The following is a 60,022-nucleotide window of genomic DNA, read 5'->3' on the forward strand; positions in this document are numbered from 1 at the left end:
GAGAGTCAATTAAAGGTGCACCACACCGTGACATACTCTTTTCTCTTCTTGTCCTTATACTGCAGCACCGCTAGACTTATATGGCAGCACAGGGGAGCACGGCTGGCTTATACTGCAGGCTTATATGGCAGCACAGGGCAGCACCACTGGATTTATTTTGCAGACTTATAAGGCAGCACATCTGATATTATATGGCACACATGGTGGCACCCCTGGAATAATACACCAAACATGGCAGCAGAACCCTGGGATTATACAGCACACTTTGCAGTAAAAAAAATAATATATTTTTTATTAACTTTTTAAAATAAAGTAACCGCTTAGTAGTACCCCACAGCAGCCCCCTTAGTAATCCCCAATAGCAGGTCCCCTATAGTAGTCCCCTGTAGAAAGTCCCCCATAGAAATCGCCTATAGCAATGATGGCTAACCGTGACATCCCAGCTCCTGTTGAACTACACATCCCAGCATGCCCTGCATCAGTTTTAGCATGGCCAAATAGCAAAACTGTAGCAGAGCATGCTGGGATGTGTAGTTCAACAACATCTGGAGTGTCAAGGTTAGCCATCAAGTGGTATTAGTAATACCCCATAGTAGCTCACCTCTCTTCCCTCAACAGACACGTCCTTGTAATGAAAATGGTGCCGATAACAGGTATTTATAGGGTCAGGTCTTGCAAGAATCCATACGGCGGGACTATGTCTTCCAGCCTTGTTCTGGATCCAGAAAATGGCACGAAGGAGCAAGCCATCTGTGAGCCTGCCTCGGATCAGGTAAATTTGGGGGGTTCGGTTCTCTAGTAACTTAAACCACTTATCTTTAATTAACATATGTTGTAATAACACCTTAACATAAGAATACTTTTATCAAATATATGGATATAGATAAAGTTTTGAAACTGGTCATGAAGAGAGGTAATACCATGTGGTCTTGCAGTGGCTATGCACTCCCTAGCATGTAACAATAATCAGCAAATGACTAGGGATGGCCATTGGTGCAGTTGCCATCGATGGGTGCCATCGTTGGCGATTCTGCAACCAATCATCGATGGTCATAAACTATGTGATTGATAACCATCGATAGTTTTAGCTATTAAATGGCCTGTGAGCCAATCAGGGTGGGGCTTCTGGGTGTCAGGGAGTGGAGCTATGCTTCGTGTCCTGGCACCTTAAAAAAAAAAGAAACATTGGTTCTACTTTGCCAATTACCATCGATGTATGAAAACCATCTGGTTCTCCCACATCAATGGCAAAAGTATTGGCCATAAACCATCGATTATTTCAAATTATCCATGGCCATCCCTACAAATGACCATAGCATCCATCTGAGGGATGGAAAGGAAACAAGAAAGTGGATTACATCAGTTCCCAAATGCTGCACTTTAATTATCTATTGAAGACTCTAGTACTGCCCAGTTAGATAGTCTTTTAAAAATAAAATCCCTTTGAAAAAGAAAAAACATGAATTTGATAATGAATAACATGAATGGTTCCAAGTTTGCATACACTTTCAATGCACAGCTTAGATCAGACAGTATTTTACTGCGAAAACTTCAAAGCAGAACCCCCAACATATAAAACATGTTTGAATATGAAGATCAATGACCTGCAAGCCGCGGGTTCACCAATCACACTGAGGTTTTGCAGGCATTTGAACTTGGCAAAGTCCATCATTAGTTCTGTGGAGAACAGCTTGTCACATTGCAGGCAGCAGAGAGAAGGCCGACTACAGCATCTGCATCATGGCGTCCCCTGAAGAATTTAAACCAGACCCCAGGTAGAGTTACATCTGTATCTGATTAGTATAGGGAGACACACATACAGTCACCAGCCAAAAAAGATATTCTCATTATCAGCCTCCTTTGTGCCATTTGCACTTGACACTATTATACCAGTGAATCACTGGAGAAATGTTGGAAGGATGTATATTTGTAAAGGAGCCCATACACAGTCCGCTGTGTAGGGCTCCGTTCTGTACTATGCGATGCGCGCTCCCGCGCATTACATAGTACGGTACAAAAAGTATGTGCTGCACATACTTTTTGTACTAGGTACACATCGTATCGGATCGCAGTGCATGCACAATGCATGCGTACCGATCCGATGTGTGCTGTTTAAGTCCCAAACGGATCCGTTAAACGGACCGTGTATGGGCAGCTAAAAATCCTTAATCCCTGCATACACATTGAAGAATTTACAGTTTAACTGTAGGATATATAAAAGATATATATATATATAATTATACACACACCTCCCAACATAATCCTCTCCAGGAGGGACAGAATGCTCTTTTCCTGGACTTCCCTCGTATGATTACATCACCTGTGTGGAAGCACCTTTCTTATCAATTAATCTGTATAAAACAGGTGATGGCAATCATACATTAAGAGGGAAGTGTAGAAACAGAGCATTGTGTCCCTCCTGTTATGGGTAATGTTGGTTATACACACACTAGTTTACACTTAATGGCCTTGTACAATATAGGATCAGTCATACTTGCCTACCTGACCCTCTTCATGAGGGAGAAAATGCTCTGTTCCTGGACTTCCCTGGTAATGTATGATTGCCATCACCTGTGGTGAAACATCTTTCTTATTAATTACCTAGCTCACCACAGGTGATGGCAATCATACATTACCAGGGACGTCCAGGAACAGAGCATTTTCTCCCTCATGGAGATGGTCAGGTAGGCAATGCTGAGGATCAGGGGGCATTGAGCATAGTGTGGAACGTGTTGACAATCTGATATTTATTAAGATAAAAAAGGGCAGTGCACACCTGAGGGCTTAATTTTGTGCCACAGCGTGCCCTCAGGTTCACTACTCATGTGCATGGAATGAATGTTCATCCAAATGGCTGTGCACAATCTTGGGAAATTTACTAAGATGGGAGGTCTATTTCACATGGTATGGTGCAATGGGCAACCAATCAGATACTATATATTATCTTCTAGATCAGGGATGGGGAACCTTTGGCCCTCCAGCTGTTGTTGAACTACACATCCCAGCATGTCCTGCTACAATTTGCTATTTGGTCATGCTAACACTGTTGCATGGCATGCTGGGATGTGTAGTTCAACAACAGCTGTAGGGTCAAAGGTTCCTTATCCCTGTTCTAGATTCCAGAAGGTGCTAAAAAAATAAGAAGTAGGTTCTGATTGGTTTCCCATAACAACATCCCATGTGAACTAGAACTCCCCCTTGTTTGCTAAAGTGAGCTAAAAGCCAATGGGTGAAATGTAATAGGAAGAGAGATTTGGTAAGAAATCTCAGTTTTTTTTTCAAAGCGGCAATCATTTACACTGCTAAATCGAACTGGTTTTGAAGTGTAAATGATTGCTGCTTTAAAATAAACTGAGATTTCTTACCAAATCTCTCACTTTCTGAATCTCTCTTCCTATTACATTTCCCCGTTTTTCCATTTAGACCTCATTAAATTTAACCTGAGCTGGGTTCTTTCCAAGAGCTGTTCATGTGTCATTAAGTTATGGATTAACTTTCAAATGGAAGGAACATCCTTGCTGCTTTTATTTTAAGTGTCATTTGGTGCTTTTGTAAAATGAAAGACATTGGGGGTTATTCAGACCTAATAGCAAAGCTAATTTTTTAGCAAATGGACAAAACCATGCTGCATTGCAGGTGGGACAAATGTAATGTGCATAGAGAGTTAAGGTGCATATGCACTGGGCAGTATATAGGCTACATACCTCCCAACAGGACCCTCTCCAGGAGGGACACAATGCTCTGCTCCTGCACTTTCCTGTTAATGTATGATTGCCATCACCTGTTTTTGAACAGGTTAACAAATAAGACAGGTGCTTCAACACAGGTGATGGAAATCATAAATCAAGAGGAAAGAGAATTGTGTCCCTCCTGGAGAGGGTCATGTTGGGCAGAATGAGTCCGTTAGATGGAACGGCCAATATAAAAAACACAGCCGTGCCGGAAGCCACCAGTGATTGACAGCTCCCATTTGTGATATCAGTCCCGATGGATCGGGCAACGTGAACACGCTGCCCAATCCGTCTGTAGATATATCTGCAGATCAATTGATCTGCAGAAATATCAATTTGTGTGCACCCAGTTTTAAGCTGACTACACACCTACATATCTATCTGTCCAATCCCTCTGATGGGAGCAAAAATCTGGTAATATATACGAGCATATGACAATCAACCATTTACTCCACTGCCAGAAATCAGGCAAAAGTAATTCAGGCAAATTTGTTAAAGCCGTTTGAGTTATCAAATGTGCTTGAACAATCATTTATATCCATTTTCCAGTGTTTGGGTGCAAAATTGCAAATATTCGATTGTCATTTTCTCCCATATACAGTGTGTTACCAGATATTTACTCCCACTTGATTGGACAGATAAATCTGTAGGTGTGTACCCAGCTTTAGAATTATTTTGTTTCTGTGCAGGGTAAATACGGGTTGCTTTTTTTCACACTGCAATTTAGATTTCCGATTGTACACACCCCACTTAAATCTAAAGGATCCCACACACTAGTCTGACTTGTCCTGAGGATGAGTCGGACCCGATTTCTCTTGAGCTTTCCGGGCAGCTCCCCAATTTGATGTGCACTTGATGTGCCCTTTTTTACATGTGATAAATTGAACACGATTTATCGCATTTTACTCCTGGGAAGCTGCATGAGGAGGGCAGAATAATAATAAAAAAAAAAACATTCCAATGAATGCGCGGTCTCTGATTGGCTGGGAGAGCTCTCTCAGCCAATCAGCATCCACCTATTCTTTTGTATAGGTTATTTTAATTTCTTGCTCACCACTCGCCACCCACTGAAGATGCAGAGCAGGGAGAGCGACCTCTCCTGCTCAGTTGCTCTGCAGAGATGAGACCAGATGTACTAAGCTTTAAAAGTGATAAAATGGAGAGTGATAACCAGCCAGCCAATCAGCTCGTACCTGCCATGTCAAAAGCTGTGTTTGAAAAATGTCAGGCAGGAGCTGATTGGTTGGTTGCTTATCACGCTCCATTTTATCACTTTTGAAGCTTAGTGCATCTGGCCCATGGTCCGTAGGTGGATTAGCCCTGTCCTTTCTCAAATCTGTGTGACTTTCATTGGACTTCCATATTAGAGGGAGGTGCCACAGCTGCGAGCGGTAGTGGAGCATTACAATCCAAATGGCCACCTGCATATAGGAGTATGTAGCTAGACATCCTGGTAATAAATACCCATTCCTCATGCAGCAGTCCGAGATTAGACCACACTTTGGTGATTTGTTCTTTTAATTATTTTGAAGCCTTTATCTGGGTCCTGAAGGCATTTACTGGCTTCTAAATTGTAAAATAGTTTAGGCAGCATGCTATACTTTTCAAGAGGTATCAACCCTATTAACCCCTTCCCGACATTTGACGTACATTTACGTCATGGCCGGGATGTACTTCCCGACACATGGCATAAATGTACGTCATGACTTTAAACTGTCACTGCGTCTAGAGACGCAGTGACAGAGGGACGATGTCTGCTGTCCCTGACAGCAGACATGTCCCTGCATGCCCAGGGGGGGCTGCGATGCCGCCCCCCCGTCGGCGATCGCTGTGATTGGCTGTTCAGTGTGCCATTCACAGCGTTTTCCTGTGTTACCAGCGAATCAGACGCTCGGTAACACAGGTGTCAATCACCGCCGGGCGTCAGGGGGCATGAGGGGGTCATCGGTGACGATGACACCTCACCCCACCCTCACCCCACCTGCCCCCAAGGCTGTGATTGGTCCGTCGGACCGACAGCCAATCACAGCCAAGGCGCGACATTTAATCTAACGGTGACTGCGCTGCAGACGCCATTCCGGTCTGGAATAGCGTGCAGAGCGGTCACCGTGCCTATCTGCCGTGATACTGACCTGATCCTTGCTAATACTTACCTGATCCTTGCAAATACCTTACCTGATCACCTGATCACTGCTTGTAGCGTGCTGGACGCTTCCTGGATCTGACTTCTTGGGACTTCCTGCAACTGCTGCAGTGTGATAGAGAGATAGAGAGATAGAGAGAGAGATAGAGAGAGATAGAGAGATAGTGACAGAGAGAGCTATATTTTGTGTCTGCTACCCCCCCTTTTTGGGGGTGCAGGTTTTTTTTATATATAAATAACTGTCAGTGCTGCTGCTGCAGTGTCATAGAGTGATAGATAGTGATAGATAGTGATAGATAGTGAGAGATAGAGAGATAGAAAGATTTGTGTCTGCTACCCCCCCTTTTTGGGGGTGCAGGTTTTTTTTTATATATATAACTGTCAGTGCTGCTGCTGCAGTGTCATAGAGTGATAGATAGTGATAGATAGTGAGAGATAGAGAGATAGTGACAGAGAGTGATAGAGAGTGTATATTTTGTGTCTGCTACCCCCCCTTTTTGGGGGTGCAGGTTTTTTTTTATACATATAACTGTCAGTGCTGCTGCTGCAGTGTCCTAGAGTGATAGATAGTGATAGATAGTGATAGATAGTGATAGATAGTGATAGATAGTGAGAGATAGTGAGAGATAGTGAGAGATAGTGAGAGATAGTGAGAGATAGTGAGAGATAGTGAGAGATAGTGACAGAGAGTGATAGAGAGTGTATATTTTGTGTCTGCTACCCCCCCTTTTGTGCTGATCAGTATATCTGTGCTGATCAGCAACTTTTTGGGGGCGCAGGGTTTTTTTTTTTTATATATACCTGTCAGTTGCTGCCAGTTGCACTGTCAGTTGCACCAAAGGTTGTGCACCTGCTGCCCCTCACTGGTAATCAGTGTCGCATCACTGATCACCTTTTTTTTTTTTTGAGGGTGCTGTGGGGTCTTTTTTTAATTTTTTTTTTTACACACACTGTGATTTTGTGGGTGTCCTGTGGCCACTGTGAGCTGATCAGTGACGTACATCACTGATCAGCTTTTTCGGCACAGGGTTGATCTATTTTTTTTTTTTTTATCAAATTCCTGTTGCCTTTGAGCGCTGTTCAGTGACGGACGTTACTGACCAACATCTGTGCTCAATTTTTGGCGCAGGACCTTTTTTTTTTTTTTTTTTTAACCCCTTCAATTTTTTTTTTTTTTTATTGGGATCAAATTCCTGTATAAAGTATTTTTTTTTTTTCTGCACTACATACACACTACACACTACATACCCCCCGGGTTGAAATAAAGTTTGTACCCCCCCCTACACTATACACGTGTTGAAACATTTCACTACCAGTAACACAAAAATAAAAATGTCATCCCAAATGTCATCCCAAATGTCATCCCAGTTATCCAGAAGAATGTATTCAGCGGAGGAGGCATATGCCATGCTTGCCTCTGACTCTGACACAGCCAGTGATGCAAGCGGGGAATTTGAAGGATTTGTCTTAAGCTCCTCTTCCTCCTCTGGTGATGAGGGACCCCCTCAAAGATGCCCCCGTAGAGCAGCTGAGACCCCCCCCCCAATAATTGATCTCGTATGGACCCCACCACCAGACAATTTTGAGCCCCAGGTTCCTGAGTTTTTGGCCATGCCAGGAATCCAATTTGATTCCACAGGTCTCAGAGAAATTGACTTTTTCAAATTATTTTTCTCTGATGATTTTATAAATTTAATGGTGGACCAAACTAATTTATATGCCCAGCAGTTTATTGCTCAAAACCCCACGTCATCATTTGCTAGGTGGACCCCTGTAGATGCAGTAGAGATGATGACGTTTTGGGGTCTGGTGTTTCATATGGGCATAGTAAAAAAGCCAGAAATTAGGCAATATTGGAGTACAGATGTTCTGTACAGTACTCCATTTTACCGTATGGCCATGCCCCGGGCTCGATTTGAGACGATCCTTAAATTTTTGCATTACAACGATAATGCACAGTGCCCTCCCAGAGATGATCCCACCTTTGACCGGCTATTCAAAGTCAGGCCGGTCATTGATCATTTCAGTGCCAAATTTGCAGAGATGTACATCCCTGAAAAATTTATTTGTATTGACGAGTCCCTTATACATTTTAAAGGAAGGGTTAAATTCCGCCAGTACCTTCCCAGTAAGAGGGCAAGGTATGGCATAAAAATGTATAAGCTGTGTGAAAGCACCTCAGGGTACACCCACATGTTTAGGGTATATGAAGGGAAGGATTCAAGAATTGAACCGCCAGAATGCCCCCCCTCCCTCGTAGGTGTTAGTGGAAAAATTGTCTGGGATTTAGTGCACCCCTTCCTGGATAAAGGTTATCACCTCTATGTGGATAACTTTTACACTAGCATCCCCCTGTTTAAGGCCCTTGGTTCAAGAGGTACAGCAGCTTGCGGTACTGTGCGCAAGAACCAAAGAGGCCTCCCAAAAACGCACATTGCCCAAGTAATGAGAAGGGGTGAAAGCAGGGGAATATGCACCGAAAATATGTTGTTGGTCAAATATAAGGACAAGAGGGATGTCCTTATACTGACAACAATTCACGGAGACAGTACCACCTCCGTCCCTGTACGAGGTACCAGTACCCACACCTCCAAACCTAATTGTATCCTGGATTACAATAAGTACATGGGCGGAGTGGATCTTTCAGATCAGGTACTGAAGCCATACAGTGCCCTGCGGAAAACAAAAATCTGGTACAAGAAGCTGGCCGTGTATATCATCCAGATGGCACTGTATAACGCTTACGTGCTATTCCGTTCTACCGGCCAGAGGGGGACATTTATGCACTTTCAAGAGGAAGTCTTAAAGGGCCTAATATTTGGGAACCAGCAGGCAGAGGGCCCCAGTACTTCTAGTACTGGCCCCCGTATTGTACCAGGGCAGCATTTTCCTGATGAAATCCCCTCCACTGGAAAAAAGGGCAGGACACAAAAAAGGTGCAAAGTTTGCTATAAAAAGGGAATAAGAAAGCAAACTATTTTCCAGTGTGACACTTGCCCCGACAAACCCGGCCTATGTATAAAGGAGTGTTTTAAAATATACCACACATCTATGGATTATTAGGTTCATAATTTCACCGTGCTTCGGGGGTCTTGCTAATGCCACATAGCACCCACCATTCATTCCACCAGAATCTGAGCCGCAAAATCCAAAAATCACTCCTTCCCTTCTGAGTCCTGCCATGCACCCAACTGGTATTTTTCGGTCACATGTGAGGCATTGCCGTACTCGGGAGAAATTGGGGCACAGATTTTCGGGTGCTTTTTCTCCTTCATACCTTCTGAAAATTAAAAATTCTGAGCCAGAACTGCATTTTTGTGTAAAAAAATGTAATTTTTCATTTTCACTGCCCAGTTGTATCAAAATTGGTGAAACCCCTGGGGGTTTGAAATGTACACTATACCCCTAGATGAATTCCCTGAGGGGTGTAGTTTGCAAAATGGGGTCACTTGTAGGGGGGTTCCACTGTATTGGTGCTTTGGGGGTCTTGCTAATGCGACATAGCACCCACCAACATTCCACCAGAATTTGTGCTGCAAAATCCAAATATCACTCCTTCCCTTCTGAGTCCTGCCACTTTTTGGTCACACATGAGGCATTGCCGTACTCGGGAGAAATTGGGGCACAGATTTTGGGGTGCTTTTTCTCCTTCATACCTTCTGAGAATGAAAAATTTTGAGCCAGAACTGCATTTTTGTGTAAAAAAATGTAATTTTTCATTTTCACTGCCCAGTTGTATCAAAATTGGTGAAACCCCTGGGGGTTTGAAATGTACACTATACCCCTAGATGAATTCCCTGAGGGGTGTAGTTTGCAAAATGGGGTCACTTGTGGGGGGGTTCCACTGTATTGGTGCTTTGGGGGTCTTGCTAATGCGACATAGCACCCACCAACATTCCACCACCAAAAATCACTCCTTCCCTTCTGAGTCCTGCCATGCACCCAACTGGTATTTTTTGGTCACATATGAGGCATTGCCATACTCGGGAGAAATTGGGGCACAGATTTTGGGGTGCTTTTTCTCCTTCATACCTTATGAAAATGAAAAATTTTGAGCCAGAACTGCATTTTTGTGTAAAAAAATGTAATTTTTCATTTTCACTGCCCAGTTGTATCAAAATTGGTGAAACCCCTGGGGGTTTGAAATGTACACTATACCCCTAGATGAATTCCCTGAGGGGTGTAGTTTGCAAAATGGGGTCACTTGTGGGGGGGTTCCACTGTATTGGTGCTTGGGGGGTCTTGCTAATGCAACATAGCACCCACCAACATTCCACCAGAATCTGAGCTGCAAAATCAAAAATCACTCCTTCCTTTCTGAGTCCTGCCATGCACCCAAATGGTATTTTTTGGTCACATGTGAGGCATTGCCGTACTCGGGAGAAATTGGGGCACAGATTTTGGGGTGCTTTGTCTCCTTCATTCCTTGTGAAAATGAAAAATTTTGAGCCAGAACTGCATTTTTGTGTAAAAAATGTAATTTTGCATTTGCACAGCCCAGTTGTATCAAAATTGGTGAAACCCCTGGGGGTTTGAAATGTACACTATACCCCTAGATGAATTCCCTGAGGGGTGTAGTTTGCAAAATGGGGTCACTTGTGGGGGGGGTTCCACTGTATTGGTGCTTGGGGGGTCTTGCTAATGCGACATAGCACCCACCAAAATTCCACCAGAATCTGAGCTGCAAAATCCAAAAATCACTCCTTCCCTTCTGAGTCCTGCCATGCACCCAAATGGTATTTTTTGGTCACATGTGAGGCATTGCCGTACTCGGGAGAAATTGGGGCACAGATTTTGGGGTGCTTTTTCTCCTTCATACCTTATGAAAATGAAAAATTTTGAGCCAGAACTGCATTTTTGTGTAAAAAAATGTAATTTTTCATTTTCACTGCCCAGTTGTATCAAAATTGGTGAAACCCCTGGGGGTTTTAAATGTACACTATACCCCTAGATGAATTCCCTGAGGGGTGTAGTTTGCAAAATGGGGTCACTTGTGGGGGGGTTCCACTGTATTGGTGCTTTGGGGGTCTTGCTAATGCGACATAGCACCCACCAACATTCCACCACCAAAAATCACTCCTTTCCTTCTGAGTCCTGCCATGCACCCAACTGGTATTTTTTGGTCACATATGAGGCATTGCCATACTCGGGAGAAATTGTGGCACAGATTTTGGGGTGCTTTTTCTCCTTCATACCTTATGAAAATGAAAAATTTTGAGCCAGAACTGCATTTTTGTGTAAAAAAATGTAATTTTTCATTTTCACTGCCCAGTTGTATCAAAATTGGTGAAACCCCTGGGGGTTTGAAATGTACACTATACCCCTAGATGAATTCCCTGAGGGGTGTAGTTTGCAAAATGGGGTCACTTGTGGGGGGTTCCACTGTATTGGTGCTTGGGGGGTCTTGCTAATGCAACATAGCACCCACCAACATTCCACCAGAATCTGAGCTGCAAAATCCAAAAATCACTCCTTCCTTTCTGAGTCCTGCCATGCACCCAAATGGTATTTTTTGGTCACATGTGAGGCATTGCCGTACTCGGGAGAAATTGGGGCACAGATTTTGGGGTGCTTTGTCTCCTTCATTCCTTGTGAAAATGAAAAATTTTGAGCCAGAACTGCATTTTTGTGTAAAAAATGTAATTTTGCATTTGCACAGCCCAGTTGTATCAAAATTGGTGAAACCCCTGGGGGTTTGAAATGTACACTATACCCCTAGATGAATTCCCTGAGGGGTGTAGTTTGCAAAATGGGGTCACTTGTGGGGGGGTTCCACTGTATTGGTGCTTGGGGGGTCTTGCTAATGCGACATAGCACCCACCAAAATTCCACCAGAATCTGAGCTGCAAAATCCAAAAATCACTCCTTCCCTTCTGAGTCCTGCCATGCACCCAAATGGTATTTTTTGGTCACATGTGAGGCATTGCCGTACTCGGGAGAAATTGGGGCACAGATTTTGGGGTGCTTTTTCTCCTTCATACCTTCTGAAAATGAAAAATTTTGAGCCAGAACTGCATTTTTGTGTAAAAAAATGTAATTTTTCATTTTCACTGCCCAGTTGTATCAAAATTGGTGAAACCCCTGGGGGTTTGAAATGTACACTATACCCCTAGATGAATTCCCTGAGGGGTGTAGTTTGCAAAATGGGGTCACTTGTGTAGGGGGTTCCACTGTATTGGTGCTTTGGGGGTCTTGCTAATGCGACATAGCACCCACCAACATTCCACCACCAAAAATCACTCCTTCCCTTCTGAGTCCTGCCATGCACCCAACTGGTATTTTTTGGTCACATATGAGGCATTGCCATACTCGGGAGAAATTGGGGCACAGATTTTGGGGTGCTTTTTCTCCTTCATACCTTCTGAAAATGAAAAATTTTGAGCCAGAACTGCATTTTTGTGTAAAAAATTTAATTTTTCATTTTCACTGCCCAGTTGTACCACAATTGGTGAAACCCCTGGGGGATTGAAATGTACACTATACCCCTAGATGAATTCCCTGAGGGGTGTAGTTTGCAAAATGGGGTCACTTGTGGGGGGGTTCCTAAATTTTAGCATCTTATGGTGCCTAGAAACCTACATGGTGCCTAAAAAATAATCTCATAAAAAGGAGGCTCCAAAATCAAGTAGGTGCTCCTTCTATTATGAAGCCTGTGGTTTGGTCAACGTGCACACTAGGGCCACATATAGGATATTTATGAAAACAAAAGAATTGGGGGAATCAATTTTTAGTCACATTTCTCTAGTAAAATGTACTGTGTTCCTTAGAAAAATGTATTAAAATTGCAAATCTGCAAAAAAAATGAAATTTTGAAATTTCACCTACACTTTGTTTTAATTCCTGTGAAACACCTAAAGGGTTAACAAACTTCCAAAAAAGGGATTTTTGTAAGAACTTACCATTCGAATCCCTTTCTCTGATATGGTCCTGGTGACACAGCTCAACACTGGGATGTAGGAGGGTCCGAAGGAGCCAGGCACCTATCCTAAAGCTTTAGAGGGTAGGCTCCTCCCCTACTGCATCCCTGGACTCTTCAGTTCAATCTTTCAAAGCCACTGGAATACATTAACTCAGTACAAACGCCTGCACATATTATATGCACATTTTATAACAGAAACTGTTAACTCTTAACCATTTTAACATGAACATCATGAAATTCTGGCATACTTACTGAGCGTAAGGGAGGGATCGCTGTGTCACCAGGACCATATCAGAGAAAGGGATTCGAACGGTAAGTTCTTACAAAAATCCCTTTTTCTCTTTCAATGGTCCTGGTGACACAGCTCAACACTGGGACGTTCCGGAGCCGGTCCTTTGGGAGGGTACGCTCAGGTCTGCAGCTCTCAGCACTGCTCGCCCGAATGATGCGTCCTCCGACGCGAACTCATGGAATCTATAGAATTTGGCAAATGTGTGAACAGATGACCAAGTGGCAGCTCTGCAAACCTGCTCAGCTGTGGCCCCATGTCGGACCGCCCAAGAGGTGGCAACTGACCTGGTGGTATGCGCATTTATTCTGGCCGGTACAGGCCTACCCACTTTGGTGTATGCAAAGGCTATCACAGAACGCAACCACCTAGCAATGGTCTGCTTAGATGCAGGCCAACCAATTTTATGTACGTCATACAGTACCAATAAAGTGTCAGTTTTCCTAACACTCTTCACTCTGTCCACATATATGCGTAAGGCACGCACAACATCCAAAGTCTTCAACTTGTCCCTTTTCTTGGAACCCTCTGGGGGTTGAAACACAGGTAGAACTATCTCCTGATTTAAATGGAAGGCAGAGACTACCGTCGGTAAAAATTGCGGCACTGTTCTCAGAACAGCCCTGTCATCGTGAAAAATTAAGAAGGGAGATTTGCATGACAAGGCTCCCAGCTCTGACACCCTTTTAGCAGATGCTACTGCTAACAAAAACACTAGCTTCCACGTGAGAAACTTAAAGTCAGCCGACCTTAAAGGCTCAAAAGGTGCCTTCTGAAGGCAATCCAAAACCAGTGACAGATCCCAAGGTGCTACTGGTTGCTTGTAAGGGGGTTTCAGTCTGGATACCCCTTGTAAAAAGGTTTGAATCTCCGGTAAAATGGCAATTCTTTTTTGAAAATAGATGGACAAGGCCGAAATCTGCACCTTCAACGACTGAAGGCTTAGGCCCGAAGAAAATCCATCTTGTAGAAAATCCAACATTTTTGATAATTTGAAGTGAGATGTGTGAGCTTTTTGCCTCTCACACCATCTAATATAAGTCTTCCAGACTCTATAATAATTTGCCGAAGAAACAGCTTTTCTGGCTTTTATCATAGTCTGCACTACTGCGTCAGAAAATCCTTTCTTTTTTAAAATGGCGGTTTCAATAACCAAGCCGTCAAAATCAATCGATCGGAATCCAGGTGATTGAATGGGCCTTGTCTTAACAGGTCTGGTCTCAGAGGTAGACGCCATGAATCCACTGATAACCTCTGAAGCCTCGAGTACCAAGACCTCCTTGGCCAATCTGGGGCCACAAGGATCACCGGAACCTTCTGGTCCTGTACCCTCTTCAACAGTCTCGCTAACATTGGAATTGGAGGGAATGCATAAAGAAGGTCTCCCTGCCAATGAGTAGTCATGGCATCCACTGCCTCTGCTAGCGGATCTCTCGTTCTGGCATAGAACCTGGGCACCTGATGGTTGAACCTGGATGCCATTAGGTCCAAATCCGGAGTTCCCCACATTGCCGTGATCTGGTGAAACACCTGAGGATGTAGGCTCCATTCTCCTTCCTTGAGCTCCTCCCTGCTCAGGAAGTCTGCTTCTATATTCTCCACTCCTGGAATGAATATAGCCGATATGGCAGGAACATTCTGTTCCGCCCATAGGAAGATTCTGGACACCTCCCACATGGCCAATCTGCTGCGTGTACCTCCCTGGTGATTCAGATACGCCACAGCTGTGGCATTGTCGGTCTGAATCCTCAAGGGGAGGTTCCTTAACCTGTCTTCCGCTAAGGAGATCACTTTCCAGACAGCTCTCAGCTCCAAGATGTTGATTGGTAACACTGATACGTCTGCCGTCCACAGGCCCTGCAGCCTGAGATCCAGGGCTACTGCCCCCCAGCCCCTGAGACTGGCATCGGTAGTTACTACCAACCAGTCCCAGGTCTGTAATGACCGACCCCATTGAAGGGAATCTACCTCTGTCCACCATTTCAAGGAGTCCCGAGTGTCCGCGGACAGCACTATCAACTCCGTCTTCATGGACAAAGTGTTTCCTGACCAGGCTGACAAAATGTTCCATTGGAATACTCGTGAGTGGAACCTGGCAAATTGAAGCGTTTCGAATGACGCCACCATTTTCCCCAGGAGTTTGAGGCACCTCCATACTGACAAGCTCGGAGCTCTGAGAATCTCCTGAACTAGGGTGACCAAGTCCCTGGCCTTTATCTCCGGGAGAAATACCCGATGGAGATGGGTATCCAGTATGACTCCCAAGGACTGGATCCTCTGTGATGGTACCAACTGAGATTTTTGTAAGTTTAAAATCCAGCCGTGAGCCTGCAAAAAACTGATGGCCTCTTTCAAGTGACTTTGCAGCAGGGTTGCTGACTCCGCCTTGAACAGGAGATCGTCCAAATAGGGTATTACTGTGATTCCCTTGAGCCTCAGCACTGCCGCCATCACAGACATTATTTTTGTAAATACCCTTGGCGCGGTTGCTATCCCAAAGGGTAACGCCCGGAACTGTAAATGCAGGTCTCCTATGGCAAATCTCAACAGCGTCTGATGTTCCGGGTGAATGGGAACGTGCAGATATGCGTCTTGGACATCCATGGACGCCAGAAATTCTCCCTGGTCCAGACTCAGGAGAACAGACCTCAAAGACTCCATTTTGAAATGGTCTACCCATAGGTGAACATTTAAGGACTTCAAATTTAGTATTGGTCTGAAAGACCCGTCTGGTTTGGGCACCAGGAACAGCGTGGAGTAAAATCCTTTCTTCCACTCTGCCCTGGGAACCGGAATTACCACCCCTTTTTCCAAAAGGGAATGAGCCGCTCTTATCAGAGCTGTGCGCAGGAGCGCCTGCTTTGGTATGGGTGTGGGGATGAACCTCTTCGGAGGGCGCCCTCTGAAAGGGATTTTGTAACCCTGGGTAATAATCTCTAAGACCCAGGTATCCTGGTCTAGAGAAGCCCAAGCGTCCCTGAAGTGTGTGAGACGCCCCCCCACCTTTATCCCTGCCGGGCTTATCCCCAGGCAGTCATGCGGAGGGTTTATCCTCTCCTTTAGAGGCAGGCTTCTTATGGAAAGAGCCAAACTTGGACCTTTGAGATTTGCCCCTGGAGGTCTGAAACCTTCCCCTGAACGACTGTCCCCGAAAGGACGCACCACCTCTAGGGGAGGGCCGAAAGGACGGCCTAAAAGCAGCGAATCTGGATGACTGCTTTGTTGAGGAGGCCGGCAGAAACGTACTCTTGCCGCCTGTGGCTTGTTTTATAATCTCCTCAAGCTCAGAACCAAAAAGTAACTTTCCCTTGAAAGCTAACAATTCTAGGGCCTTTTTGGACTCATTGTCCGCTTCCCAGGCCTTAAGCCAGAGCACTCTCCTGGCATTAATAGAGACTGTGGACACTCTGGTAGCCATTTTAAGAGCTTCCTCCTCTGCTTCCACCGCATATTCTGCCGCGGCCTTAATCTTTTCTGCTACCAGCAAAGCACCAGGGTCAGCCTGCAGCATGGTGCATAACTCACCAGCCCACTCTATAATGGCCTTAGAGACCCAGGCTGAAGCAATAAGGGGGCGCAGGGTAAACCCCACCCCTTCAAAAATAGCTTTGAGGTTTCCCTCGAGCTTTTTATCCACAGAATCTTTAAAAGCTGCACCACCCTGTACAGGCAATACCGTAGCTTTTGATAAACGTGCCACAGAAGCATCCACAACAGGCACTTTTTCCCAGAGTTCAGAATGAGACTCCGGCATGGGGTACAGACTAAGGAATCTTTTAGGCATCTGTAGCCTCTTATCTGGGGTTTTCCAAGCCCCTTCCAATAGTTCCTGTAACCCCTCATCTGAGGGAAAAGTAACAGCCTCCTTCCGCTGTCGCTTAAAAACACCCTTAACAGGGGTCTTATCCTCAACAGACAGTTTTAACGCCTGTTTAACAGCTACAATGAGATCCTCTATACCAGCAGCAGAGGTCTCTTCAAAATCATCACCCTGGTCCCAGGGTGTGTCAGTATACTCTCCTTCCTCCTCCTCTAACACATTAGGCATAGCATAAGACCTTTTAGGGGTCCCTGCAACATCATCCATTTTGTCCAGTATTTCACTGAATCTGTTGATCCCTTTAGCAGTATCCTGCATCACTTGAATAAGCGCAGGATCTGCCTGGGTAAGAGGCAAGGAGCCAGACGACTGCTGAGATGATGGCATAGGTCTCTGTGATTCTACCAGCACATCACTCTGCCTGTCCAGAAGCTGCACCAAAGCGTTTACAGACCTGCCTAGGGCACTGGCCCACGCAGGTTCACTCTGCTCTGCCCTATGGTGTTCACTGCCCATGGGTCTCACATCAGCGCAAGTAATGCATAAGCCCCCCTTGGCCATCTGCTCAGGCACAAACTTTTGTGTGCAAACATTGCACGCGCTCAGTGCACTAAGGGCTCCCTCCCCCAAAACCACAGCCTGATGCTCAGACATGATGCAAGTGAAAAATATATATATCTCAATATACACAGTGCAAACAATTGTACAAGCGCTTATACAAAGTCAATGCACCCAGTCACTTAGCTGTCTGTAGGTTTCAACTGCGGGGAAGCGATGCCCAGGAAATCCAAGTCACTCTGCCAGGATCAATTAGCCAGCTCAGCTCCGCTGCAAGCGTTCTGAAAGGCGCCAAAGTCAGAGTGAAGGAAGAGACCAAAAGTCCCTGCTGCTGCGGGGTCCGTGACCTCTTGGCGCCAACCACCCCCAGCTAGCCGCTCCTTAGGTAGGATTTCCTTGTTCCAGTGTCTCCCCCTCAAATGGGGACCACTTGGAACATGCCTGTCACAGCGCTGCTGTCCTCTCAGTCAGGAGCTCAGCGTGTAAGCTCCGCATAAAATGGCCGCCGCCATCACGGAGCGCCTGTCCCCCATGATCCCCACCTAACTGTGGAGCCGGTTTCAGGCTACTCCGGAGCCCAGGCAGCCTCTTCATAGAGGCTATGAGCGCAGCACAGGGAGACCAGACAGTGTCTACCCTGTGCACAGATAGCTGACAGGACGCGCTTCTGTCAGCTCCTGCTGCGCTAGCAGTGTGAGGATTCACTATGAAAATCCTCACACTGTGCCTACCTAGCTAGGGTAATAGTTAATAAAATAATAAAAATCCCCTAACTACTCTATTTCTTCGGCTGCTCCGCAGCCCTTTAGAATAGCACCCACTCCAGTGGGCACCTAACACGAACTGAAGAGTCCAGGGATGCAGTAGGGGAGGAGCCTACCCTCTAAAGCTTTAGGATAGGTGCCTGGCTCCTTCGGACCCTCCTACATCCCAGTGTTGAGCTGTGTCACCAGGACCATTGAAAGAGAAATGCTGTTTTGAATACTGTGAGGGGTGCAGTTTTTGAAATGGTATCATTTATGGGGGTGTCTCACATACAAGTCCCTCAAAGTCACATCAGAACTGAACTGGTCCCTAAAAAAAATCAGTGTTTGAAATTTTCTTGAAAATTTGAGAATTTGCTATTCATATTGTAAGCCTCCTAGTGTCCAAAAAAATTAAAAGGAAGTTGAAATAATGATGGAAACATAAAGTAGACATATGGTCTATGTTAGTTATTAACTATTTTGAGTGGTATGATTATTTGTCTCACAAGCAGAAAATTTAACAATTTGCAAATTGCTAAATTTTCCATTTTTTTATGACATTTTGGTATTTTTCACAAAAAAACACAGACTGTATCGACCCAAATTTACCACTAATTTGAAGTACAATGTGTCACGAAAAAACAATCTCAAAATCACTGGGATAAGTAAAAGCAAAAAAAAGTTATCCCTACTTAAGTGATACATGTCAGATTTGAAAAAAAGGGCTCTGTCAGGAACGCAAAAACTGGCTCTGTCAGGAAGGGGTTAACTACCTCATCAGTGATTTGCTTATGTGAATATATAATATATGATGATACCAATATTAACTTCAAGTTGTAGGAGATTTTACATTTTTCTGGCTGCCCCCCACGTCCCCAGAAGTGTCTGGATCTCCTGCATCCCACCCGCTCCGTAGTGTGGGAGATATAAAGAGATTATACACTTAATTGCGACACCGTATGGAGGTGGGGGATGGGATTAGACACACCCCTCCACACAGACCCACAACCCATGGCATTTTGGGTGCAGGACTAAGTGGCTGACAGCTTGGCACCACCCCCTGAAGTAAGACATTGGGGCACATGATATGAAAATGTTGCAGGCCCTTCAACATACATGGATAAGAATGCAACTGCTCTAAGGGCCTTATTTTGGTTCATTCTTTCTGACAAAATCCTTCTTAGATGGACAAAACCATGTGCACTGCAGGGGGGCAGATGTAACATGTGCAGAGAGAATTAGATTTGGGTGAGTAATTTTGTTTCTGTGCAGGAAAAATACTGACTGCTTTATTTTTACACTGCAATATAGATCTCACTTTGAAGTAAAACCCCACCCAAATCTAATTCTCTCTGCACATGTTACATCTGCCCCACCTGCAGTGCACATGGTTTTGCCCATCTAAGAAGGATTTTGTCAGAAAGAATGAACCAAAATAAGGCCCTAAATGTCACATCATGTACACAATGCCTCAATACAAGCTTTGGTATTATTCCCAGTTTCTTTGTTTTTGTATAGGACACCTTTACTTCTATGATTCAAAAGATAAAATAACCTTGGAACAAAATGTAAAACAAAAGTTAAATGCTTCATTTATTTCTGTACCTATGTTACGCCTGACAAGTTTCACAGTGCTTCTGTTTGTTTTGCAGTCTCCCAAAGCAACTTGTCTTCCTCCTGATGAAAAATTACAGCATACCAAAGTCCTGCTTCGATATCCCACCGACAGCATCACAGCTACCATACCGTATGTCATTTAGCCAAATACATTTAGAAACTTCAACTCTGCTAAAATAAATGTTTGCATTATCTAGTGCAGAATTGGCACAAATAGCTTGACATGGAAAATACATATAAATTAAATTACTTTAAACCTAAAATACATTCCCCCAAAAATGTGTTTCTAAATGAATGTGGCCTCTGCTTAACATACACATATATTGTCAGATATACAGTATATATAGACTGCTAATAGAAAATAATCCCCCCACTTTGCCAAAGTTGACTAAAGATTGTGAACAGGACTAGGCGACTGTAATTAATGCGGATTAATGCATAATACTTGTTTAAGCATACATTTCTTAAACACAAAAGCAACAGTGACTGAATTGGTGTGCACAACGCAACCTGAGTACAAATCTGTATAATGTAAAACACCTTTACATACAATACCAGAAACGCAAAAAAGGAAATAGAAAGTTCTCTGGTGCTGGTGATGATGTTCTGTGATCTATCTTCATTTATCCCCCTCAGGACGTTGGATTTACCCAAAAATATCAAGAAACAGAGATAGGCAATAGTGAAGCACTGTAAATTTCTTTCTTAACGCATAGGGAGTGACTTTTCTTTCACCATAGGCATCCAATATTCCACATCAGATTCACGATATATGAATATTGGTTGCCAATGGTGACAGAAAAGTCCCTCCCTATGCGTTATATGTCTGCTATATGTAGACCAATTTATATTTGTATATGAGTTTTATCTGGATGAATTATAAAATCAGAAAAATAGTAAGAAATTTACAGTGCTTCACTATTGCGTAGCTCTTTTTCTTCATGCTTTATTTTTACACTGCAATGCAGATAACAGTTTGAAGTACAAACCTTTTGCAAGTGAACCAGAATCATCCCCTTAATGCTAATGATAGTATCAGCCCAGTATCAGATTTATACATGATAAATAGCTAGCCTGAGATTTCCTAGCAAATGTTATATATCAGTTCCATATCTCCCAACAATAAGGAGGCATAATGAGGCACGGGGAGAGACGGTGCTGTGCGCCAAAGGCACCCCCGAAAATTTTGGGGGCATAGCCTAGTGGGAAGGGGGCATGGCCTGTACTCATGATGCTCCCACAAGGCCACACCCAGTTTTCGCCACTGTGGGAGCAGGAATAGACACTGCGAACATGCATCTATTCACGGGTGACAGGGGGGTCTCTCAACTTCCTTCCCCGCAGGACACTGACGGCCCCGGGCCAGATGCGGGAATGTCCCGAAAAACCGGTACGTTCCCACAGAAAGCGGTATAGTTGGGAGGTATGCAGTCCTGTTAATGTAGCTGCTTTTTTGATTTCTTTAATTGGGAACAGTTTAATGTTCTGTGCTGTAAATATATGACTGTTCTATACCGTCAGTGAAATATTACCCACACTCCTGCTTTCTAACTGCTGCTCTCTACTTCCAGTGCTGGACACAGTGCAGCTGTGCATTATGGGGATTCTCACCACCCTTACCATACTCTCAGTTATCCTCTATCTGGAAGATGCTGTTTATATTATAAAGAAAGTGAGATGCCCAGTGAAGAAAAACACAATTCTATGGAAAAGTGCCGCTCCAACGGTGAGAAGGAAAAACTCTGCCGTAAAAGTATATGTGCATTTTATAGTGTGACGCATAATGACTTATAAATGTCTATTGCCCAGAGAATAAGCATTTTTTATTAGAGAGCACAGGAAATGGCACGATTTCATGTAGTTCTACACTACCAGTCAGTGTGAGTGTGTGTGTGTGTGTGGGGGGGTAAAAACATTGTAGTGTAGCACAGGGACCGGATAAAATGGGGATGTGAGGCTTTGTGAGTATGAAGAGCTTGTATTGGATTCTGAAGGTGAACGGGAGCCAGTGTAGGTCTTGTAAGAGGAGAGGTGGAGGTGGACATAGCTTGGATAAGATAAGCTGGGCAGCAGCATTTAGGATAGACTGGACTGGAGTGTTGCTTTTTTTCAAACAGGCCAGAAAGGATGAGATAACTGTAGTCCAAGCTGAAGATGACCAGTGAGTGGATGAGGGTCTTAGGGGCAGATGTATTAAGCCTGGTGAAGAGATAAACTGGAGATAAAGTGGAAGGAGATAACGCACCAGCCAATCAGATCCCAACTGTCATATTTCAAACACAGCTGATTGGCTGGTGCATTAACTCTTCCAAGTTATCTCCACTTTATCTCCAGTTTATCTCTTCTCCAGGCTTAATACATCTGCCCCATTGTAGCATCCTGGGTGAGAATGGATTTAATCCTGGAAATATTTTTGAGGTGGAAATGGCAGGGCTGTGAGGGGTGCTGAATGTGGGGTTTAAAAGAGAGGCAGGAATCGTACTTTACTTGGGGGCTAGAGGATATATTTGTTCCATCAATAGATGTGAAATTTTGGGAGGTGAGGTTATGTAGGAGGGTGGGAAGATGATCAGCTCCATCTTAGATATGTTAGGTTTAAGAAAGCATAGAAATAGTGGAAATACAGAAAGGAGAAGGAAAGATCACCAGAGGAGTGGTAGATTTGAGTATCATCAGCATAGAGGGGATATTAGAAGTCAAATGAGCTCACCTAAGGAGGAGGTACAGAGAGAGAAAAGGAGAATCAGGATTTGCTGCACATGCCGATTATTTTCATTGAATACTGCCCTAAGTGTCTTGAGGTTGTGTCATGGTCATGTGGGCTGAGCTGTGCATGATCAGAGGTCTGTTGAAGTTCAGACAGATCATTTGCATCAGGTATAGAGCTGGTTCAGTCTGATAATGACGATGACTATTTTAACAAGTGGATGGATAAGTGCATTGCAGCTATGTAGATGCACATGAAATACAGCAAGGAGCTGTAACTCTTAATCAGGTCCCTACATGGTCCAACTATGCCCTAACAAATCTAAATTATTTGGATAGTTACAGACAGTGGCGGTTGCTAACCAGGGTCTACAGCTCAGGCTACATATAGTAGGGGGTAGTTTGTACATACAGTAACTCTGACTGTCCCAGTGTCAGACTGGGAATGCAGTGGTAGGAGCTAACAATAATGCTGGGTACACACCAGGACGACTAGGGCCCGATCCCCACAATCTAGATCCAATTCCGATCAATTGGATGTAGATTGTGTGCTGATTGGGCCCTTTTCTGACCTGGTGTGGACCGATACCGATCCGATGCGCGGTCCCGCGGGTCGGTCGGTCGTTAATTGAGATCCTACCTGCTGCAGGTAGGATCTCAATGACGACCATACAGCCGGGTGCGGGTCGCCATCGGATCGGACCCGCTCACGGTGCACATCGTGAGCGGGTCGTGCCCCCCCCACGTCACCGTGAGCGGGTCGGACGAGACACTGACGACCCGCTCACGATGTGCATCGTGAGCGGGTCGTCCTGGTGTGTACCCCGCATTAGAGACCCCCACTGTGTGCAAAATAATATAACATATATGAATAACTTGAATGCACAGTCTGGAACAGACCCTGCTGATCCCTAGAGGAGGAGGTGGGCCAGATGTTTCCCCTGTAGCCTTGCGGGCCAGTCCAACCCTTTCTTTAATCTGGTATTTCATACCTGCAGGTGTCTACCTGTGTCCGGTAATCTGCACCATGCATTACAGATGCTGCACCTGGGTACTAAAAACTAGATTAAAGGTGAAGTTACAGTTATGTATTAACTGGTTCCCCCTATATGAATAAGATCTGTGCTACTGGGGAGCAAGCTCCACTGGTGACATTGGTTGTATATCAGTGTGTATCATAAATAAATATTGGGTATTTTCACAAAACTAGATATATTATTACCCTGTTACTACTTAAAGAGATCTATAGTAATCGTTTACAGAAACTTGTACTTGTTTAGTTGTATCCACTGGTATGAAATAAAGAGTACAGCTGGACCAGAGAATAATAGTAAGCCCAGGAAAATGTATGTGTTTTCTTTTAGGTCATCTCAATATTCACCTGTTTGAATCTGTGGATTCCTCGATCAACCATCTTTGTAGAAATTGGTATTGGCACGTGAGTAGTGGTTGTATATGGGATAACAATGCATACAATAAATCAGTACGCATGAAACGATGCCTGACACATAACAACTATATACCAAATAGATTTTGCTAGAACACTGGAGAACAGACAGTAAAAATGTAACCAATACTGAGGTGATTTTGTTTAGAATGTGTTATTCTTCGTAGAGTTTCAATTGGTTAATAATGTATTAAAATGTACATAAACAAGTACATTAGTTATATAATCAGTGTGGATTTAAAGACACAAGTCCATGTTCAACCTTTGCTAAATTCAAGAGTTTGTCCACATACACCACCACAACAAAACCAGCACAAAGACCCACATTGGGCTGTCTAACCAGTGCTTCCAACTGTATGCCTTGGCACCCTGGGATGGCATCAGGCTATCACAGGAGTGCCTCAAATTGATAGTCCAGGATCAAATTATTTATAGTCAAAGTGATAGGAAAAACCAGTACTAGTAGCTGCTAATCATAAAACGGGTGGACGATCAGGAACACAGCTAAACATAAAGTTGGGTGACATTAGACAACACTGCAAACTATAAGGTGTTGCTCATGATTTCCCTTGAACTCCTGGACAAACGATATAGTGCATACACATTGAAGGATTTTACAAAATATATCATCAATGGCCACATCCTGGGAGTATGGTGTCTTTGAAGGGGAAACGGTCATCTGTCAGACCAGACTTAGGTCGACAGTCATTAGGTCGACCCCAGAAGGTCGACTGTCCCCAAGGTCGACAGGGTTAAAGGTCGGCATGACTTAAGGTCGACATGTTTTTAGGTCAACATGAGTTTTTCACTGTTTTTTGAGCCGACATGTGCCGACAGGCGGTATTTCATGCCCTACCATCCACTAGGGCGTGGTGGGAGAATAAAATAGTGTGCCGAGTGCAGCGAGGAACCGTGCCTGAAGCATAGCGAGCGGCTGCGGTTCGGCTCCAACTGTGTCCATGTCGACTGTGTCAACATTCGGGTCAAAAAACAGTGAAAAACTCAGGTCGACCTAATGACTGTCGCTAAAACCATGTCGACCTTGGCCCATGTCGACCTTAAGTCATGTCGACCTTGAGCCATGTCGACATTTAACCCTGTCGACCTTAGGGACATTCGACCTTCCGGGGTCGACCTAATGACTGTAGACCTAACTCTGTTCTGACAGATGTACCACTTCCTTTTGAAGATATCTTCAGATTCAGCTGCATGGACTACAGATGGCATCGCTTACAACTTGCAGGAGTGCTCATCGTTAACGACATATTGGGGTATATTCAATTCAATCAAAACTGCTATCTTGTCAGAAAAATGGCAGTTTATGACTTGAATAGGTGAAAGGGGTAATATGGGCAGTTTTTCCAACAGGTCAGATTGCTCCGACCTGTAAGAAACCATGTGGATTGCCAGAGTAGCTGCCAATCCACCTACTTTTGATGGAAATGCGACCAAATCCGACAGGTTTTGGCCCTGTTTCCAGCAATCTCAATCTGACTTTAGGTACCGGTATGTGATTGAGGCAGCAGTGGCTCACCTGGTGCCGTCCGACTCCCGCACCCTACTTGTCACTCACCAGAACCCTCCAACCTGGTTGGGTAAGAGCAGCTCACTTCCCACCTTCCCACCATCCCCCCAGCCTCCCACTGTCGCTCACCCAGTCCCGGCACCGGCGGGGTGAGCAGCAGTAGCATCCAAATCCGACATTCGGATTTGGCCGCTGATTGAATAGGTAGTGTCGGATCCATTCAGACAAATGCATGTCGGAATGGATCCGACTCTAATTGAATATACCCCATAGTGTGTACACACTAGACAACATACACAAAAATGTGGGTAGGACTGGTCGTTATTGTGCATATCATTTAAAATATCATCTAATGTGTATGCAGCATAAAAGGGTGACAGGTAGGCACATTTTATTTATTTATTTGCAAAAGGAAGAGGCTTCCTGGGACAAGCTAGTCCATATTACAAATATTACAGTACTACTGTATATATTTTTGTGCCACTTCCACCTTCATTTATTATGGGTACAAAGTGGTGTTTTTTATGCATTTGTTTCCAACTAAATTACTACTCCCTTTATAAAACAATATTCCTCATGGTATCATAGGTCATTTAGGGCTCAGCACGGGCAGCACTGGAGCTGTAAGGTGTATCAACAGGACTGTGGGCCTTATTCTAGTTCACTCTTTCTGACAAAATCCTTCTTAGATGGACAAAACCATGTGCAGTGCAGGGGGGCAGATGTAAAATGTGCAGAGAGAATTAGATTTGGGTGAGCTATTTTGTTTCTGTGCAGGGTAAATACTGACTGCTTTATTTTTACAATGCAATAAAGATCTCACTTTGAAGTAAAACCCCACCCAAATCTAATTCTCTCTGCACAAGTAACATTTGCCCCACCTGCAGTGCACATGGTTTTGTCCATCTAAGAAGGATTTTGTCAGAGTGAACTAGAATAAGGCCCTGTGTCTACGGTGCATAAATATCAAATCTTCTTAAAAGCATTAATGGATGTGTTGCTTCTAGCCACTTACATTCTAGCTATCATTTATCTAAGTACATTCTATAAAAAATATATAGAATCTGCTTGGTTGCTATGGGCAACACCTCCACTTCTTCCTTAGAAGGTTTGATAAATCTTCCCTACCATATACTATTTGTATAATTATATGTAACGGCTATAAGAAAACATGGGCATTTGTTTATGCCTCAGTCATACATTCATTTTAGGCAGTATGACACTCTTATTGACAGTATAACCCAACCACCAATGATATTGCACATAATCATGAATTGTGGTCTCCAGGTAGTTTATGAACTCAATACAGTATAAGTGCATAATATGGAATAGAGAAGTTTGGAGTGTGGTATATAGAGGCAAACTATGGCAGCTCTGTTGAATACTGTGGGCCAAATGTAAAAGGCTGTGAGAATCAGTGAGAGATTTTTGCAATTTTTTTTTTAAAGCGGCAATCATTATACTCAAAAACCAAGTTGATTTTGTCATGGAAATGATTGCCACTTTAAAAAAAATGGGAAACCTCTCCCAAAATCACTTTCTGATTCTCACATCCTTTTACATTTGGCACTGTACGTGGATTTACTAGCACCATTTGTGAAACTGGGCCTATAACCAGAATACTTTTTCTCACTTGCTGCCTTCATTCAAATAAACAGCTTTCATACAGACAAACACAAAGAAGGAATAATAAGAGAGGGTATAAAGTGTTATGGCAAATACTACTTGTCAATTTCCCTCCCACTTTGTCTCACAGGTATTTTGCAGTCTGTTTCTATCTCATCTTGATGGTACTAATTGAAGGTTTTGGGGGAAAAGATGCACTTGTGAAGAAACTGGAGAACTCAGATGTACCCATCAACACGGGGCCATGTTGCTGCTGCTGTCCGTGTCTTCCTCCTATCAAACTGACAAAGTAAGATTTAGCACAATGGTGTAAAAAGGCGCCTGCTGCTGCTAACAGAATATTGCAGCACTGATATAGGATGACTCGTGGTGATTACTGTTTATTCTTCATATGGCGCATACTTGCCTACTTTTGAAAACTAGTTTCAGGGAGGTTACAATTGGTAATAGAATTCTGCACGACATCCTATTGAGGGGGTGTGACTGAATAGAGATTGTCAGTGGTGGCTCCTACCTTATGGTAGGAGGGGGGCTGCCTCTGGCTGCGATGCCGGCTCACCCCTGCCACCGCTGCTCCTCCTGGTCCCCGCTGCATTGATCCCAGTGCTTGAACATTGATGACAGGCATCGGGACTGGCGCATGCCCTGTACCAACCTCTGTACTGCGCATGTAGCCAGCTTCTATGGACTGCTTCGGCAACAGCCCTAGAGGTGAAAACACAGTCCCGGTGCCTGTACAATATAGGGACCAGCACATGGACAGTACTGTTGTAGGTACTGCGCATTTGTGCAGACCCTGGATTTTATGGGCTGCCATGCAGCAGCCCATAGAGGCATCCAAGAGGGAGGGAACACCTCCCAATGGGACTGCCTTGAGTGACTGGCAGGGCGGACTTCCAACAGGAAGTCAGTGCCAGTCACCGTGAAGCCAGTGCAGTCTCACAGACTGCATTTGGCTTCACTACAGTGGCGGATTTTACCTGGGGGGGCTGCAGCGCATATGTAAAAACCGCCACTGGAGATTGTGAATGTGGCACCTAGAAGCGTGTGTGTGTACTGCTACATCTGAGAGGAGTCTTTTAAAATGAAATATCCAAAAGTAGTTAGTAAGAGCTACTATACTTGGTAAAGTGCTGGGAAATTGTGCTGATGATTCAATGTAAATGTATCTATCTCTCATTACTTTTTTCCCAAAAAAAGCAGTTAGTAAGAGCTACTATACTTGGTAAAGTGCTGGGAAATTGTGCTGATGATTCAATGTAAATGTATCTATCTCTCATTACTTTTTTCCCAAAAAATGTAACAGTGTAATGTGGGCTAGGTGACATGAGGGAGATTACTAAACTAATGAGGGAGAGAGGGAGATTGCTGCTATTTCAGGGAGTATCCTGCAGAATGCAGGAGGGTAGGCAGCTATGATATGACAGCATGGAGAAAATGTTTCTATTTGTGAATCTGTGTACAGTAGGTTACACATTTATATGCTAAAAAGAATAGAATTTAGGACTAGTGCAAATACAATAATATTCTTTTTGTCTGTTATCTGAGGATTTCTAATTGCAATTCTAATGATCAAGTGCAACAAGTGCATTACTATTCACAACATAATTATTTGCATCACTTATTACAACTTAGGCTAAAACCATATAACCAATTAACTATACCAAAGTGCTGGGAGTAGTAGAGACCAGACACTACCATTAGCAATTATACCACACTTATATGCTGCAAACCAGCTTTTTACATCTGCTATGCTCCGGCACACTAGTGTGCCATGAGCGGTAATTAAGTGTGCCGCCTGTGTAGCCAGCTACGTGCACACCCGCCGCCGTTAATAATCTATCATTTTGGGCCTGAGTGGCTCAAACTGTGACCTTTGGACATCATAGGTCATGCACGCTGCAATGCGATCCCCACTAGCCCACCGGCCTGTCAGCCTGCCCAATTGTCTGCTCCATACAGCTCCAAGCTGGTCCTTACTCCCCTCTTGGTTACAGGTTCCTGCCACACTTGTGTGTGTTTTATTTCTTTTTATCTATGGAGGAAAATCTTTAGGTATAGTGGTGGCGATACTGTGGGTGCCAATGTGTTTATTTTCCTGTGTAGACCAATGTCAGTGTTTTTATTTTCTGTGGGGACTAATGGTGTCTGTTGGCAATATAAAAGTTTAGTTTGTGTGCCGTAATTTGAAAAAGGTTGAAAATCACTGCTGTAAACAATGGATTTACAAAAAAAATTAAAATAGCCTCCACAGTAAAGAAAGGTATGCACGTGCCTGGCTTGCCTAAGACTCATGTGCACCACAAATCCTGCACCCATTATGGATAGACCATACTCCCAAGCAATATAATAAAAACATTCACGCAGAATATGTAATGCAATGGTATCTTTGTCCAGACACTCATGCTTAATATACAAAGTAGGGTTACAAAAGGTGGAAAGTTCCACTTTTTGAACAGTGTTTCTCTGAAAATATTCCAAGCTATCTCCATATTTATGTGTGCCTCTAACCTGTCGGTAGCTCCTGGGAGTAGGCCTACTAAGTGATTTCTTTGAAAATATTGTCTAGTGTGTACACTCAATATCCTTAATGATGCTCAGTCCCACGCATCCTTCCTGTCTGCTGAATATGTTGGTCATTTTGGCTATATAGCGTCCCGGTAATGTCACTGAATGATATTGTTTACCGATATCATTCAGTGTCTACAATCAATTCGTTAACAATATCAGCTGCGGCCAGAATTGCAGAGTGTACAGCAGTGCAATACCAAAGCATTTTGCTGAGTACATTGGATGTGTCTAAATATATATATATATATATATATATATATATATATATATATATATATATATATATATATATATATATATATATATATAGGAGAAAAGGCAGAAGAAGCACACAATGGGCGGTATTCAATGTGAATACCTGCGAGGTGCAGCGAATCCTTTTTAGGATTCGCTGCACATTCGCCAATGTGCCACCCCCGGGGGTGTCAGCAGGGGACCGTATATTCACTACACCTGATCGTAACGATCGGGTGCAGTGAATATATGAATATCTAATGAGCGGCTCGGCTCTGGCGCCCCCTGCTGGCTGCTGTGTAAAAAAAAAATATATATATATATTTTTTAAATTAAATATATATTCATGTGCTTACAGCACATGAATAAAAATAGCATGCCCCTCCTCAGAATAAAATTCCTGATTTTTTGACACCAAATGTAAAAACAAAACACTTTATTTTAAAAGTTCACATTCCACTTCTCCATAAAAAGATAGCGATTACTACTCGGTGAATCATGGCGAAAAAAACCTTCAAATGTATTCGCCATGTGGTCATTGAATAGGGTGATTCACCGTTTTAGTCAAAAATTCGCCAAACAGCACAAATTCGCCATAAAAACATGGCGAATCAGGCTCATTGAATACCGCCCAATGAGCGTAATTTCAATACATAAGGTAAAAAGCTCACATACACACAGGGCTGGATTAACAATGGGTCTGATGGAGCTCCATTTTGTAGATGAGGAATATATATCCTGTGAGTGTCGTAATTTGTAATATATAGTATATAAGCAGGCATGACATATCAGTTCTCACTTATTTGTTAGGCTGAATGCAACAAAATGATTTACGCCATAGTGTATGGTGAAGGTACACTTTAAATGGTGCTACCTTTTAAAAAAATTATATCCATTATATTAAGCTAACATTTCCTTCAAAAGAACATATTTACATGTATTTATGACATAATTGGATTAACATGACATTTTATTGAATTTTTCTGTTAAGATTAAATTACATTTACTCATCTCTGCAATAACCTGATCTAAACCAGATTATTTCCATGGCATCATTTCCTGTTCTTGTTTATCCAATTCTCAGTACTTCAAAGGCATAAGCCATATATAGCTGTTATGTATTTGCAAAGCAGATTAAAAACAACATAAGGTTAAATGAAGGTGTAATAAAATATATACTGCTTAAAAGAACCTGTCTTCAAAATATATATCATACAGTGCCATGATTGGCAACAGTTAGTATATTTACTGATATCAATAGATAAACTGTTAATATTATCTGTAAATAAAAAAATAAATAACTTGATATCCTCTGCCACTACCAAATTACAGATGTGCTAACCACCTCCATAGTTTGGGGTATAAATAGGTTTCAATATTTTCTTTCCATATATCAAGTCTATACATTTTTTTTCTAGAGGTTACTACTAAATGTACTTTTTACATGTTTTGAAATTAAAGTATATGATAGAAAAAAAAAGGTTAATTTCATTGGTTGGAAACCTGTATAGTACCTATTAGCTTGTATAGCAGAGACTGGCCAGCACTAAGGTACATAGTACGTGAAATGCCTTTACTATAGCATCTACATAGAGCTGAGCTAAGTCACTGTGAGATGTCTCATTGATTAAATACTGCAGCAGCAGGATAGACCTTTTTGCAGAAGTGCAGGGATCTAGCAATACAATCTTTCTCTACAAAGCCATTAAGCAGAATGGCATTCTCCACTGTCTATGGAAATATTGCTTCTGCTGAATCGATTGTCCATAGTGGTGCCAATATATTCTTCTGCGGTGTGGTGAGGAACATAAATGATAAAAGTAATCGGGTATGGATCATTGGATAGACAGCAACTAGGTTGACAAGCATTAGGTCGACACCACTAGGTGGACATGCAGGAATGTCGACATGCAGGAAGGTCGACCTGGGGCGTGTGGATCGTATTGTCGACCCAACTTAGGTCAACATTCATTAGGTCGACACCGTTGGGTCTACAGGCAGCAAGGTCGACAGGGTTCTAGGTCGACATGGGTGAAAGTCGCCAGGTGTCTAGGTTGACATGGGACAAGGACCGACATGGGTTAGGTCGACAGGTCGCGAGGTGGACATGGGTTTTTTAACAGTTTTTTTTTACCCAAATGTCAACAGTCGACATGGACACAAATGGAAGTCAACCGCAGCCCCTCGCAGCACTTGTGATGCATCAGGCACACTATTTTATTCTTCCACCACACTCTAGTGGATGGTAGGGCATGAAATACTGCCTGGAAGCACATGTTGGCTCAAAAAAACAGTGAAAAAACCCATGTCGACCTCACGACCTGTCGACCTAACGCATTTGTCGACCTAAAACCATGTCGAACTTCATCCAGAACCTCGAACCTTGTTGCCTGTCGACCCAACAGTGTCGACCTAATGACTGTCGACCTAAGTCGGGTCAACAATACCACCGTACCCTGACATGGGCTATGTCGACAGGTCATTAGGTCAACACAAGCATTATGTTGACATGGGGAAGGTCGACATTTAAAAGTTCGACATGGGGTTTTTCACTTCTTTTGTGTCCTGAATTTTGACACAGTCGACATGGACACTGAAACGTAGCATTGAATCTGCTCGCTGTGCTTGGGGCACGGTGCCTCGCTACGCTCGGCACACTATTTTATTCTTCCACCCCACCCTAGTGATAGTAGGGCATGAAATACGACCTGTCGCCACATGTCGGCTTAAAACAAAAAGTGAAAACGCCAGTCAACCTTCCCCATGTCGACCTAATGCTTGTGTCAACCTAATGACCTGTCGACATTCCTGCATGTCCACCTTCAGTCATGTCGACCTAGTGACCTTATCCCAAGTAATTCCTAGCTGGACCAAAATAATTAACAAGTCTATTTATGAAGCGTTTTCACTGGAGAAAGGTAATTTCATAGCTTTGATTTATTAAAAGGGCGATGCCAGAAAAATGAGAGCACACAGGGGTACCAAGAGGTGGTATGTTTAACTACATATTTTAACCCTTTGAGTGCCAAGTGAATTTGTCAAAATAGGTGTGAAAATTACCAAGCAAACATTTTTATTCATCACAATGACCGGTCATGTTACCTTACATGGGAAATCTAAATTTTTCACACAATTTTTATTTAACTTTACATAACAAATGTGAGCGACGCTGACATTTTTTAGTGGATATTTTGAACATCTCTCACAGAGATGTTGGCACTCAAAGGGTTATTGATAAAGTGGTGTAATAAGGTATGGGGTCTATTACCCAAAATATTGGGTCTTAAGACTAGGTTAATGGTCTTTCTAATGAGCGGCAGTGGGGTCGCGGGGGGGTCAGCGTGTAACCGCGCATGCGCTGACCCCCCCCAGCTTCCGGCTCTGGCTATTGCAGGGACAGGCTCCTTTTGGAGCACTGTCCCTGCGCCCTCAAGCGTCATACATTCAGGATATATGATCACATTTTACAATGCGATCCTGGGCGGTAATATTCCGCCCAGATCGCATTGTAAATGTGATCTTGATAAATGTGCCCCTTGGCCTTACAGCAGCGGTTCCCACCTCTTTTCTCTCCTGTGCCCCTTGATTAGGCTTTTCAATTATGAGTACCGCCTCCTCTGAATTTGAAATATCCTCAGCACTTACAAATGGAGTAGAAGTGAGCGGTATGCATACCCTTATGCGTGTTCTTATATTAAGGAGTAGTGCAGAAGTAGTGTGAACTCAGGAATTGGGTCCCTCTGTGTCTGGCCTCTGGCTGTGTACTGTTCCGGGGGGCTCCCACTAACACCTGTAAGATTAATGCTGCAGCTTCCTTCAGATGGATGCTGATGTCTCAGGGCAGTGAGAGTAGCACCCATTGGATTGCTGGTTGGGCAAAAGGAGATGCTAATTAGGCTGGAGACAGAACCGGAAGTGACTCAATATGGTTCATCTCCCCATCAGGAGACTTCTTTCTATTCTTCCGTCATTATCAATATTCATTTCAAGTACCACCAACTGTTCTAAAGTGTATCCCTACGGTACACGTACCCCAGGTTGGGAACCACTGCCTTACAGCATGACAGAACGAAAGTGATTATTTCCAAATTTATTTTCTGGTATACAGAAAATCTTGGGTAGTAAGTTTCTGATTAATAGAACAATGGTATGGATTTCAATTCAATAGTGCACCGAGTGCAGCAACTCACATATTTAGCCATGTTCTCACTCTGAATACTGTAAATCAGGGGTGGCCAAACTGGTCCTCGAGATCTACCAACGGTCCATGTTTTCCAGATTACTTAGCTGGTGCACAGCTGTAGTCATTACTAACTGTCACATTTTAAAACCTGCTGTATTCATTCCTACTATAGATCCACAGGTTGCCTGGAAAACATGCACCGTTGGTAGATCTTGAGGACAGGTTTGGCCACCCCTGCTGTAAATGGTAGCTCTGTGTTGTTTTAGTTTTCTAATTTGGGATGCTTACCTTGCAGGAGGAACGTGAACTTATTCATTGTGGGTGTTTTCCAGCTGGCATTCCTGAAACCAGTCTTTAATTTCATTGGCTTGATTCTCTGGTCTGATGGAGTATACAATACTGATGATGTGAGATTTTATGTTTTTATGCAATATTATTTCTGTTAGCTAGGTTAGAATAATGTGTTGTTTATGCTTTAATGTTCCAAATCGAATAATAGATGGTTGCTAAGATTGATGCTATATGTACACATTTTAGTACACCTAGCTCACCACAGAATGGAAACTGTCTGTCTCAGGGGGGTATCCAGTTGACAGTCAATAGGTCAATACCATGTGATCAACATACATATGGTGGAAATGGTGGTACTTGTTTCCTAGCACGGCGCCCACGATATTAAGTTGTATGACATCGCATGCCATATGCCCGCATGCGATGCGATTTTGAATTGTATAAGCCCCTACACGATTTTTAATTGTATAAGCACCCTGATGGGTGCTTACAATGTTAAATGCACCCCCACGCCACCCCCACTATCAACGCCAACCCGAAGCGTGGAGAGGGGCAGCGAGCCCAAGAGGGGCGGCGGTACGCGTCCTCCGACCTTTTCATACTCCCACTATCCACGTCGGCGTGGGGTTGACTTTATATAGTGTGGCGAGCGCAGCGAGCCACCGAGCCCGAAGCGTGGCGAGCGGACGTGTATTACTTTACATGTATTCCGCGTCCGCTCGCCACGCTTCGGGCTCGGTGGCTCGCCACACTATATAAAATCAACTCCACGCCGACGTGGATAGTGGGGGTATGAAAAGGTCAGAGGACGCGTACCGCCGCCGCTCGCCACGCTTCGGGTTGGCGTTCATAGTGGGGGTGGCGTGGGGGTGCTTTTAACATTGTAAGCACTCATTATGGTGCTTATACAATTAATTATCTTATAGGGGGCACATTTAACATTGAAAACACCCATTAGGGTGCTTATACAATTTTAAATCGTATACCATTGTATATATACAATTTTAAATCGTATACCATTGTATATGGCATACAATGCGATGGTATACAATTTAAAATTGTATAACATTGGCTGCCATCGCATCGCATACCATCGTATGCCTTATGGTATGCGATGCGATGGGCGCCGTGCTAGGAAACAAGTACCGAAATGGTCAACACATAGTTTTAACTTTTTCATAATTTACCATCCACTTGGACTCCAACTGGGAAAGGTAAAGTGCAGCGAGAGCAGGGGTAGTGGAGCAATGTACCTGGTCAGGAGCACGGCCAGTGAGGCGAGCTATGGGGGTCCTCGTGGACGCCACGAGGGAAAATAGCAGGTGGCCGTCGGGCACCCGGATGTCTGCATTTTGACAGTCGGGATCCCGACTGTCGGGAACCTGTCCAGCACCCGTTGTAACTGCATCCATGCCATGTGTACCCTTTAATTTGCTATTTAGAATATTAGAACTCGTTGTATATTTGTTTTGATGTAGAAATACAGTATGTATACTTCATGCTTGCTTCAGCGATGTATCTTGCTCCTAGTGAATTCATACGTGGAATATTAGTACCTGCTACAGTAATGCTGACTCCACAGTGGGTAGGCCATGAATGTCAAATGGTGTAACTTAGGCAAAGGTCTCACCTAATGTCTCCTCTGTATTGTAGCTCTCTGGCCACAGCGTTGCACTTTGGATGAATGTGTCTCTTGGGTTCTGTACTGTAATCGCCCTGTGGCCCATTGGAATACTTTTCCGCCAGGCCAAAGTTCACCTGACTGATAAGAACATGGGAACAAAGTTTGCAATATTTCAGGTAAATTCTCTGATTCGCTTTATTTTCTTTGCATGTTGCTTCTGTGCCCCTCCTGCATCAGCTCTGACCTGTCAGCAGCAGTTCCTATTGGCAAAGCAATTGAGCACCAGCGGCCCAGCACATGAGAATATCACATTAATTAATGCAAAGGAAAGCTGTTATTATGCATTTTGTGTAATTTCAATGTAATGTAATTGTATAGAGAACACTAAGGGCCAAATGTAATAGAGTTTGAGAATCAGAAAGTAAGAGTTGTTGGGAGAGTTTTCCCAATTTTTTTTAAAGCGGCAATCATTTACATGGCAAAATCAACCTGCATGCATTCATTCCACTCCTTTCTAACATAATTACACAAGTACATTGTATATATCTTCCAATATGTACACAGGGAAATGAAGCCCATCCCCCACAGTATGGCAGCTCATGTCATACAAAAACTACCTGAATCCACCCAACCACACACACTATTCAGTAATCATACTTTTCATTGGAGCAAACTAGATGCCCATTGCAGCTGGCAGCCTACCGATGGCCATACTGGCTACAGGTTGTTCTGAACCTTTAATACTGGGGACAAACAGCACAGGAAAACGGAAAATCGCTTCTAGTAATCCAATTGTTGCTCTGTACTAAATCATTAAATAGACCACATCCTACAGCTATACCAAAAATACATTGTTTTCTTTCTTTCCAGGTACTTCTAATCCTGACTACTTTACAGGCCTCCATAATCAACATCTTGGCCGGCACTGGCGTGCTTCCCTGCGTCCCTCCATATGCATATAAAGCCAGGGCTCACTGTGAGTCACTCATTTTAATGTAACCTAGTATCAGTAATGTGCCTGCAAGAAATCTTTGGGATCATGTGATTATCATACAATATTAGAGGATTACAGCACACTAATGACTAATGGTGACTGATCTACAACCATACAGTATTACATATTTTACCAGCGTACCCCCAACCAAACTGGCAAAATGTACTTAAACCTTACAGTTTACTTTACAACACTTAAGGCCAGATTTATCAAGTTTTAAAAAGTGATAAAGTAGAGAGTGAAAAACAACCAGACAATCTGCTCCTAACTGTCATTTTTCAAACACCACCTGTAATGTGACATTTAGGGGCTGATTGGCTGGCTTGTTTATCACTCTCCATTGTATCACTTTTTGAAGCTGGATACATCTGGCTCTTTGTACTAACATTTTTATTTCAATATGACAACACTATACCAAAGAATGAACTTAAGACATAGTAGGTAATTCATGGCAATTCCCTTACTAATTAATTGGTCATATTATTGATTTAAAAGAAAACAAACAAAATTGTGGTGTGTACACACGGGTACAATCTTCATGGGATTTTGACTACATAGTCAAAATCTCATTGGGATCGCATGCAGATCGCATGGGGTTTTAACCCTTGCGATCCTGATGAGATCGGGATGCGCATTCATGTATTGCAAGGCAGAAAGTCTTGGCTGCCTTGACTATATAGTGCAGATCTGCACTATATAGTCAAAGTTGTAGGCAGATCGCATGCATGGTGTGTGATCCCAATGCGATCAGATTGCATCGGGATTACATCGCACGGTACTCATACCGTGTGTACACAGCATTACTGTTTATAGCATGTGTTACAAAACATATGCAAACATCTGATTATTGTGGGATTCCACATGGTTTAGGCCCCTAACTTTTAATCTGTGATTTTGATAAGACACATAATGCCATTTGTGCATGAGTCCATACCTCCCAACATCAGTCAAGTCTAATTTAGGTAAAGAGGCGTGACTATGGTAGACTTGTGACCAATAGTCCAGTCTGAAAAAAAGTCATCCAATTTCATGAAGTGAGATGAGCACAGGCCAGTAGGCCAGTCTCCAGGCATTGGGACTGTCCAGCTGACATTAGGATGGTGGGGAAGTGAGCAGATCTAGTTTTACAAGCTAACACAAAGTCAATATCAGCATCTAGCGCTATAGGGTAACCTAATATTTATTGTATTTGTCTTTTTACAGTGATGAACAACCATCTGCTAATCATAGAGACATTTCTACTGTCTATTTTGGCCCGCATTGCTTACAGGAAGAGAGATGATGAAGCAGGATACACATTTAAGCCTCTGGCTGTTTGAAGTATTATTATGGGTTGCCATTTACTGTACACAGTTTACCAGACAGGGACCATAATAGAGACTTAAGTTTACAAAAATGTCCTGAAAACATTTCAAAACCAGACTATTTATGTAATACAGTAGTTTATGAATCCTTCCGATGCCTTTCACATATGAAAATCATGACTGTGTTCCCCTGGCATATCACAGACTAAGGGCCAGATTCTCTAAGCTTCAAAAGTGATAAAATAGAGAGTGATAAACAGCCAGCCAATCAGCTCCTACCTGCCACGTCACAGACTGTGTTTGAAAAATGTCAGGCAGGAGCTGATTGGCTGGCTGTTTATCACTCTCTATTTTATGACTTTTAAAGCTTAGAGAATCTGGCCCTAAGGGCCTTATTCTGGTTCACTCCTTATAGCAAATTCCTTCTTAGATGTACAAAACCATGTGCACTGCAGGGGGGCAGATGTAAAATGAGCAGAGAAAATTTGATTTGGGTGAGTTATTTTGTTTCTGTGCAGGGAAAATACTGGCTGCTTTATTTTTACACTGCAATATAGATCTCACTTTGAAGTAAAACCCCACCAAATCTAATTCTCTCTGCACAAGTTACATCTGCCCCCTTGCAGTGCACATGGTTTTGTCCAGTTTAGAAGGAATTTCCCATAAGGAGTGAATAAGGCCCTAAATCACCAAATTGTGAATTGACCAAAACCGCATTATCCACACCTTTAGTGCAATTGTCCTAACATACCTTTATATAATGAAGTGTTTTGTTGATAATGCAACAAATAACATCAGAAAAAGTACACCAGCTATAGCTGCAGTACAATGTTACCCATGTCCATTTAGTGAATCACTCTCAATTTTATTTTAATTCCTGTATTTGTACACTGAACTACACTATTGCCACAATAACATTTGCTGGTTTTCCAAATATTATTCATTATGGACTCATGGTGTGTAAGATCTAGTACATTTTTAGCACATTGAATTCCACCCATAGAGGCGAGGAGCCCTTTATGTTTAAACTATTTGATACTTTTCTGTTTAACTTTCTATAACATATTTGTTATAGCATATGGTGTTTTATTATATTGTAGTTACTGTGAACCATCTGTCTCCAGATGAGCCTAACATTCCATATCATGACAATTTTTAATACACATTTTTTTGTAGTTAAGTGAATTCCTGGTTTCATGCAGATTTCAATTTACTGTACAATAGCTTGTTGTGTAACTATTATATAATTTTCTGTTTTATGGGCACCTTTATTGACTGTTCACTCATTGGCCTAGATTTACTAAGGGGTTGGCATATGCAGCAGCCATTTCTCAGTCTGTTTGACCTCGAACTTTAAAGCACCACTAACGAAGCGCACTGTGTTTAGCATTACTATAATGCTGCATTACAATTTGCAAAGCCAGCCTATTACCCTGTAAGATACACACTCTCCTGTTACTTTCTTATATAATTCTGCATATCATCATTGATGTTAAACCTTCCATTTTAAATCATACATTATTCATTTAATTATTCATCTATGTTATTGCAAAAAATAAACATATTTTTAACCTTCATTATATGTGTGTTTGGATTTGCTGTAATACCCCGTTCTCACTGCCGCGAAAACCCGGGCGAGCAGTAATTTCCCGTGTTGCGTCTCTGTGTGAAAGGGTTATGCCCCGGGAATTACACACAGTTTTTTTGCAGGGTTTTTCCTGGGTAATACACGGGTGTATGGCAGTGTGAACATGTTAGACCCGGGTTTTTCTCACAAAATGCAAAAAAGCAAGTTCATTGCATTGCTCAAAGCTGCTTTTTAAACAGCCAATCAAAGATACTTTTTAAACATCCAATCAAAGCTGCTCTTAGATGCCACACACTTGATGGCAGGCATACCAGGGGAAGCCGTGTGAACTAGGCAGACACAGGAATTTCCCGGGTCTAAGGTGCAGTATGAATGGGGTCTGTAGAGCTGAGATGCTCTGTGCCCCGCCAAAAACATGGGAACAAAAACCCAGGATTTTGCAGGGGTGGCAATGAGAACGCAGCATTAGAAAATAAATATCCACTAAACACGACCACTATCATTAAGCACCCCTATTACATTAAGAACAGGATTAGAAACAATCAGTGCCAGAGTTTGGTTAGCGCCATTGGTCCTACACCACAAATCTGTGGCCTAATCACTGGGACCCCCAATTAGTGTATCGCTTCACTCGCCATGCTTCAAGGCCAGGTGCCAAGATTTACCTACCACTGTGCTCGGCGCACTTTACCATTCCCAATCTGAGTCCACGTAGATGGTAAAGTATAGAAAAAAAAACCCTCAAAATCAACCAAAAGCACTTCGACCATTTCCTGTGTCGACTATAGCATGTCGAACTAGACATTGTCAGCCATCTGAATCCCGGGAATCACCAAGTAAATAAAATATACATAGCAGACAGCAGCTTTAACCTTATTTGTGGCTTAACCGAGTCATAGCACACAAGAACATGGTCTGCATTAGAAGTGTCAGTTATGCATGTTTAAAGATTTGGCACCTAGATTTGTACCTCTTTACTAAGGTGGGAGTCCCTGATCGAATCCCACTAAAACTGTATAGGAAAAGATGAGATGGTGCAAATGGAAAACCTTCATACAAAACTCACAATAGAAGGAAAAGTTCTAAAAATGGCCAATGCTTTTATGTTTTGCCCTGCCCTTCAATAGGTGCAGTTATATGTTTTGTCCATGCTAGGCCAATTCTGTACTGTAGATAGAAACATAGAATTTGACAGCAGATAAGAACCATTTGGCCCATCTAGTCTGCCCCTTTTTTATCTTTCAGGTAATCTCAACCCTTTTTAATCCTTATTTCTTTGTAAGGATATTCATATGCCTATTCCAAGCATGTTTAAATTGTTATACTGTCTTAGCCTCTACCTCCTCTGTTGGGAGGCTATTCCACTTATCCACTACCCTTTCTGTGAATTAATTGTTTCTAACATTTCCCCTAACCCTACCTCCCTCCAGTTTCGGTGCATGTCCTCGTGTTCTATTACTTCTTTTCCTTTGAAGAAAATTTCCCTCCTGTACTATGTTAAAACCCTTAATATATTTGAAGATTTCTATCATGTCCCCCCCTTTCCTTTCTCTGCTCCAAACTATACATGTTAAGATCTTTTAGTCTTTCCAGGTAAGTTTTGTGATGTAGGCCATGCACCATTTTAGTTGCCCTTCTTTGTACACTCTCCAATGTATTTATATCCTTCTGAAGATATGGGGGGAAATTTACTAAAGGAAATTTGTAAAAAAATATTTGTATCCAGAAATACACTTATTTTTGACATTTACTATCCTGAAAATACGGCAATTCGTAGTCGTATTGATGTGCTATCAATACGAATACGAATTGCCTTATTTTCGGCATAGTAAATGTCAAAAATAAGTGTATTTCTGGATACAAATACACCTATTTTTTTACAAATTTCCTTTAGTAAATTTCCCCCATGGTCTCAGAACTGGACACAGTATTCCAGATGAGGCTGTACCAATGACCTATAAAGTGGCATTATTACTTCTTTTTCTGCTACTGATTCCTCTCCCTATGCAACCAAGCATCTGACTAGCCTTCCTCATTGCTTTGCTACATTGCTTTCCTGCCTTTTAAGTCACTTGAAATAGTGACTCCTAGATACCTTTCCTTCTCAGTAGTTTCCATTATAGTACCCTTGATACTATATTGAGCCTTTGGGTTTTTGAGTCCCAAGTGCAAAATTTTGCATTTTTTAGCATTAAACTGTAGTTGCCATTCTCTTGACCAATTCTCAAGTTTACTTAGATCATCAGTCATTTGATTTACCCCTCCTGGTGTGTCTACTCTGTTGCATATCTTTGTGTCATCTGCGAAAAGGCATACATTCCCTTCAATACCATTTGCAATGTCACGAACAAAGATATTAAAGAGCACTGATCCAAGTACAGATCCCTGGGGTACTCCACTGGTAACATGTCCCTCCATAGAATGCACTCCATTTACTACAACTGTCTGTTTCCTATCCTGCAACCAGGTTCTTATCCATATGCCCAAAACTTGGCTTTTTTGGCCCGTCCACACTGGTCAACTTTCAGCACCGGTTGCTCATCTGCTGGCATTACTAGCAGATGAGCAAGGGTGTTGATGGCTTTTTATAGCATCCCGCTATGGAAAGCCATCCATCCTGGGGAAATCACTGAAATGGGCGGAAAACACTCAGTGAGTATTCACTGAGCGTTTTTCAGCCCAGCGATTTTCCCCATAATAGTTATCCATACACGCTGGGCAAAAAAGCCCAGTCTGTATGGATCTTAAGTGGTATGCATTAAAATGGCATCTGTAGAAGAATGCTGCCATAAAGGAAAAATATAATAGGCCATGGATAAAATATATAAGTAGATCAAATAAATATCCATGGTACACAAATTATAACCCTGCTTTTAGTAGGCGAGGAGCTCTCCCTTCAGACTGTACAAATGATTCTCATGTGATTTTCGCTATAGTCACTGACACTTAAGGCCCACACACACACTGTGCAATTTTGAGCTCAAGGTAGTTGAGTTTTGTCGTTTGAGCTGCTTTCAGCTGAAAAGCCGCCCAGTGTGTGTGGGGCAGTGATGCACACTCCTGCATCATACCAGCAGATGAGCGAGGGGTTGGACGGCTTTCCATAGCATTTATTTGATTTAAATTCATTAACAGTAGTTGCTGTAACCACCCCCACCGGCAATGAGTTCCAGAATTTTACTGCTCTAATGGTGAAGAATCCTCTTCTTAATTCAGTACGGAATTTCTTTTCCTCGGGCCCGCGTGTCCTAAGTATAGGCCTGTTAGTGAACAAATCATCTCCCAGTTCCATATGATTCCCAATCCTGTACTGGAAATACTAATATCACCTCTCACCCTCCGTTTCTCCAGTGAAAACCTATTCAGCCTGGTTAACATACCTTTTGTATTCTAGTGATTCAAGACCTTTTACTAGCTTAGTCGCCCTTCTTTGGACTTGTTTCAAATCATTTATGTCCTTTTCAAGGTGCAGTGTCCAGAATGAAACACAGTATTAAAAGTGTGGTATCAGCAATGCCTTGTAAAGAGGCACGATCACATTGGCATCCCTTGAATCCATTCCCCTTTTAATGCATGCCAGTGTCCGGTTTGCTTTTGCTGCTGCACTTGATCAGTGTGCACTATTACCCAATTTTTCCTCTATGATGACCCCCAGTCCTTCTCTACAGCAGACTCCATTATAATGACTCCATTTAGCCTATACGTAGCTTGTTCATTTTGTTCCCATAATGAATTACTTTACATTTTCAATGTTAAACTGCATTTTCCACCTTTCCAGTTTAATTAAATCACTTTTTAGTGTATTCACATCCGCTCCTGAGTTAATTTCCTTCCTAAATTTTGTGATGTCCACAAATATTGCAATCTTACTCGCTATGTCACATCATATATCATTAATGAATATATTAAACAAGGTAGGTCACAAAATTGAACCTTGTGGGACTCCACTTTGGACCTTACCTCAGCTGGAATGTATGCTATTTACCACCACTCTCTGGGCAGTATTGAATAAGGCCAATTCGCCACGTTTCACGGCGAATTTGTGCTATTTTCACGTTGGAAGGTGATTTTTTGTGTCAGAAATTGAATCACCCTATTCAACGTGCACTTTTCGCCTTCTTTCTAAGTGATTTTCGCCGTGTGTCACCGTGTAGCAAATTGCCATCTTTTAATGGTGAAGTGGAATGTGAACTTTTAAAATATATATTTTTTTTTACATTTGGTGTAAAAAAAAAAATCAAGAAAAAATGTATTATGTGAAGGGGCATGCTATTTTTATTAATGTGCTTATAGCACATGAATATATATTTAATTTAATTTTTTTTTTTTTACATATAACAGCCAGCAGGGCAGGAGCAGTGAATACCCGGTCCCCTGCTGGCTCTCCCGGGGGGGAAGCCTGTGCTGCCTGGGGAGCCCACCTCCCCTTCACATACATTCTGGGGCAGGCAGGGAGACTTCCATCTCCCTGCCTGCCACCGTCCCCCGGCTCCCTGCGGGACGCCGCAGGGGTTAAGATACGCCATCAGGGGCAGCGAGCCCCTGCGGCATTGAATACTGGGACAGGGAGGGCTGGCAGCGAAGGCTCCAGCCCTCCGGAACGCGGCGACAGTGCAGCGAATCCTAAACAGGATTCGCTGCACGCCGCGATTATGTTCATTGAATACTGCCCTCTGACTCCGATTGTGCAACCAGTTTTTAATCTATGCACTGAGCGATTTTCCCCATAAGCCACTTTTATTGCTATGTATTGCAGGGAGTGGGGACTGAGTGAGTAGATTCAAATTATTGGGAATTGGGAACCCATGCATTGTTAGAGTATTTTAGTTCTCATTGCATACGGCTGTGGCCCTACATTGAAGTGGGCCATTTTAAAGTGGGAAAACGGAATCATAACTACAGCGTTATACCAGTGTTACACCTAAATGAGACTGAAGGAGACCACTATCAAAACTCTGAACCATACAGACCAACTTTAGCAAATGTATGTGATTTACATTAGTATCTTTAAAACTCTATAACTGCTAATCTGTATTTTGCCCATTGCATAACCAGTGTTGCATTGTTAATGTGTTTCTAGCCTTTGTAGTACCTGTTTGAAGCTGTGTTCAGTGAGGCATAATTTATTGGATTATATATTTTTTTGGCTAGTGTTTATTTAACACTAATTGATGTCCTTTGATTAGCTGCTCATGTGACCTCAGCTGTAGGCTCTCTTAATTAGACCTGGTATATCTGTTCACATAGATGGAAGTTCTCTAATGCTGTGTACACACGGGGGCGATAGGGGCTATAATCGCTTGGAATATGGTCGCAGGTGACCATATTGCCAGTGATTGTAGTGCGCACCAGCGATAAATCGCCGGGTGTGCGCTCCCGTTTTCTGCCCCATTGTAATCGCTGGTCGCAGGGGCTTGCTCCTGCAACCAGCTAATTACCTCTGCGGCTCCCCCAGCAGAGGTTCCTTTTCATCAGCGACCATCTCTGGTCGCTGATGAAAAGGAGACACTGAGCAATATATTGCTCAGCAATATATTGCTAGCAATATATCTCCCCCCGTGTGCACGCACCTTAAGTGAGAAATGACAAAATGGGAATTATTCATAAAGAACAGTTAAAAAAGTAAATAAAATAAATAATAAAAAAAAAACAGCTGAAAAACATTGAACAACTTCAAGCAAGGTAAATACAATACTTTTACACAATATTACTATACTTATCCATACTTGCTTACCTGACCCTCTCCATGCGGGAGAAAATGCTCTGTTTCTGGACTCCCTGGTAATGTATGATTGCCATCACCTGTGGGGAGCTAGGTAAAGGTATTTCAGCAAAGGTGATGGCAATCATACATTACCAGGGAAGTCCAGGAGCAGAGCAATTTCTCCTGCATGGAGAGGGTCAGGTAGGCAAGTACAGGTCGAGTATCCCGTATCCGAGTATCCGTTATCCGAATTATTCCGAAATACGGACATTCCAGAAAGTGAAAAAAAATTTTTTTTTTGCTAAAAACTCACTGGGGACATTTGTAACAGCATCACTGGGGACATGATATGTAACTGGCACTATATATGTGCAAGACAATGATTGCTTGGCATTCAAATTCAGTGCTGAGATAGTACACACATTTTGTTTCACGTTTTGAAACCTTGTTTTTTGAACAATTAAAATATATTTGTGTGTATTTTATGTGGTAATAAAATATATTTGTGTGTATATTATGTGTTTATACAGCATACATGCAAGATACTTCAAAATACATCATTGAAATATTAAAATATTCCGAAATACGGAATAATCCGTTATCCAAAATTCTCCTGGTCCCGAGCATTTTGGATACGGGATACTCAACCTGTATGTACTTATCCACTCTACTTAAACCTATCTCTAACATACACCAATCACATCATGCTCACCAAACTGCTACTTCTCATTTCATTACATGGAATACTCACCAAACTTCAACCATCCCTGACACTCAACACAGTACACATTGGGCCTTATTCTAGTTCACTCTTTCTGACAAAATCCTTATTAGATGGACAAAACCATGTGCACTGCAGGTGGGGCAGAAGTAAAATGTGAAGAGAGAATTAGATTTAGGTGAGTTATTTGTTTTCTGTGCAGGGTAAATACTAGCTGCTTTATTTTTACACTGCAATATAGATCTCACTTTGAAGTAAAACCCCACCCAAATCTATTTCTCTCTGCACAAGTAACATCTGCCCCACCTGCAGTGCACATGGTTTTGTCCTTCTAAGAAGGAATTTGTCAGAAAGAGTGAACGAAATAACCCCCATTGCCTCTTCCATTATTCAGTCCCCTCTTCTAAACACTCATGAGCTCTTTACTACTGTACTTCTCTACTTGTACTTTCACATCCACATCCCACCACTAATACAAAAAAAACACGAACATCCACCTACGATATATATTCCCCTTTCTCTCTGCGTGTTGCTGCTATCTATCGCCCACCTGGGCTTCCCAAATCTAAATTTCTGGAAGATTTCTCTGCCTGGCTCCCCCATTTCTTATCCTCTGACATCTCCACTATCATCCGGTGTGACTTCAATATTGCTATTGACAGTCCACAATCTTTGCATGCTTCCAAATTCCTCTCTCTAACCTCCTCTCTTGGCCTCTCCCAGTGGTCCTACGCCGCTACTCATGAGGAAGGCCACTGCCTTGACTTGTTTTCACCAGGCTGTGCTCAGTCTCTGATTTTACTAACACTCCCTTCCCTCTCTCTGTTCACAATCTTATTACCCTCTCACTCTCCTCCATTACCCCATGCTCACTGACACTGAAATCATGCAAGCCTACCCTAACCCGCAAAAATACTAATGCTATTAATTTTCCTACTAATTTCTACATGTACCTCTCCTGACTCTGCTGTTTCCCACCTCTACCAGACTCTTGAAACAGCCCTTGATGAAGTGGCTCCAGCTACCCATTACACCCCACGTAGGCTTAGATGCCAACTGTGGCACTCCAAAACAACAAGACAACTACAAAATCAGTCACGTAAAGTAGAACGCCAATGGCGTAAACCTCGTAGTATGACTGATTTCCTCACATATAAGACTAGCTACCACTCCTACTGCAATGCTTTGGACACTGCCAAACAAACATACTACCAATCTCTCATCTCTTCTCATGCCTCCAACCCAAAACGTCTTTTTAACACATTTTTAAGTCTCTTCCCATGGCAGAGTCTCCTGTTCATCAGCAACCACCTCTGGTCGCCGATGAACTGGAGACACTGAGCAATATATTGCTGAGCAATATATCTCCCCCGTGTGTACACTGCTTAAGAGGGGTATTCAATCTTGGCTACTATTTCCACTGGCGGAAATAGCGGCTGACGCCTATTCAATGCTGCAGTTTCTGACAGCATTGAAGGTGAATTCCGACAAAACAGATCCGACTTTAAAACAAGTCGGATCTGTTTTTTCAGAAACGGCTGTGGATTGTCGAATTCACGGCCATTTTACGACAACCTGCATCCGTTTTCGCCAACACGCCCACTTTTTGACAATCAACAGGCGGAACATTGAATTCCACCTGTTGAGTAAACTAAAAATGGGCCAGTCAGGAAGCTCTGACAGTTGGAATCCAAGATTGAATACTGCCCTATAACACAGGGGTGTGCATAGAGAAGAATGTCTGGGGAATAGGTGGAGGGATTCTGTGTCCAAACCTTAGAGATATGGAGTTTGGCAGCACATGTGTAGATATCCAGCTTATTAGAGTGTTTGATAGCTGGAAGACTGTGTCACATAGGCTGGAGTAAGGGGTGTGTGGGGGATTACACACATTAAGAGGTAAAATTACTAAAGCCTATAAAAAATGAATAGATTATGTTTCCCATACATTTCTCTATTGTCTACATTTCTCTATTGTATCCTAGAAAATGAAAGCCAGAATCTAATTGGTTGCGGTGGGCAACATTATCTCTGCAGGTGAAACGTCCGTCTGCAGACAGTGGTACTAGGCAGTGCACGCCGTTACCACGCACTACTCCTTCACACACAGGACCTCAAACTACAGGACCATTATTTTGACTGACCCTGGAAGGTCATGCAAGTATTCATATGGGATTGCTCTTCATTACTTATATATAGCCCTGTGTACATTTTCTCAGGCTAAAGCTGGGTACACATATGTACAATTTAATTTTTCTTGCGACCGTTCGATCGACCGAATACACGTTCGGCCGTCCGAAACATACGACCGATCTGCGCGTACCACATATGTACAATTTTACTTGCGACGTCCGATGTACTCCCGTCCAAACAATCGCAAGAAAAAGATTGTACCACCGTACACACTCTCCCGTTCTGGCTATTCGCACGATAAAAATGTACACAACATTATCATAATGGGCTGGATTTAAAAGAGCATACCAAAACGAGGCGTGATCACGGAACAAAGAATCGTTCGTGTAGTACAGTGAATAGAGCCGTGACTATTCAGATCATTGCTAGCTGTACTGGATATACGTACGTACGTTCGTTCGTCTATCGGTGCATTTGGGCCTTTTTAATCATGAGCTTGAGGAGAAGGAAGGCTCGTGCGTGCATTTTGGCTGCTATGGCCATTAGATTGCGGGCTATTAAAAAAAGAAAAAGGACCAAGAATCGGAGCTGCTGGACCAGAGACTGGCTTCTGAGGAGAGACACCTTCTCCCACATGCCATTGCTACAGGAGATACGGGAGAACAATCCTGATGATTTCAGGAATTATCTCCGTATGGATGACGCTACCTTTATGGAGCTGCTGACACTGGTTACCCCTTTAATAGAGAGAGAGGACACCTATTTCAGGAGGCCCATTTCTGCAGAGCAGAGACTGGTGGCAACGCTGCGTTACCTGGCAACAGGCAGGACCCTTGCCGACCTGAGATTCACCACCGCAATATCATCTCAAGCGCTGGGGTTGATAATACCAGACACCTGTGATGCCATCGTCCAAGTTCTTCAGGACAAATACATGAAGGTAAATATGGAAATTACATACATGTCCCCCATATGTATAGCTGTGCACATACCTGTACCCTATATGTATATCTTTACAATGCCTGTTGATTTAATCTTTTACACCAGTGGGTGGGGGGTCATTTTGATAAGGCGGGTAATAGCTTTGAGGCTGCAATGGGGGAGGGCTGATGGGTCTAAAATCAACCAAACAGATTATTAATACGCATATACTTTTATATTGCAGTTTCCATCGACCAAGGAGGAGTGGCAAAATATTGCACGTGATTTCCGTGATCTATGGAAGTTCCCTAATTGTGGTGGAGCTATCGATGGCAAACACGTCAGGATCATGCCCCCTGCAAAGAGTGGATCTTTTTATTATAATTATAAGGGGTTCTTCAGCATTGTTCTAATGGCCATCGCTAATGCCCGATACGAGTTTGTATTTGTGGACATTGGGAAAAATGGTAGAGTTTCAGATGGAGGAGCCCTGGAGAATACCTTTTTCCACGACCAACTGAAAAAAAATGAACTGAATCTGCCAGAGCGGACTGAAAATGAGCACGGTTTGAACTTTGTTTTTGTGGCGGATGAGGCCTTTGCATTGCACCCTAATGTCCTTAAACCCTACCCACAAAGGGCACTGAACAGGGAACGACGCATTTTTAACTATCGCCTGTCACGTGCCAGGCGAGTGGTTGAAAATGCGTTTGGGATTCTGAGTAATAAATTCAGAATTTTTCACAGTCCCATCAATCTGCGCCTAGATAAGATTGACCAAGTGGTGCTGGCCTGTTGTGTGCTGCACAACTACATGCGCAGAAAAGCGGTGCACACACAACAACTGGGGGCTACAGTGGACGAGAGCCAAGTTGTTGACGAGCCTATTGGTCTGACAGCTTTGGCAACTAATTTAAACACCAGAAATGCATCAACGCAAGCAAAGTTGTCAAGAGACGAGTACTTGAATTATTTCAATGGTGTTGGGGCTGTGGAGTGGCAGAATGACATGATTGCTTAAAAATGTACCTTTTTGTCATTGTAAATATATTGTTTTTTGGTGTGTAATAATCAATATTTTGCCAATAAAATTTGTATACTCACAGTTCCGCACAAGTTGTCCTCTGCGTCTTCTTGCAGCAAGGAGGGGGAGGTGGAGGCCGAATCACGGCAAGTGAGTGGTAGTACTCAGGTGCCAGGCATTCCTGGAGGGCACAATGCCACGGCACCTGGAGTGCAGACTGTACCCAGTACTGGTGTTTATGTACTAGCAAGTAGTTGCTCCACCACACCTATTTCTATGCCAATTTCTCCTGGTACTTTGTACGTATGTATATCTGTGCCCTATAGTCACCCTGCATGGTAAATGATATTTTCACACGGACACCAACTAGATTACAGAATTTTTAATTTTTATATAAATTATTAACTTATAAACTTATAAAAAATATAACATAAATAACAAGTAAATAAATAATAAAGAAATACTTAAACATAAAAATATTTAAAACAATAATGCACTTAAATAAACTATATAAAATATTTACATATGGTGGTAAACTTGTCCCACCCCATAATCCCCTGTATCCATCGGTGGTTGGGAGGGAGATGGACTTTCCAATAAACTCTGGAAGGGGCCACCAGGTGGACCTGGTGGGAGCGTATTAGCCAACGTTGCCGGTTGGTGCTGCCTTTGCCCAGTTGGTGGCTGTAAATGTTGATACTGGGGATATTGCACCGGGTGAAATACCGCTTGTTGGGGTATAGGAGCTGGGCTGATGGGTTGAAATTCAACCCTAGGCAGAGGGGTCTCATCGGTGAGACGTGTGTGCCGGGACAGAGTCCCCACACGGGCCCGGTACAGCGTCTCATAAAATATGCGCTCTACCTCCACCCTTGTAGCCGGGTCCAACTTTCGCAAATTGTCAGCTAATACACTCCCCACCCGGTCCGCATCATCCTCATCCATGCTCATCAATCTGTTGGCAGACTCCAGGATCTTGGTGGTTGCCACGTCCGCAGCATCTGGAGTCTGCCTCGGCCTTTTGCGCCCTCTTCTTGATGGCGCTTCTGCTGGAGGTTGAGCACTTGTTTGCGGTTCAGCGCTGGTCGTGGCGGTTGGTGTGGGGGTGGAGCAGAGGGCCGGTGAAGGCAGCTGTGATGCCACCTCCAGCGATGCCGAAGATTCATCCTCGGCAAATAGCGATGGCTGTAACAAAACAAGATGACAATGATGTATCACTATCGATTTTTAAGACTTCCATATATTTTTATATCTACGCAGAAGAACGCAGCCCATACACCACCATGTTGCTGCCATGGATGAAAGTGAGCTAGTTGAAGAGGCGTTATGACTGGCATCTCTGGAAACTAATTATTTAGATACCAGACATACCAAATACTAATTTAAACACCAGAAATGCATCTATGCGTGCTAAATTAACAGGGATGAATACATGCAGTATTTTATTGGTGTTGGCGCTGTGGATTGGCAGAATGATATTATTCCGTTAATTTTAGACAACAAAAAATATTACAATAATCCGCGCCAGAAAGACTACAACAGTGTAGATACCAGGGATTACCAATGCCAACCAAAAGTTCCAAATACAAAAAATGTGGTAAATGCACTTGCGATGTCTGAATATTGATCACTGTGTTCTCAGGCGGATAAGAGTATAGCTCCACCACTGAGAAGAACCAGAATAAGGGCCACAGAGAAGGTCAAATTGACGATGTATAACCAAAAGGGGGGGGTATCGCCCCCTGCAACTGACCTCTCTGTTGTGCCCAACAGAGAGGTCAGTTGCAGGGGGCGATACCCCCCCTTTTAATTGTACATGTTCACAATTTTTATACTGTACTTGCTGTTATATTTATCTGGTTTGAAAATTTTTTTTAAAATAAAATCCGTCTACTTACTGTGCCGCAAATGGTGTCATCAGAAACCTCTTGGTTGCACGTGGAGGTGGAGGGGGCAGGCTGGTTCCTTGAAGTGTTGCTGACCGAATCCCTGGGCAGCTCCTGGTCCACCGTGAAGGCCAGCAGGTCGTAGTACCACAGCCTGGGCACATAGACTTGGTCTGCCCCTGCCCCAGACCGCTTTGAGGACTCAACCTTATTCAGTTCTTTTTTAAAGACGGTCCTCATATTGGCAATCCGAGTCCGGACCCACTCTACATTTGCTGTGGGGTAGTATGTCTGGCTCACCCTCACCAGCTCCTCCAGAGCAGATAGCCTCTTCTGCCGATTGGAATGGTCTCTGGATTTTGTGTTCCAGAGACAATTTTGATCCCTGTAGGCCTCAATGAAATCCTTCATGAACTCGACATTTTTTTCTGCCATGGTTGAATTTCTGTTCCAAAAAATAAAATAAAAAGGCATATTATTTTCTTGATACACAAAGCACACCATAAACCATTTAATGTACAGGTGTTCAGTCTGTGGGCCACTAGATATACTGTAGCTATAGTACAGGAGTTGAAACTCTGTGGGACATAGGATACACGGTCACTACAAGCCCCAGCATACCCATGGCCCACAGATTGAAGTCCCTGTCATAGAAAACTACACATTTTGTTTTAATACTCACCGAAATAATTGTCGATACAGTCCGGAAAATTCGCTGCGCTGCTCCGATCAATCCAACAGCAACGACGGAATATTCTTTCGTGCTGAACGTGGCTTGAAACACAGTGATTGGATGAGCACACGAATCTCCGCCCCACTCACGTGCTTCGCGTCACACAGACACGGGACATCGAGGAGCCATGTCGGAGGGTCTGGCGCCACCGCATATGGGGGAGGCCAGTACAGAACCTACAGAACCTTTGTTTTCCAATTCAGCACTGATAACAACAGATAAAGAAATCGCTGACAACAAGGAGAAAAAAGTGACGCGCGCATCCGCCATGTCATCTGCAGAGGTGGAACTGATGGTCAAAATGCTGGATAGAAGGGACTACGATTGTTCGAGAAAAACATACCCCAAGACAAATTATAGAAAAGAAATTATTATGCAGCGTGTATGCAAGGAGATAAAGGAGAAGTTTGGGAAAAGAAGGTCCAAATACCAGCTCCAAAAACGGTGGTCGGACCTGAAGCACAAGGAGCAGGCCAAGCTCAAGAAAATTCGTGGAATTATTAAAAGAAGTGAGTCCAATGCCCTAGGTAGCTTTATTAATATACTGTCATGATCCATTACATTTTGTGTGTTTTGCTGACATGTTGCTTGTTTTTACTCAGAGGAAATCCATCCCAGGAGAAGACATGAGGAAGGCAGAGACAGGGCCTCCAACCTAAAAATAAAGAAGGAGAGTACAACAGGTAAGGTTTTGTACCAGCACACCAACAGAACAACACATGTTTTATACACACAACAAGGGGTAGTAATATGTCACTTTACCTTGTCACTATAGATGATATCCAGGCTGCGCAGCCGATGGAAGGGACCGCAGAGGGCCACCAAGTGATTGCGATCACCAGCAGTGTAGATGGTGAGTGTATACTGCAAATCATCTTTATGGGATAGTGACGTATCATTTGTGGAAAGGTAAACCTTTCTTTATCTGTACTTATTATAGATATCATCGAGATTTCAGATGTCAGTGCAGAGGGGGAGAAGAACACACCATCACCTGACACGTCCAGCGACGAAAGCACAATGCAAGAAAACATGACACAAGTCCATAAATGTCTACAAGAACTAAGCGGAAAAGTCCATACCGTAGCCCAAAAAATTTCAAAAATCCAAAAAGGCGTAGCAGTAGTACACTCTTTATATGAGAAAATTTACAACGGTTTGCATTGTAAAGTCAAAAAATAGTTTGTGTACTTTATTTAACTTTTTTTCTCCTTCTTGTTTATTTGGAGGCCAGAAGCATGGTGCATGTCGTGGCAAGCAGTCTCACGGCAGCAACGCATCCCATGTGAGCAGGCCGGGATGTTCCCATGTGATGCGTTGCTGCCGTGGGACCGCTTTCCACTACATACACCACCATGTTCAAATGTGTTTTTATGTTTTTTGGGTGGGTGGGCTTTCCTGCTAAACCTTCACACGTGGCACTTATGTCATGGCAAGCAGTCCCACGGCAGCAACGCATCACATGTGAGCAGGCCGGGATGTTCCCATGTGATGCGTTGCTGCCGTGGGACCGCTTTCCACTACATACACCACCATGTTCAAATGTGTTTTTATGTTTTTTGGGTGGGTGGGCTTTCCTGCTACACCTTCACACGTGGCACTTATGTCATGGCAAGCAGTCTCACGGCAGCAACGCATCCCATGTGAGCAGGCCGGGATGTTCCCATGTGATGCGTTGCTGCCGTGGGACCGCTTTCCACTACATACACCACCATGTTCAAATGTGTTTTTATGTTTTTTGGGTGGGTGGGCGTTCCTGCTACACCTTAACGCAAGCACCTGTATAGAGAAAATATGTCCATTTGCACATTTAGATTTTGGCAGGTACCACAGCTGATATACTGCATGTTTTTTGGATGGGTGGGCTTTCCTGCTAAACCTTCACACGTGGCACTTATGTCATGGCAAGCAGTCTCACGGCAGCAACGCATCCCATGTGAGCAGGCCGGGATGTTCCCATGTGATGCGTTGCTGCCGTGGGACCGCTTTCCACTACATACACCACCATGTTCAAATGTGTTTTTATGTTTTTTGGGTGGGTGGGCGTTCCTGCTACACCTTAACGCAAGCACCTGTATAGAGAAAATATGTCCATTTGCACATTTAGATTTTGGCAGGTACCACAGCTGATATACTGCATGTTTTTTGGATGGGTGGGCTTTCCTGCTAAACCTTCACACGTGGCACTTATGTCATGGCAAGCAGTCCCACGGCAGCAACGCATCACATGTGAGCAGGCCGGGATGTTCCCATGTGATGCGTTGCTGCCGTGGGACCGCTTTCCACTACATACACCACCATGTTCAAATGTGTTTTTATGTTTTTTGGGTGGGTGGGCTTTCCTGCTAAACCTTCACACGTGGCACTTATGTCATGGCAAGCAGTCCCACGGCAGCAACGCATCACATGTGAGCAGGCCGGGATGTTCCCATGTGATGCGTTGCTGCCGTGGGACCGCTTTCCACTACATACACCACCATGTTCAAATGTGTTTTTATGTTTTTTGGGTGGGTGGGCGTTCCTGCTACACCTTAACGCAAGCACCTGTATAGAGAAAATATGTCCATTTGCACATTTAGATTTTGGCAGGTACCACAGCTGATATACTGCATGTTTTTTGGATGGGTGGGCTTTCCTGCTAAACCTTCACACGTGGCACTTATGTCATGGCAAGCAGTCTCACGGCAGCAACGCATCCCATGTGAGCAGGCCGGGATGTTCCCATGTGATGCGTTGCTGCCGTGGGACCGCTTTCCACTACATACACCACCATGTTCAAATGTGTTTTTATGTTTTTTGGGTGGGTGGGCGTTCCTGCTACACCTTAACGCAAGCACCTGTATAGAGAAAATATGTCCATTTGCACATTTAGATTTTGGCAGGTACCACAGCTGATATACTGCATGTTTTTTGGATGGGTGGGCTTTCCTGCTAAACCTTCACACGTGGCACTTATGTCATGGCAAGCAGTCCCACGGCAGCAACGCATCACATGTGAGCAGGCCGGGATGTTCCCATGTGATGCGTTGCTGCCGTGGGACCGCTTTCCACTACATACACCACCATGTTCAAATGTGTTTTTATGTTTTTTGGGTGGGTGGGCTTTCCTGCTAAACCTTCACACGTGGCACTTATGTCATGGCAAGCAGTCCCACGGCAGCAACGCATCACATGTGAGCAGGCCGGGATGTTCCCATGTGATGCGTTGCTGCCGTGGGACCGCTTTCCACTACATACACCACCATGTTCAAATGTGTTTTTATGTTTTTTGGGTGGGTGGGCGTTCCTGCTACACCTTAACGCAAGCACCTGTATGTGATACTCTGTTCAGGTCCGACCACCCAAATAAACAAAGTGTTCACAGTATTTTTTGTCAGTATTTCTTAATAAATGTTAAGTGTTTATGCAGAACAATGAACATCACATATCTATCTATCTATCTATCTATCTATCTATCTTCTATAACTATATCTGTCAGGAATGCACACACAACGATTATTTATTTCAAAAGGAATGCACACACAACGAATATTCTTTAACCGCATGGCGCGGAAAGTACGGGGGAGAAGACTTCCTGTTGTTTACATGCTGCGCTGATGGAGGGATGACGCAGCTAGTCAACACCCACATGGGCGTGCTGCTTTTGGGAGGAATGATCGCAGGAACGGGCTGCATATCGATCGAACGTGCGTACACATGTCACTTTTCTTTCGATATGGAGCCGTCCTGTCGGAAGAATATTAAGCAGCAAAGAACCTGCGACCGACCGACCGTGGACGGCCAAGAGCGTTTTTGGCCGTTTATCGATCGCAACGAAGGGATCGGGACAGCGTACACATATATACAATCGAACGGCCGTTCGTCCGCAGATCGGAAGAACGGCCCGACGATTGTACATATGTGTACCCAGCTTAAGTGTCAATTTGTCTGTCTAGGGATACCACAAACACTCTGCTATCAGGGCATATTGCAATAACGCTATTATACATGCAAACGTCTGCCAGCATTATCAGATATTACAATAACTCTGCCATGTATACCTACCTATGGCAGATTTATCAGCTCAGTTGTCCGTCTCCTTTTTGGCGGATTCATCAATTTGGCTATCTGTTATTCATGTTTACATAACTATTTATCTGATTTGATGAATACTACTCAGATATGCAAGATATACTCAGAGGTATATAAGCAAGTTGTGAATTGTACCTTCCTTCAAAACCCCTTTATTTGCTCTACCAAGATTCTAATTTGAACCTCAATAGTTTGCCTCTGCGGTGATATTTATCATCAGAGGAAACTGTTTGGCTACACCAGGGGTAGGGAACCTCAGGCCCGGGGGCCGTATGCCGGTCAGAGTGGCCCGCCCACCCGCCTGGCAGCTTTGCCGGGAGTAAAGTACAGGGGAATTCTTGCGAGAGGTCGGTAATTCTTGCGAGATTCCTCTTAATCAACAGCAGCCGGAGACTGTCAGTCCTAGTCAGCAGCAGCTGCCGGAGCGTGGGACGATTGCAGCAGGACAATTTATACGAGAAATTTTTACATATGGCCCCAATTATTTTTTTCACATACAAAAGGCCCGGATGACAATTAGGAGATACTCTCATCCCTGGGTTCACTGCCAGCTGGCCCACACAGGGGGAAGTAGATATCAAAATGTGTCACCTTTCCTAGATACTATATATACACCTATTACTAATTTTATCTCCCTATTTCATGCTGAGACTCTCATAGGAATCCTGACTGTCAGAGGTAACTGTCAGGCTCTACCAACAGCAGAGCTGAGCTACTGTGTTCCTTCCTGGTCTAGAAATACAATAGAAGACACTCTCACTTTGAGTGTCCAATGCCGACTGGCAAACACCAGAGAAGCAGATGTTGAATATCAATGAGACAACTCCTTTCATTTCTATCTTAAACTGGTCCTGTAGACCACTCAGCTTATCCGGAGCAAGATTTATGTATATTAAATGACAAGTTAGGGCCTGCTTAGACAATTTTATCACGGGAGGACTAAACTCCTGAATTACTCAGATAATACATTAATTATTATCACCGGCTATCCTATTTATTGGATGTCACTTACATCTTGTATTTTACTTCTTTGATCACGTATAATCCTTGCTATTTTATTAATTAGTTGAATGCTATATTTTAGTATTTTTCTATTGATAAGCGTGCCTCAACCAAGTGTCTCTTTCCCTTTTGCATTTGATGCTCTTTTTTTTAGAAGCTTTAGTAAATTTCCCCCTAAGAGTGACTGGACCATTGCCCAGAATATGGTAATGTGTGAACAAGTTCATCAAATGTGAACAAAAGCTCTTACCTGGTCTCATTGCAGCCAACACATGTTTGAGGTAGTAGGATACATCCTGTGTAGATGTATTAGCAGTGTTAACATCTACAAGGTGATTAAAATGCAGACTGAACAGGGCAAGAACCAGCAGTAAAAACATAAGCCCCGTTCCATTTATAACCACTATTTTCTATCCAAGCCATTAGAACTTATTTTCCCATTTTCACCACATCAAGGTCTGATGCACATTTCCTGGCCCCAGCTGAGTAGTTATAATTCATTATGAGTAAGCTTCATCTTACTCAGATGACCAATGTAACCACCGGTCGTGGCAGTAATCTGTGTCTTCGGATGCAGTACTCAGATTTCACATGCCGGGAGGAGGAGTCTTTTGCTTACAGACACCTTCTGCGGTATTAGTACTTTTATACATCACTGATTCATCCAAAGACATAGCAGCAATGGGGTGTATTCATTGCGGCCGACGAGGGGGTTAAATTCCGGGGATCACCAAAAACAAGCAATCCTTGTCGTTTATCCCCTGCGTTTATTCAGCGTTCCGGAGGAATCCTAGCTGTCAGAGGACAGGGAGGATTCCCCCAAACAGCGATGCTCACAGCTAATGCAGGGAGCCCGCTGCATTTAGCCGCCAGTCTTGCTGTTTTAGTGCCCGCATATGCAGTTTCCCCCTCGCTCCAAAAGCGGAGCGAGGGGGAAATGGTGCATGCCGAGGGTCAGTTGAATACTGACCCTACGAGCTGTGACAGCGAGCAGGCAGCCCTGTTCACTGTCACAGCTCGCCCTCAGCATTGAATACTGCCCAATGTGTTCTGTGTCCATCTCTGAATCAACCACTTTGTACAAAAATTATTATTTTCAATAAGCCAGTATCAAGCATGACTCTCTACCATGAAATCACTTACGTTTTGCGAGTTTCACTGTTACTTTGTATGTTCCATTTGAAACACAGCAAAAACTGTGTGGCACTGTAAAATTAAGAGATAACAATACATTTAAAAGAAAATACAAAACAAAAAATAGGTGCCTCAGTTCAAAGATCTTAAGAACCTACCAGATTTTAAAATGCTCTATTCAGTAATCTTGACATAAGACATCTAATATAGTTGTCAAAGCTGCTTTAGAAGCAATCTAGAAATATGTGTGAACCACTAGAAGACTCAGACCCCCAACAAGCCAGGTAGGCTCTATTTCTTAGACACAAAGAAGGAAAAATCCCTGCACCAGTACCTTATATTATTTGGATCCTCTTCCCCCAGGTATTTTCAAAAATTAGGGAGATAAAATCTTCCCTAAGATTAGTCTGGGGGGTGCTACCCACAACTTAAAGAAAGAAAAAGTAGTCTTTTTCAGGGTGCACTGAGAATCAATTTTTATTTTGTCATAAAATTTAACTTTTATTTATTTTAAGTATAAAACAGTCTCTTATCAAGAGGGGACCACGTAACCTTGTCTTTAAGTGAAATATTAAAAGATCTTTTAATATTTCACTTAAAGACAAGGTAACGTGGTCTCCTCTTGATAAGAGACTGTTTTATACTTAACATAAATAAAAGTTAAATTTTATGACAAAATAAAAATTGATTCTCAGTGCACCCTGAAAAATACTTTTTTCTTTGTGGGTGTTAAGGCTCGATTTCTTTCCTGTTTACGGTTCTCCATAACTTAGTTGC

General features: G+C 43.2%; 1 protein-coding gene across 1 annotated transcript; it reads left to right on the forward strand.

Annotated features, from left to right (window-relative positions):
* The first annotated feature begins 1,620 nt into the window (after positions 1-1,620).
* On the forward strand, positions 1,621-39,905 carry SLC51A (solute carrier family 51 member A). The gene is made up of 9 exons (XM_083177506.1): positions 1,621-1,775; positions 19,859-19,953; positions 21,395-21,549; positions 23,894-23,967; positions 27,258-27,416; positions 34,411-34,522; positions 36,060-36,206; positions 36,901-37,006; positions 38,228-39,905. Exons 1-9 carry the CDS (start codon positions 1,741-1,743, stop codon positions 38,341-38,343), a joined length of 999 nt encoding a protein of 332 aa, XP_083033632.1. The 5' UTR covers positions 1,621-1,740; the 3' UTR covers positions 38,344-39,905.
* The last annotated feature ends 20,117 nt before the right edge of the window (positions 39,906-60,022 follow it).

The sequence above is a fragment of the Crinia signifera genome, chromosome 3, assembly GCF_055691185.1.
Source record: "Crinia signifera chromosome 3, ASM5569118v1, whole genome shotgun sequence".
NCBI lineage: Eukaryota > Metazoa > Chordata > Amphibia > Anura > Myobatrachidae > Crinia > Crinia signifera.

Excerpts from the sequence above, each read along its gene's own strand:
- SLC51A (XM_083177506.1), top strand. The coding sequence starts at position 1,741 with ATGGCGTCCCCTGAAGAATTTAAACCAGACCCCAG. Across the intron at positions 21,550-23,893 it reads GGAAAAGTGCCGCTCCAACG|GTCATCTCAATATTCACCTG; the intron begins GTGAGAAGGAAA and ends GTTTTCTTTTAG. Across the intron at positions 27,417-34,410 it reads CCTCCTATCAAACTGACAAA|GAGGAACGTGAACTTATTCA; the intron begins GTAAGATTTAGC and ends CTTACCTTGCAG.